Here is a 70,607-nt window from a genome sequence, read left to right on the forward strand (position 1 = left end):
TTAATTCGTTCAAATAAAGTTCTAGAAGTTGATTTCATTTCTCCATTGTCTCTATGCACAAAATCCTTCTACACTTAATCAGATCTCTTTTTTAAACTTCTATATAGAAAAGTTATCTAAGTTGGTCTTTGCATTATTATTTGTATAACCCTTTTAATTATTAAGACATTAGGCATATTCATCTGTATATCCAGTGTAACATCTTTTTCCATATTCTTGTAGCCTGTCATTTAGAAATCCACTTTCATATCAGTTTCAGTCTTGTCTGATAAACTTGTTTCTTTTCCATAACATCTTTTAAATGCTGTCTTGTCTATAATGTTTTTTTAAAAAATGACCCTGTAATCCCTTTATTCCAGATGGAGTTGGCACGACTAAATGGAACTGAGGGTTTACTGGCTGGATGCCCTTCCTGACGCCTACATGGTGTTCACAGCAGATATTTTCTCTTTGTGCCCTGATAGAGAAGCATTGGTCACTGCCTAGGATTGAACTCTCAATCTTCGGACTGGGAAGTGAGGATCATAACCTCTAGGCCATCACACTGCTCTCAGTCTGTCTATAATAGTGCCACTCTTAAAAATAACTTCACATTGTTGTATGTACATTGAGAGCTTACGCACCAGAACCAAATTCCTTGTGTGTTCAATCACACTTGGCCAATAAAGAATTCTATTCTATTCTATTCTATTCTATTCTATTCTATTCTATTCTATTCTATTCTATTCTATTCTATTCTATTCTATTCTATTCTATTCTATTCTATTCATTCACAAATAATGTTCAATACATCCAATACAGAGGTGGGTTTCAGGTTCTGACCAGTTCTGGAGAACCGGTAGCGGAAATTTTGAGTAGTTCAGAGAACTGGTAAATACCACCTCTGACTGGCCTCACCCCCATCTATTCTCTGCCTCCCGAGTCCCAGGTGATCAGGAGGAAATGGGGATTTTGCAGTAACCTTCCCCTGGAATGGGGTGGGAATGGAGATTTTACAGTATCCTTCCCCTGCCACGCCCACCAAGCCACACCCACAGAACCGGTAGTAAAAAAATTTGAAACCCACCACTGGTCCAACAATAAAGTATTTTGTCTATTCTAAATCAGTAAGTTAATTTAAATGTTCTCCTTTAATTATAATCTTTAGTTCCTTCTGGGATCCTTTTTGTTCAACCTTCAAAGACTCACCCTATTATGGTTTTTTAAAAGAATTCAAAATAACAACATTTTCCCACAAGAAAGATTCTTATAATTAATTTCAAAACCTTACATCAAATTCACCTGAACCCTTAGGCCATTTTTAGCTCTCCTAAACAAAAATTTTTAAGTTCTTAAACCTGTACTTAAAAATTCTTTCATGAAGGATTGAAGGACATTCACTTACCATTTCAAAGGTTCCTAAAAACTGAAAAGCAATTAATAAGCAATTTCCAAAATTGATTAGAAAAGGAAGTATGCAATACCCACCCACCCACCCCAATGAATATAAAAGCACCAACTGTGGGATTTGGTGAAGATGGTGTTCCTCATTTCCCATTGCTTTAAATCCATCAGAGGCCATTTTCGTGTGGTCTCCTCATGAAGAAGAACCACCTAGATCCCTCCTGTCCATGTTTTGAGAGGAATCCTGAAGGATCAGTCCATTTGCCATATCATTCTATCTACCTACCATTCTAATTTCTACAAGTTGTTGGGTCTACTCTCAGTGGAGCCATCTTCAATTCACATTTTCCCCCTAGAAGTCCCAGAAACAGTCTAAGATTAAAGATAATAGAAGAATTAGGCCAATTTTGTGCTAGGAGTATTGCCTTCTAATGTGCACTTAGCTGAAACAGCTGGGTCAAAGATGATATAATTTAATCACATATATTGGAATCAAGTACAATTAACTAGTGAACTTAAGACAAGGTCAGACTGTTTCAGGAAATTAAGTTTTGTTGAGAAAAACACACTGAAGCAGCATAATTATAGGTAATAAAGAAAATAACAATAGTTAACTGGCAAGACAATAGGGGCCTGTAGGGTAGTTTAGTGCAGTGTACTTTAGAAAAAAAGGCAGGAAAGTACTTTAAAAAAAGGCTTGGAAAGAAAAGAAAAAAAAGACCACCCAACAACTGTTTTGTTGATTTGTTCCTTCCTGTACATAATTTTCACTTTTATACTTTCTTTTATTATATTCTTTTCCCTTACTTTCCTTTTGGAACACTTTTCCAGAATGCACAATAAAAGGCAGGGTCACCTGATGATATGCTTTAAAATGACCTATAATAGAAGACGATGCTCCAAAAATCTATGATGTTGCATGTAGTAAATAGGCAATTTCTAGTTACATTCAAAAAGTAGCTTCTAAGAGCAGACAACTATGAGGAGATATATACGATGGTAGAAGAGCCTTCCCTTTCCATTTTAAAAGGTGAAATGGATCTAAAGTCCTTTTCGCAATCCCTGCCTTTTGGAATCCTGATACCATGGAAATGTGTTTTATGCAAAATGCCACATAGCTGTACTATGGACCAGGACAACTGTGAGTGGCTCTCTTGTAAGGAACCACCTGACAGAATCCTTTTGTTTTCATCCAGCTCTCTTCAGCAGCATCTTCTAAGCTTCTTGAGGTGAACCTGAAAAACCACTTACCGTATTTTTCGGAGTATAAGATGCACCTTTTTCCCCCCTAAAAGGGGGTGAAAATTTAGGTGTGTCTTATACACCAAATGTAGCCCCGCCCACCCACTGGCCCCCACCCTTTGGTCTCTGCCTCGCAGTAGTTACCTCCTTGCAAGCAAACAGCAAGAAAAAACAGCTCCTTTTCAGCACAGCCTAATTAGCACAAGTTGATTCGATTGGCCTCCCGACTCTCAGCTGATTTGCTCTCAGCTGTTTTGCACAGGGCTCTGCTGCTTGCTGCAAAGAGGTAAATTGCTGGAGCAGATTTTTTTTTCCCTTGGGCTAATCAAGCTATGCTGAAAACAAAAATGAAAGTAAAGCAGACTGTTTGCTGTTTGCTGCAAGAGGCAAAATTGCTCAGAGTCAGAGGGAGATTTCTTTTTCTTCTTTTCCTCACCAAAAAAGATAGGTGCGTCTTATAGTCCAGTGGGTCTTATACTCCAAAAAATACAGTATCATCTCAGTGGCTTTCATTTGGTCATTATTGCGTAATGTCTATGTAGTTCAGCAGTATCTAGAGGACTACAGGTTCCACCCTTATTCAAGGGTCTTACACCATGGATGTCCAACCTTTTGGCTTGTCTGGGCTGCATTTAAATTGTTTCTTTACAGCACTGAATGTGACACTTACATGTAAGTCCTAAATATTTAGCTCTGTCTCTACACAGCCGTAATAGCGAACCTATGGCACACGTGTCAGAGGTGGCACACAGTGCCCTGTCTGTGGGCATGCAAGCCGTCACATGTGCCTCCCACTGGCCAGCTGGTCTTCGGGTCTCTGCCGTGCATGTCTGGGGGGCGGGTTGCATGTGGGGGGCCCGTGCATGCATATGCGGGGGGCGGGTGTGCTTTGGGTGCTCAGTCCGGAAAAGGTTAGCCATCACTGCAATGCTGCAATTGGATATCAACCATTAGCAAAAGTAAATACAAAACCAGCAGCATGGTGAGCGATTCACTTAGAAATATGGTAATGGTGGGAAGATACCATCAAACAGGATGGTGCAGAAGAGCAGCTTCAGGCCTTGTAGGCAAGGCTGAAGTTCTCTCTGAATCAGTTTCTGGGTTCATACCACATGCTGAATTCTAAACATGCTAATAAAACACATTTGCTGTATTCTCTTAATATTCTATGCCATTATGGCTTATCTTATTCACACATCATGCTAAGACAATAGCTGGGTTCCCACAGTACACTGAAAAACAAATTACCAATCCCACTTCAATTTACTGCAATGTGTTTTGCTAATCCAACCACCTGGGCTATGAGCTCTGAATCTTATTCAGTAGTGACAGAACCTTCCTAACTAGTTTTCTTTATAACATTGCTTGGTCCTTTCACATTTTGTAAAGTGTATTTATTTATATGCAATATTATTAACATACATGGTGCTGTTCAAAGTTACGAGGCAAAACAGGCTCTTGTTTCCAAGGAGCTTGTAAGTAAAGGTTCCCCTAGCACATATGTGCTAGTCATTCCCGACTGTAGGGGGCGGTGCTCATCTCCATTTCAAAGCCGAAGAGCCAGCGCTGTCTGAAGACGTCTCCGTGGTCATGTGACCGGCATGACTAAACACCAAAGGTGCACAGAATGCTGTTACCTTCCCACCAAAGGTGGTCCCTATTTTTCTACTTGCATTTTTTACGTGCTTTCGAACTTGCTAGGTTGGCAGAAGCTGAGACAAGTAATGGGAGCTCACCCCGTTACGCAGCACTAGGGATTCGAACCGCTGAACTGCCGACCTTTTGATTGACAAGCTCAGCATCTTAGCCACTGAGCCACCATGTCCCTTATATATAAGATTATATATAAGATATAAGATGTTATATGATATAACCTCATAGTGAAAATAAGGGAAGGATGGATGTGAATGAAAGTATCACTGATCAGTTTGATTCCAGTTGGACACAAAATTAATGAATGCACTGATTAAAGTTAAATGTTAAAGGTCAGTGCCAACTGACTGTTTTTTAGTTGTTTCTTTGATAAAGACATTTTGCAAAAATGATGATTTAATTATCGTAACCCAATTTATCATTCCTTCTGCTTTACCCCTAGAGGGAGCTCTCTACCTTCCTGGGTGTCGTTCATTTTGTTCCTATTTCTCCAGTGGGGAAGGCACAGACCAGAGGTCTTCAAACTTGGCAGCTTGAAGACATAGCTAGCTGGCTGGAGAATTCTGGGAGTTGAAGTCCACAAGTCTTAAAGTTGCCAAGTTTGAAGACCTCTGGCACAGACGGTTTACCCAAGTTCAAAGGGGATCATCTTTCCCATTTTGCATGTCTTTTAGTCAGTTGGTGTTGCATAATCAAGCAAGTCGTTCATATTTTACCTTCTGCTCTTCATTTACACGTCTGAAGTCAACTCATTTGTCTAACTATGTTTCCACATGGAAATCACTTTTAAACTTTTTCCTAGAAACTGAAAGGAATACTACATTATTTTGGGATTTGACAATTAGAAATATTTATAATTATAGAAATAGTGTGTATTATTAAATTTTAGATCAAAAGATTTAGGTATTTTTTATTTCTAACTGTGTCAAAGAAAGTAGGGAGTTACACTTTCTGTATCTCTTTTTGTTTTTCTTTATTCCTTTCCTCCTCCTTCCCCTCCTCCATTTTTTTCTCAATTCTTCTTTGTTCATTATTTTACCTTTTGTAGAAATTTTACAAAGTATATTTTTAAAAAATGAATGCAATCAAATCACAGAAAATAATTATTCTTTAAAATCATTGTATTTACAGCAATATCATGAAATAAACAGCATAAATATTATGATTTGCTTCCCATGGCCACATCAAACAACTATGTTTGATATTAAGAGCACATAGACAGTGTAAGTAGCTATATTTGTGGAAACACATAAAACAATAGGGAACAATAGGAATCTGCAATCCCATCAAAACCATATCACAATAGTACAATAATAAGCACACCAGCTCACCTCCCCCACAGATTCAAGTCACCCGCAAATATTCCCTCTCCAGAATATTCATTGCTAACCTAAGAAAACATCTACAAAAAATTCATCTCAGTGAATCAGCAAGAGAATCAGACAATGTTTCATTCACTGAGTCAGACATAATTAAAACCAAAGTTGTTAAATTGTTATGTCTTATTTTATGTGGATTGAGGAATGGGCTCTGTGTATTTCTGTCCACATACACATAGGACATTTATATGGCTGGCCATCTTAAGCCAACAACACTGGGTTGCTCACAATACATAACAATCAGAATCTCGTAATGTCAAGTACAAATAAATATAAAAATACAAAATACAAAAATACCAATGCTGAGGCATCCATTCATAATGTTCAGTCACAAATTAATCTGCAACTCAATTCCTAGGTTGTGAGTAGATAACAACTAATAAATCAGCCACAAACATTTTCATGACTAATTAAAGCAGAATATTCAAACAGTTTCCACATACAATATACACACCTCTAGCATTAGGAGAGACTGTAGTCAGAAGCTGGGTTACCCCATTTGCTTAGCCTAGTTCTTGTGCAAATCTGTTTTCTGAATTTTCACAATACACTAAACCACTTACCTTCGCTACCAGTTCACAAATGTGAGTGTGCACATGCTCAGGGCTTTCCGCGCATGCACAGATCATAAAAAATGGGAGGTTATGACGTCCAGGCGGGTAGGCAGAGCCTCCCGCAGCTGCCGCTACCGATTCGCCCGAACTGGATAGAACCAGCTGAATACCACCACTGCACTAAACCAGAAGCTACCAAGATAGTGTGGTACACACTTAAAGCTAATCCACAAAATAACATGCCAAACATGTTTAGATTGTTCTCTAAATCTGTAACTGAGCTAATTCAGTATCTACTCTGAAAACAACCTAAACACAGAAGAAGCCAGTCTCACTCTTGATATCAATTTTTTCTGCCCTTTTACCTTAGTAGAACTGTGCCCATCATTGTTGAAGCAGTTGATAGTCTTTTGGACTGAATTAGGAGTAAGTTTTACATAATTACTAAGCAAACAAATCCCAAATCCTTTGTTATAACTCCCAGAGATTTCTCCATCCAGAATTGTGAAAATTAGCAGCTTTGTTTCCTGCTGTTTTGAGATGTGAAATACTATGGTGTTTTGTGACTTAAAATAGGCTTATAAATCCTCAACCCCATTCAAAAAGAGGAAATGAACTGTTACTTCTCAATAAATATGAAACATCATTGCTGAATCAGCTGATTTTTTTTTTATCCTAGGTAGGAATCCAATTATAATGTTTTTAAAAAGATTTGTTTGGCATTTCATACATGGATTAGCAATATATATATATTAACATTTCACATAGATTAGTAAAACACAATGAAATATAAATGTTAAAAAGCTCTATGTTCAAATACCAGGGCCTAGGCCAGGGGTGTCAAACTTGATTTCGTTGAGGGCCACATCAGGGTTGTGTTTGACCTTGGAGGGGGCCATATGGGCATGGCCAGGGTGGGTGAGGCCAGCTCAACATCACTCATGTTGGGGGCACCTGTGTTGACCCAGGCGGGGCTGGGGGTATCCTCCTGCAGCCCTCTGCCAGCGATAACGGAGCTCGTGGCCCTCCTGGGCTTTGTTTTTGCTGGCAGAGGCACCATGGGCCAGCCCATGGGCAAGATCTAAGCACCCCACAGGCCGGATTTGGCCCACGGGCATTGAGTTTGACACCTCTGATCTAGGCCATCTAACTATTGAAGCACACCATCGTTTATATTTTTAAAAAATCAGATTTTGCATTGGTAAATGCCCTCAGTTTACAGCCAGTCACTATGAGATCTACAGTTTGATGTGGGACGTCACAGTCACACTGAGAGGAGGATACTATGCCCCATTTATACAATGAGTTCTGGCAGATGCCATGTGAGGTGTGAATCCTATTCAGGATTGTCCATTGCTGACATGGTAGTTCAAAGCCTGGCACATTTTTTGTGGAGTCATTTATGTCTTCCTATGTCTGGGCATCCAGTGACCCATTTGGCTTTCCATTGGGAATCATTGTTAAAGTTGTTGAGCAGATGTTGTGCAAGTGCCAGTGGAGGCTTCCTGGATTTGAGACTTCAGGCTGATAAATTAGGAAGGTTGGTGTGCACAGATTTTATCTTTGTAAAAGGTTGGTTTATACAATAAATCATAATTAGAGTTAAGAATGAAGTAAAGCTAATAATGGGAATAATAATAAAATAACATTTTTAGATATGTAAAAAAGAAAAGAAAAACACTATATCAACTGCTCAGTTGGCAAATTGCTAACAGGTATAAAGAAAAGATAATTCTTCACAACTTCTATTTTTGGATGCCTTTTCCCTAACAACAAGAAGAAGAAATGTTTCATAGGAAATCTTGTGGAGAAAGATAAAGGGAAAAGAATGAAGCTTAAGATTAGTTGAAATGTTAGTTTTCCTCCTTGAGTTTAAATCTTCCTGATTAAATACATCCAATCATAGATTACTGAAGGAACTACTGAACTACTGAAGCTTTATTTATTGTCTTCCAAAAATTCTGAAGAACTGATGAGGTGCAAGATGACTGAAGAACATGAAATACCCTGTTTTTCCCAAAATAAGACATCCCCTGATAATAAGCTCAATTGAGCTTTTGAGCACATGGCAATAAGGCCAAGCGCTTATTTCAGGGTTCAAAAAAATATAAGACAGGGTCTTATATTATAGGTATTATCCCTATAAGATCTAGCAAATTAGAGACCAATCAGCCTAAGATCAATATGAAGAAAGCTTCTAGAGCAGTTCATAAACAAATTGATCTGAAAGCATCTTGAAAACAAACTGGTAAGTACCAGAAGTCAGAATGGATTTGTCAAAAGTAAATCTTGCCAGGCTAATATTTCTCATGTTTTGATCAACCAGGTTAGTGGATTGTGGGAATGCCATAGATATTTTGTCTAATACACATTGAATTGAGCATTGCATTGTATTTGTATTGACAAAGTACTCCATCTTGTGCTGATCAGCAAGTCAGTTAAGTATGGACTGCATGGCATGACAGTTAAATGAATACATAGCTGGCTCAAAAATTATGCCTTAAGAGTGCTTATAAATATTTCTTTATCAAACTGGAGAAATACTGGGTGACTGCCATAAATTTCAGTGCTCCTGTGTTAATGTTTTTTTTAATGATTTGGATGAAATAGAAAAGAAAATGTTTACCAAATCTGTAGCTTATCCAAAATGTGTGGGAGAACTATCTTAGAATACTTAGAATACTATCTTCCAATACAAAATTTGGAACAATCTCAATAATTTGGAAAAATGATGCACAAATAAAAGAATAAAATTTATCAGAGACAAATGCAACATTTTTCTGTTAGGAAACAAAAATCAAATCCAGAGGTATAGGATGGGGGATACCCAATTAGGTAATAATAGTATTTGCAACTGAGTAAGCATTGTGAAGTGACTATAAAGAAGGCAAATACAATTTTAAACTGCATCAACATTAATATAAATTTCTAAATCACAGGAAGTAATTATTCCATTCTATTTTGTTTTGATTAGATTCCAATTTGAGGTTTTTTTGGGGGGGGGAGTTGTGGGGGATAGGTTTATTTCTTTACTCCTTGTAATTTCCTGGAAAACTCTTTTCAGTTTTCTTGACAGCTTTTTGGTTGTGGCTTGCCATTGTTTTCTTGCTAGGGCTGAAAGTGTGACTGGCCAAAGCTTACCCAGTTGGCGTCAAATGTGAAGCAAGACTAGACTCAAAATTTCCCAATTTCTAGCCCTGGTACCTTTAAGATCAGGGGCTCTTATATCTTGAGTACTGTATCCAATTCTGGGCATCACACTTCAAAGATTCAGAGAAACTAGAAAACTAGAAACTAGAAAAAGTCAGAGAAAGGCAAAAAGGTTATCAGGCAACAAATTACTAAGTAGTATAAAACCAGGGGTGAAATCTATTTACCTTCCCTATTGGTTCGGAAGTGCGCGCGTGAGTCACATGCAATTTTGGATCCTCTGCGCATGCGCAGAAGGTAAAAAATAGGTTACTTCCTGGTTAAAATCAGGAAGTAATGACATCCAGGTGGGTGGGGGGAGCCTTGCGCTGCTGCTGCTACCAGTTCTCCAACCACCCGCCACTGCTGCTACTGGTTCGCCGGAACTGGTGTGAACCGGTAGCATTTCACCCCTGTATAAAATATTGAAGAAGCTAGCATATGATAGCACTCTTCAAATCCCAATGTCAGATAGAAGAAGATGAAGACTGATGAAGATGGTCTATCATTTCAGAATGCAAGGCACAGAATATGTATTATACTCTGTAGTATAGAAAACAATTGTGTTATAGGGAAAAATGGTACAAAAAAATTAGACAATGGAAACAATTAGTAGAGAAAATTGGGCTGCCCTTCACACTAAATTGAGGTTAAACAACCATCAATTTGGAAGGGCCTTGGATTCCTGCATGGAGCACAAGGTTAGGCTTGATGGTGTAAATGTTAACTCTGTCCTCCCATGAGTTGTTTCTGTTTTGAAAAGGAACTGACATTCTCTTCAACAATTTCTGTTCTTTTAAAAAGCTTGTGTGAGAAAATTAAGTGAACTATTCCAACTCTAGTTTCTTCCTGCACCTCTTTGATTCTTTTCTAGAACAAGCAAAATCAGTCTCTTTGTCTCAGGGGCATGTAATATACAGTATACATGAAAAGGGGGGTCAGGAAAAGAGAAGAATAATCCTGCTGGAATAATCCAGTTCCAATCATGGTTTTTCCTGCTCATGTGTAACTTTTCCTTGCACTTTCAATATTCAGATTTTTAATATTGTTTCCTGATTGCTTATTTGTACCCTATGACTATCATTAAGTGTTATACCTTATGATTCTTGATGAACATATCTTTTCTTTTATGTACAAATTCCTTGTGTGTCCAATTACACTTGGCCAATAAAGAATTCTATTCTATTCTATTCAGATTTTTAAAATAATTCAGTGCTGCCTTTTGTTTTTTGATTAACATCCATAGTATTTTTTAATCCTGGTATTATTCTGGTGACCAGAAAACCACTCAGTTATCATCTGAACTTCGATCTGCTGTTTCAGTCTCATTAACACAACATTCCAGAGGGACTAACTCTAGGACAACTCATCACCGTGGCCAACTCATCACAGCCAACTTGCCACGGGACAAAAGTTACCTAATATCAAAGAAATGGTGGAACAGAATAATTAAAGAAAGGATGCAAAATGAAATGTAAATGACAAAAATTAAAATAGTTTAAAATTATTTTTAAATAATTAAATACAATTGTTGAATTGTCCCACAACAAGTTGTTTTGTAAGTTGGTCCTGGGGAATTGGCAGCAGTGAGTTGGCCACGGCAAGTTGACTGCGGCGAGTTGTCCTATTCTGCATTCCAGAATGGGCAGATTCACGTGTGATATGGGTGTTTAGACCAAAAGAAATAAGAGAGAAAAAAAGGAGGAAAAGTCCTGTACACTTTTTTGTATTTTCCATCATTTATATGGGAAGTACTGTAGGCAGTAGAACTACCAACACTGATCTCTGCTCTTGGTGGGTAGTTTTCAAGGTTTGGCTCTAAGTGGCTGTCTTTTTAGGGCAGACAAGAGGCCTCTTGTGGAATCAGACCTTCCCTTCAATCCCTGCTACCTGTTCCATTCGTGCCCTTGCAATAAACCTGTTTGCTGGCCTGCTTGTCTACCCTCTCCCTTTATAGTCACATAAAGTCTTTTGTAATCGTGGGACTTTGCACAAGGCAGAGGCGTTCCTGTTTGTGAGTGTGTATAAATATGGGCCGGGTACTTCAATTGCTTCATTTTCTATTACAAACCTTTTTCTGCATTTGCAGCATGAGGACACCGTGGCTCTGAAGAAGTCCTGCTGTGAGCATGGCTCCCACCCATTTTCCTTCTTGTCAGCAGGGAGCTGAGAAGGCAACTCCAGGCTCTTACAGGAGAGACATCTTGTGATGGGGGGGGGAATGCAGGGAGGAGGATTAAGCAACACACGGATTAATGTGTAACTGACAGGCAAGGTGTGGCTGGCAGCAGCAGGGAACACGCAAGGCTTCCAGAGCTGAAATGGATCCCCACAAGGGACAGATTTGTTCAAAGGTGTTCTGGGGAGAACGGAGGTAAGCATGTACATAGCCCTGACGTTCTGCACCAGCATAGACCTCTTGATGGGGTGAGAAAGGAAAGATGCAAAATCTATCCCAGGCCAAAGCTTAAAACTGGGCATCAGATACATATCCCATATTCCATTTTCTGAAAATCCCTTGGGGGAAGGAGATAGACACACAGCTCATTCACCCCACCACACATGAACATCAACACAGATGTCTGTGGTTTCCTTGTCTGATTTTGTAGTTGAGTGGCTCTGAATCTGTCAATCTGTTTTGGCAAGTATTCCTCAGATGCAGATGCCAGTAAAAGTGTATTTCATGGGAATGTATGCTGAAGCTTAATTAGCTGCAAAACTCACCTGATAATCTTTCTTTAAAACCAGATGTGTGTTCTAAAATAACTGAAGCAACTAGAAGAATAGCTCTGGGAATGTGCAGAGTGCCTACCAGTTCCCACTGGTCTGTTTGGAACCAGCTAAGTCAGCTATGCATAGGACTAGCTGGTATAAAAGGCTATAACATTGGCTCAGCGTTGCTCTTTCAGGGCTCACAGTTTTCAGCTCTTGAGCCAGGCTGTGCATTTTCAAAAGGAAAGACAAGTTTGATTTTTTGGTCATGCTTTTTAGCCTTCCCTTTTGCGAAGGATGTGTTCTCAAGCTGCTAGCTGCATTAACAAGTTGCAGGATTGTCAGTCATTTTTGCACAAATGTGAAAGTAGCCATGTGAAAAGAAAATCACCATGTTAAAAATTTCCACCTGCCTCCAACTGAACCAATGCCCAGACAAGATAGCTCATCTGCAATTGCACATATAATGGCAATGTTTTTATGGACTAGTATGCAGCCAACGAGGCATTGATCCTTTCCTTGCCACATTGCAGGCCTGCCCTTTTCAGACTGCACATGCCATATGGAGAGCATGGCACAAACTCAGTGGGCAGTGTACAGACAAAGGAAGCTAATCAATGTTCATAGAGAGTCTAAGGATGGGGTCCACAATGCTTTACTGCTTGAAGCAGAGCTGAAAATGGTATCCTCTTCCAAACTTATGCTAGCCAATTTATTGTAATACATGAGAAAGAACATTTCTCAAGCTCTTTTCCCAGTCTCTGACAGAACAAGCCCAATATAGCAAATGAAAACAGTAGGGTTTTTTCCTCCTCTTCTTCGTGACACTTAACAACCTGCTGAGACAGACACCTTATTTTGCTTTGCCTTAGGAACATATCACTGACTAGTTGGAAACTGTTTTCCAGCTCTCTAGTGCTCACTTTAACTCAAAGGCTGGGAAATGACAGCACTTTTTAAGCCAGGAACCACATGAAAACTATAGTATAGTCCAGGAGTCAGCAACCTGCAGCTCTGGAGCCACATGTGGCTCTTTCATCCCTCTGCTGCAGCTCCCTGTCGCTCAAAATGTACGTCACAACCGCCAATGTGCGATACCTCCGCATGTGATTTATTGAGCTTTTCGATCCCGGTAGGCCAACTATGGATAAATCCAAGAAAAGAAAAGTTTCAGAAGAAAACAGAATGTTTAATTCAACTACATATGTTAGTTTTGTGGCTGCTCAGGAAATAGTCAGGCATGGGAAGGGTTTTGTGGCTCCTGGTGTTTTCTTTTCTGTGGGAAACGGGTCCAAGTGTGGCTCTTTGAGTGTTTAAGATTGCCGACCCCTGGTATAGTTCCTTTAGTGGAATTACTGTAAAAAAAAAAAAGCCAAAGAAATCCCCACAAATTATCCCCCTCAAAACCAGCAGATCTACATATGACATGGATTTTCATATTTTATGGTCTTCCATCACTCCAAAAATAATAAATGTAACCCTAAACCACCACCTCTGGCCTAATTTGCATTTGTTATCTTAGGGGAGATGGTTCTAGAACATAACTCAGCAGCCTCATTTTTATTTATGCTCAGGTCTCAGGAAGATACGACTTGATCTCTCCTTAGGTTGCTTGCTGAGTGTGAAGGAAGAAGGCTTCTCTCAAAATTACAGCCTTCTCTTTGGCTACCCAATGATGCAATTACGGCTGGGACTTGGAGTCTAACACAGTGTTTCTCAACCTTAGCAACTTTAAGATACCTGAAGTTGAAATCCTGACATCTTAAAGTTGCTTAGGTGAGAAACACTGATCTAAGGATTTGGCTTGATAACTAAGGAGGGCTCCAGAGCAGGGGTCTCCAACCTTGGCAACTTTAAGCCTGGCGGACGTCAAAGCTGGCTGGGGAATTCTGGGAGTTGACGTCCGCCAGGCTTAAAGTTGCCAAGGTTGGAGACCCTTGCTCCAGAGGACTCCTAAAAAAGTAGGGGATCAAGAAGCAGCAGTATACATCCAAATGCCATTAATTGTGGGCTGTGCAAATTAAGTTTAGGAGGAATCAATTTGGCTCTTTCTCTCTCCTGCAGACCTTTTCCAGTATTCTATATCCTTTATGTAGCTGGCTCTAGGACTCTAGGACAGTTTGTTGGGCTAGGGTTTATTGCTATTTTATATTGTTATGTTTTATAAGCCAGCCAGAGTCATGTGAAATTGGATAGGAAATATAGTTGTTAACTTTAACGGCATCTAAAGCTACTCATCCTAACCTTCTTCCTCTTTTTTTTCCTTTGAACACTTTGTGCAGAGACAGTTGGCTGAGTTTTAGATTCCAGGCGACCAAATAATATTTGTTTCAGAAAGAGACTGCTGTTTATTCTAAAATAAAACAGTGACAGTCTGAGGTGGAAAGACCTTTAAGACCAGGATCTAAATTATCTCCTGCAGTCTGGCTCGAACTTCTCATGATTTAGGAGGTTTTGTTTTGTTGGAATGTGCCTTAGGGTGTGTGTGTGTTATTAAACCCTCATTTAAGTCCAGGCTTCTTGTGCTATTGGAACCAGGTGAGGGGAAGGAAATAGAGCCCGCTGGTCTGGTTGGTGTAGGGCCAGAAAGCGAGGCCGGCAGTCGCTCACTCAGGCCTTGTGAACACACGTGCACATTGACCCGGGCAGTGGAGTCTCGATTCCTGGCAGCCCCTCACCATGAATCTCCGCCATTGAGGGCGCCATAACTGCTCCCCACCAACTTCCAGAAAGCGACAAGCCGTCTGCAAAATATGGAGATCTATTCAAATGTGGCTGCTGATCCCACCCTTTACAGACAGCGGTGTCTCCCGGGTCGACTGCGTCATGCGCCTTTTTTTGGGCAGCCGATGAAAGGAATCTGCTGGCTGTGTTCTCACAATAGTCTCTTGATCCCGTGGGGAAAAAAGACCTAGAGGCTATGCCTGCGTAACATTCTAATGCTTAGGGTTAACCATGGTTAGATTGGGGGGGGGGCAGTGACAGCGTACTGCGATTACTTCAGGGGCCAGTGTGTTATGTGATCCCAGTCAAAGGCGTTATTCAGTACCAAGTTAACCGTATTGTGTGAATGGAACAGCCATCCTTTGGACTTGATTTCACTTTGGACTCTCCAGGAAATGTGGCACCGTGGCTGAGCCTTGCCCCAAGTGACCTGCGCCTCTTGACCCCCTTCTCACGTGGGGAGGAAGCGCCAGGGGGCTCGAACACCCTCGTCTCCTCTCCAGACCTACTTGGCGCGTTATTCCTCAGGGAAGCCCTGGCCGCGGACTGTGGGAAAAGCCAGCGAGTTGCCCGACCTGCATCGGAGCCTGCCGGTTGCCTAGTAACACGTTGGCATCAGGAATGGCGGTGGAGCGCCGAGGGCAGGGCAGCTCGCCGGGCCCGAGCCTCGGCAAAGATGTTGGCACGCCCACCTGCCCCCTCCCCCCACCCACGGACACCGGGGTGACTCACTGCCTCCGCCCTCCCCTCTCCGGCAGGCAGCCCCTCACTCCGCAGTTGGAGCGGCTGGCAGCGCGGAGTGTGGAGGCGCCGCAGCACTTCGCAGCACTTTGGAGCGAAGCTTCAGGTGCCGCCTGCGCGGGCGGACGGGCGAGCGGGCGGTGGGGCACCTCGTGGGGAGATCCCAAGAAGTCACGAGCGGGGTAGGGCCGTGCGGAATGGGAATCGGAGCGAGGGGGCACAGAGACGCTCCCGCAGCCGCCGTTGCTCCGGGCAGCTCAGCCGGGTGCAGGATCCCTCAGTCTCCCGTGGTCTTCGGCGCGTTGCTCTCCTGGAGGGGATCGGGTGACCGTCTGCTGCTCCTTTTCGCGGTGGGCAGCGCAGCGAGCTGGATCGCGCGATCCGTCAACTGTTGGTGACTTTTTAAAACCTCTCCTCCTGTCTCTTTGCAGACCCCGGGGCAGCTCTCCGCTGCAGCCTGACTCGCGAGTCGAACCTCTCTGAGACTGACCATGGACCTTCGGCTGAGGGATCTGCGCCTTCAGGAGGAAAGGGAGTTTCTGGAGAGCGTGGCGCTACCCCAGCCAGGTAAAGCGATCCAGCTCAGAAGAGGGAGGGGGGGGTGGATAAAAGGAACCCCATCCAAAGTCCCCTACCCCGCCGCGATCAGAAAGCAGAGCGCCTGTTCGAAAGAGAGGAATCACCGCCTCAGGCCCTTTGCGAGCTTCTCTCTAGATGTCGGGCTGGCTCGAGGCAGGCTGGTGCCCAGGCAAAACATCCACATTGCTCTTCCCGCGAATGGAAGCGGGTTACAATCGGCCACACTGATGCGCAGCTCCTATTCATTAGAATGAAGCTTGCGCAGGAGATTGTAGTTAGGAGGGGGTGTCAGATATCGCCCCCGGGCCCTACATATGGTCCACTTCCACCTACTACCCTTATCTCCAGGATGATGAGGATGTCCAAATTCCTTCTAGCAAATCTGCCCTGTTTTTCGGACTATGTTCTATGTTGGCAGAGATCTGTTTGTTTGTTCAGTCTTGGACAGGGTGCTACTTGCTCCCACCTTCCACCCCCCCCCCCCAGGCTTTTCAATTCTATTTTACAATCAGTAGTCCTTTCTCCTCCAAGACTGGCTGACTGTTAGGGAACTCTGCAACAGTTCAACAGGTGTCCCTGAAGCTTTTCCTGACTGGTAGTTAGGAGCTTCCTCTTCCATACACTATTGCTGCCAGAGCACATCTTGAGGAGCCCAGCTCCTCACAGCTGCAGAATGGAGGCAGCTGTGTTGACCACAAGCCCTGTGTCAGGCTGGGCATCTTCCTGAAATGAACCTTCTATTGCCATCAGCTGGGGCATCCCATTAGGCAGAGAGGAAAACAATGCATTTCAGCCATTTGCTTAAGTGCTTTCTTCAGAGAAATGACAGTGATCTACCTGCTTTCCTCTTTAATCCTCAGAACGTTTTCATTTGGTTGGTTGGTTGGTTTGAGGGGAAAAAACAACAACTGACTCAAATTTACTACTGTAAGTAGCTGTGTTCACACAGCATGTTTAAGCAGATCAGATAAAGACCAAGCAGACACTTTCACACAATAAGCTACACTTGGTTCCCGCTAACCTTAGATTAGGGCTATTTTTGTGTCGGTGTGGCTAGATGTGAATTAATTTATAGTTCATTATGTTCTGCTAAACGCAGAAAATAGATTAATCTTGTAAGCAAATTAAGTTTATGCAATCACCAACCCCAGGTCTTTTCCTTCCTAGTCCAATATTTTTAGAAAACTTTCTTCAGTTAAGTATCACCCAGATTTGTTAGGATGACAGAGGATTAGGGTGGTTGAGAGAAAAAGGGGAGATGTTTAAAGTTTCCAGATTAAGGTGCTTTTTTTGTTTGTTTGTTTCTCTCTTCAATCACAGTTAATTCAGAGCATGCTCCAGGGCAAATGAATGAGAGTGCTCTGGATCAGTCCCCAATGGAAGAAGCCAGAAGAGGCAGTAGGGGGAAAGTCATTGTCCCTGAGCCCCTTATTACTGATGCTGATTGGCAGATGCCATGTGTCCCCAAATCCCCAAGGTAACACATATTGTCTGCTTAAGTGGAATATCTGTCCTCAGGGTTACAAGCGGGAGGTAGAATTTGGAACCCCAAATTCCCTGCTTGTGATATGGGGATGTCATGTGACAGGTTGGGATGGGGTGTGGGAAAGAATATGCAAGAATAACCATTGGGTCTTTTTCTTCCCTTACCCCAGAGATGCCAGTCTAATTCTGGAAGCAGTTAAACGCAATGAATTCCTGCGGTGTCTGGGTGATGGTCAGAGTCAGACCCTAGTGGAGAGCTTCACTTCAGAGCAGCGCCAGCCTGGTGACATTGTAGTGGCTGAAGGCGATGACGGTCATGCTATGTACATCGTGGCTGGTGAGGGAGCTATGTAGCGGGGGGGGGGGGCAAGAAGGGGTATTAACCAGTTCCATCACTTATCCCCACCTGGGTGATCCATGGGGGGTAGCCCTTCTCTCTGCCTTCCCTTACCATGGCATTGTTCGCAGCACTGTTAGCTTCATTCCAAATAAGTTCAGCTGATATTCAATTAAAAAAGGAGGTACTTTTTTCTATTCATTATTCACTCATTTTGCTTTGCCTTCAGTTAACTGATTACTGCCTCTATGAGAAATGCAAAACCAAAAAAAGAGAAGACCATTTAATTGCATTTTCCCAGGAGGGGAAGAAATTCTCCAACAATTTCTCCACATGAGACTCAGGGCTTCTTTTTCTTTGTTTGCCCTAAAATTACTTTTTGTTAGTTTTTGTTACCAAATTGTAAGTGTAGGCTGATCTTCATTCTATATCTTTCAGAAAGGAATGATGCTCTCGGAGGGCATTTTGTTTGTGTTTTGTGTGTGGGCAGGAGTAGAATAGACAATGATAATTGCCATCCCCCCCATTGATAGGGTTCCTGGAGAAAATTCTATAGTGACCTTTTTCAAAAGGATGCATGTAAAAAGAAAATGTCAAAATGTGAGTCTTTTCTCTGACAAATGTCTTCTGAGAAATTTAGCTCTGCTTTTGTATTTGACAAGGAGTCTGTCCAGCTTTCTGTTGTCAAAGGCTCAGGGTATTTGGAATTTACAGAATTTACCAAACCAGGCAGGGCCATAGTCCAGCCGAAAAAGATGGAAGTCACCCCTGCACCCCCTTTTTCCAATATAGTATATGATGATTTTTTATGCTCTTTGTGCAGGAAGACTCAGAGGAGAGAAGAGCTTATGCGAGATAATAACAAGTATTCATATCACGGTCAACTGAAATTTGAAAAATAAAATGTACCAGCATATTACGTTATCTCAAAATTTCAGATTGCTAGCACGGTTTATGATATACAAATTCAACCACTTGCGATTTACTAATTAACCTAGTCTTAAGCAAAGACACTTGGAGAAGATGAGAATATCTCTGAGCCAGTATGGAGTACTTATTCTTAACTACTCAGGGGTGACAGTCTGCTCTTGATAAGTATTTTTCAGTACCATGGGATGTGAACTGCTTCTCGTGCTCCCTTTTGCTAAAAAGGGAGCTTCTCCCAAGTAGTTCCTGCTCCCTGGCTGTTCAGTGTGAAAGCAGTTGACCACTTGGTTGCCAAGGAGCTACAACATCATTTGTATTGAAGCTGTTTTCCTAATGCAATGGGGTTACATTTCCCTTGAAGTTTGGCAGGGAGGTTGAGCCCCCAGAGAAAATCAGACAAACACAAACCACTGTTCAAAGAATATTGATAAGGGGGAGAGAGAGGTGCAACTCCAGCAACAGACAGCATCTTCTTGCTTTCAGCACCGGAGTGAAAGTTGAGTTGAGACCTGATGGGTGGGGAGAGGAAAAGAGAATGGAGTAGAAAGGCTAAGCATGAAATGAAGCTGCTACCAGATGCCTTCTGCTTTTTTTTTTGCTACCATAGACTAACAAAGCTCTCCTTCTCAGTGATGTGAAATAAGGACTTTCCTATTTTTTCTGTTACAAAGCATTTGTGAACGAGTGCATGAGTTCTTTTTTTATGCAGCCTAGATCTCCTTTTGAATTCATGAGATATTGGAGTATAACAGAATAACAGAGTTGGAAGGGGCCTTGTAGGTCATCTGGTCCAACCCCCCACCCAAACAGGAGACTCTACTATACCACTTCTGACAAATGGCAGTCCAGTCTCTTCTTGAAAGCTTCCAGTGATGAAGCTCCCACAACTTCTGAAGGCAAGCTGTTCCATTGGTTGATTGTTCTCAGAAAAATTCTCAGTTCTAGATTGAATCTCTCCTTGATCAGTTTCCATTCATTATTCCTTGTCTGGCCTTCGGGTGCTTTGGAAAATAGCTTGGCCTCCTCAAATATTGGAAGACTGCTATCATGTCTCCCCTGATCCTTCTCTTCAGTAGACTAGCCATGCCCATGCCCTGTAACCATTCTTCATATGTTTTAGCCTCCAGTCCCCTAATCATCCTGGTTGCTCTTCTCTGCACTCTAGAATCTCAACATCTTTTTTCATAGTGTGGTGACCAAAACTGGATGCAGTATTTAGGAGTGGTCTTACTAAGGCTTTATAGAGTGGTATTAGTACCTCACTTGATCTTGATTGTATCCCTCTGTTAATGCAATTTAGGATTCCATTGGCTTTTTTGGTTGCCACTGCACACTGTTAGCTCATATTTAATTGGTTGTCTTTAAACATCTTAAACATACCTGTTGAAACCAGTTCCAACCTTTGTTAGCAGATCTCTGGCATTGTTTCTTCATGTTGCATAGAAGGCATGATTGATAACCAATTAGGTAGACAGTAATTCTGAAGATCAGGCATCGTCCTGGAGCAAGATAATGCTTTGAAGCAGAAAAAATGTTACTTTGTCCTAATCCAGAATTTAAGAAACTAGCAGTTGGTTTTCACTTGTTTCCCTTTGTATGGAACATTCAGCTGAAATAGGAAGTTGTGGAAACCTAATCTAGTTCACATGTTATGGGAACTAGATCATCATTATTAAGCAATCACATAGTTTATTTGTTTGGGCATACTATGGTATGGAAACACAGCAATTGTAGACCAAGACCTTGATCCCCCCTTGTACCACGGGAGAAGTGAAACTGTAATCAAGCTTTTATTAGCTTGGCTTATTACTCACTGGGGAACCTTAGAAGTGCTGGCCACATTCCAGGAATCCTTCCACTCACATGAGTGAGCTTTAGGAAATGAAGGCCATTGCCATAGAGCGTGAGGCTGATAACACTGCCTTGACTCCCAGACACCATTAACAAAATTGGATAAATTATAACAGTGCAGGCCAGGTTGGAAACAGATGCTCTGTGTATGCTGTAGATACACAATGCAATAACTCTGCCTACTAACTCTCAAGGAGCCTGTACTTTTCTATCAGCCCATTCTTGGAGTCTGCAGAAAAGATACAGGAATCTTCCTGATATTTAAATTGGTCAGCCTCCCTCATGCTTCAGAACTTGGTTCACCTTCCAGCAAATTGTTTATCTCATTATTTAGGCATGGGCCCAGGGTATCTGAGGAGCCACCCTCACCCCAATGGGATTGGCCTGTCCCACTCGCTCCAGTGGAAGAAACCTACTTTGGATCACATCTGCCAAAGGGTGGGGGAGGCTTTTCCAGGAGACGAGCCTTTTCTGCTGTGTCCCCTGCCCTTCAAACCTGGCTCTGCCAGCTGGCCTGGAGCCTCAGAAGGATGCTCTTTGCTGGAGGTGACTGACAGGGTAGAAAGAAGATCCCCAACCCTATGTCGCCTATCCTCTTGAGTTTTAGTCTTTATTTAATCTTTGTTAATTTTAATCATTTTATTTTATCTTTTTTACCTTTTTCACATCCAAAAGGCTCCCAGAGTCACTGCCACAGTGAGATGGGTGGCATATCTGCCGCCGATAGCCTCCCACCGACCAGTACACTCCCACAGAGAGGGACTCCTCAGGGTGCCATCAGCCAGGCAATGTCGGCTGGCGACCCCCAGGGGGAGGGCCTTCTCTGTGGCAGCTCCTGCCCTCTGGAACAATTTGCTCCTGGAGATACGAAGGATATTGGCTCTCCGGGTCTTTCGCCGTTCCCTAAAAACTTTTCCATCAAGCAGGGCTGGCGTGAACCCCCCCTTTTTTTAGCTTTTTAAATTGTCAGTGGGTTTTAGTTTGAATGTTTTAAATTTTGGGCATGTAATTCTTTTAAAAATTTTAAATTTTGTATTGATATGTGTTTTAGTTCTGGCTGTGCACCGCCTGGGTCCACTAGGAGAAGGGCGGTATACAAATTGAATAAAATAAAATAATAAAATAAAATAAAATAAAATAAAATAAAATAAAATAAAATAAAATAAAATAATAAAATAAAATAAAATAAAATAAAATAAAATAAAAAAATAAAAAAATAATAAAATAAAATAAAATAAAATAAAATAATAAATAAATAAATATAAATTTCACAAATAAACAAATAGTCTGTAAATATAATTTCTGTGGCTAATGATAGTGATGAAACCACATAGACTTCTGAACTTACTCGTACGACTTTGCCCCACTGCTGTGTGTGGGCATGGGAAGAATTAGTGTTAATAGCAAATTACACGAAGGTAGCATTTTACTAGCATGGCTAATAGCCATGGAGAGATCTCTTCCTCCTCCATGAAACAGTTCAGCCTGTGTTTATCTTGGGTCAGGGAGTTAATTCCACAAGTGATGAAGCTGCAGGTGGCAATGACACATCTTCATAGCCCTTATTCTCCTGTTGCAGAGGGGGAGCTTGGTGTGACGCAGAAGGGGCGCCATCTCCGCAGGCTGCTCCCAGGGGATGTGTTTGGAGAGCTGGCTGTGCTATACAACTGCCAGCGCACAGCAACTGTCACGGGTAAGGAAGGAATTGTGATGTGTGTCTGCTTGTCAAAATTCTCTGCCGCTAATGTCAACTCCGAGTTTGATCAGCTATGCCTCTCTTCATCAAAAGAGTCCCAACAACCCGTGCCCACCAATTGCTACATTTCCTGACACCTTTGTGTCTTCCTTAGGGTCAACGTGTAATTCTGTTCGGATTGGGTTAGCTCAGAAGGTGAAAATGGAGGGGGATAGGAAGAAATGGAAGAGAAGAAACGATAGCTAGAGGTTGATGCATTCTTAAAGAAAACAAATATGGCAAAACAACGAAGACCTGTTATCCCCATAAAATTGAACCAACACAATGGGGGCAGAAGCTTTCACACACATGGAATTCATTTGTCTTCACATTGCTCAATCTCATTTGGCTTTGCCATAAAAGGCTATCACAATTATGCCTCCGGAATGTTATGCAATAATTTGATAGTAGTTATTCATAAGATGTAACGGCTGGGGAATATTTTCACCCATCTAAAATAATTAGCCTGAGAACTGAGAGAGGAAGCTTTTATATTTTACATAAAGTATTTTTTATTTAGCCTGACATGTCTTAAGATTGCACTCATCGGCCCCCTCCCTCCCCATTAATGATGAGCGTGCCAAGAAGGGTAGCTTCCTATGGCAAGTGTTCTGTCCACCAGGGGCATCAAGAAGATTCTGACTTCTTGGACAGGGGAGATGGGGCAATTCTAGTGTCGAAATATCCCTTTTCCCACGATGCCCACCAACAGCACTCAGGCCTTGGTGTGTCCTGCCTTTGCAAGTCATGCTGGGCTGGGGCATTCTTGATTCTGTTGCTATGGCAATTGTACAATTGCATCCTTTCCCTCTACTTCTGGAACAGAAGCAGAATCTGCTTTCCTCTGTTTTCTTCGTTTGCGAATGGCTAGTTGCTGATAATGTATCTCAATGCGTTCGCCCTATTGGGATTTGTGTATGCCTTTGAATTTTAGCTCTCTTATTTGAACCACCATTGCATTAACTTCAATACCTTATTTAAACGAGCACCGGGGGGAAAAAAATGGAAATATTACAGGATTTTGAAGGCTATGTGCGTCAATTGCAATGTAGAAGAGTGTTTCAGAAAGTTGATGGTGAAAGCTGCCCACGCCGCTTTTTGAAAATTGCAGTTTCCTTATGAAATACCCTTTCTAAAATGTGGCAGTTCTCTGCGAGAGGTGAAAGAACGGTGTATTTTTAAATCAACTTTTTTTAGCATTATATAGGAAGGAATGCTATCGGGGGCCACGCCAACGGTTTGCTCACTAGTGTTGCGGATGACAGTAAACAAACCCAGAAATAAAAACATTTGTTGTTACTACCAAATGTTAAAAAGATTTATGCTGGAAAAGAACTAAAGCTAAACTATAGTGAAACGCTCTTTCTTGGTTAACTGTAACTTCTGTCTTCTCAGCACTCACTGTGGTGCAGTTGTGGGCCATTGATCGACTGATATATCGCAGCATCATCACAGAAAATGCCAAGCGGAAACGTGCTCTGGCCCTCGCAGGTTTGCGAGGGTAAGTAGCCAGGGGACAAAAGGAGGGGAGGATCAAGAAATGTTTGGAGAATGGAAGGAAAAAGAATAATGAAAGTAACTTTGGTTCACCAGAGGTCTGGTGCGGTATAAATAAGTAACTAAATGTAGGCAGGACAGGTGTATTGGTTCTGCGATGAATGAATTCCCCTCTTGGTTTCTTTTATGATTCCAAGAATATTGGCTGGGTTTTGGGAAAAATAAGTGGTGGAAAAAACAATAACCAACATTGCCTCTAAAGCAAGATCTCAGTGGCAGAGCCAGTTGGGGTTTGAGGCAGGGGTGAAATTCAAATTTTTTCCCTACCAGTTCTGTGGGCGTGGCTTGGTGGGCATGGCAGGGGGAGGATATTGCAAAATCTCCATTCCCACCCCACTCTGGGGCCAGCCACAGGTGGTATGTGCCGATTCTCTGAACTATTCAAAATTTCCGCTACCGGTTCTCCAGAACCTGTTAGAACCTGCTGGATTTCACCCCTGGTTTGAGGATCTGTGGAATTGAATTTTGGATTAAAAAAAAGGAAAGGAGGGTGCCAGGAGTGCATTCTCCAATACTGCTGGATTACCATATCTGGAATGAAGGTATGGGGGAAGAGCAGATGCCAGAAAACATTCCAAATTATTATGAGCAATTGGGAGAGAGTTCTGCAGCTCCTGTGTCATAGATTTTCAAAGCATTCCTTGTTTGCGCTCCCTCTCCCTCTCCCTCTCTTTCTATTGCCATCCCAGGGTGAAACCACTCCAAGGCCTGTCCGATGCCGATCTTTCACAGCTGCTGGACTCTGCAGAAGAGGTACCGTAATTGCAACCATAATAAAGACTCTCTCTGACTCAGGGTTGGCTAGGATTGTGCAGTAAAGGGGGGGGGGGTAGCACTGAGATGGCCCCCAGCACTTTTCAGGAGACTGAACATTAATCTGTACATTCTTGCAGCGCACCTTCATGCCCAACGAATTTATCATCCAGGAAGGAGATGAGGGGAGAGCCTTTTTCTTCATTCTCACCGGAGAGGTGAGTCTCGGAATAGTAAAGTTAACAATGAAGAGATTTTGAGAAAGTGAAAGTGATTTTCTCATGTTTACCATTCTCCTTACAATTAGCTTTCCACGTGTGTTGGGGGAAGGCACAAAGCTCCAAGTCAGGGCGTGTGCCTGGCAAACAAGCTTAAAGCAAAGCCCCCTCTTTTTAATAGCATTCTTACCTGGAGCTGTGCTCAGTGGTGGGATTAATTTTTTTTTCTACCAGTTCTGTGGGCGTGGCTTGGTTGGCATGGCATGGCTTGGTGGGTGTGGCTTGGTGGGCGTGGCAGGAGAAGGATACTGTAAAATCTCCATTCCCTCCCCACTCCAGGGGAAGGTTACTGCAAAATCCCCATTTCCTCCCAATCAGCTGGGACTCAGGAGGCAGAGAATAGATGGTGGTGGAGCCAGTCAGAGATGGTATTTATCGGTTCTCCAGAACAGGTCAGAACCTGCTGAATACCCCCTCTGGCTGTGCTTGACTGGATGTAGAATTTATCTGATATTTTGAGGACTTTTTGCTAGAGAACCTCTGCTTTCCTGCTCCTTTAATTATTTTTGGGAGATCCTTCCACAATCACAAGCAAATTGCTGATTTCTCCTGCCTACATCCTTGACTCCTGGAGTGCCCAGTATGCTTCTCAGAATCGGAAAGAACATTACAAAACATAGTAATGTAGCTATGGCCAAAGTTGAGTTCAACTCTTAAGAATTTCATGGATCCAAGTGTTCTTAACAACAGCATGAAAATGGTTTGCCAAACTAGGCTAAAATGGGGTTTGGTGGTTTGTGGCTCAGCATAGAAACTTTTTTTTTTTTTAATTTGATTTATATGCCGCCCTTCTCCGAAGACTCAGGGTGGCTTACAATGCGCTAAGCAATAGCCTTCATCCTTTTGTATATTTGTACAAAGTCAGCTTATTGCCCCCACAACTGGGTCCTCAATTTACCTACCTTAGAAAGGATGGAAGGCTGAATCAAGCTTGAACCTTGGCAAGATTCGAACCCTGCAGTAATTGCAGGCAGCTGGTCTTAATAACCAGCTTAATAACAGGGTGCCTTAAACCCCTGTACTACCAAGGCTTATTCACTATTTTAGTGTGTTATACAAACCAAGCTATTATGTTACTTCATTTCCTTGGGCATAGCATGTTGTGTGAATACAACAGTTGCATTTTCTCAACCAAAATTTACAATTTAGTTTGCTTTGTGAATCTAGCCATTCTGAGCTTTTTTATACCTTTCTCATCTGCCGCACCTGGTACAAAAATAGCTTTCCCTGTCTTGCTACTCCCCACGTGCCAAACTGGGGACCAGTCCCCTCCTTCCCTTCTGCTATGCTGCCTGTCCTCATTTCTTTCCTGGCCTCTGCAGGTTGACGTGACCAGGAATGTGGATGGACAGGAGGAGCACATCCGAGTGTTAAAAGCTGGAGACCACTTTGGGGAGCTTTCCCTTATCCGGTAAGTGTGGGACACTGACAGGCTTTGTGCACTGGTTGATACAGATGCCCACTGGAGGTGACAAATATCATAGTATCAAATGTGCATATTGATGTAACAATTTGATAGACAGAGTCCATAGCACAGAGAAGTTGACTGAGCCAGGAGGCCCCCATGGAAGATCCACATGGGTCAAGAGTTTTGGACATGTATCCAGGGATGGGCTGCTGGGAGTTCGCAGGGGTTCAGGAGAACCTCTAGCTAAGATTCTGTGCAGTTCAGAGAACCCCAAATCCCACTCCTGGCTGGCCCCGCCCACCCCGCCTCTCCCAGGAGTCCCCATGCAGCCTATTTTGGATGCAGGTAAGTACAGGGTGTGCACTGAGGCTCAGGGAGGGTGAAAAACAGGCCTACCGGAAGCTCGGGAGGGCCTCCGGATCCTGAGGAGGCTGTTTTTGCCCTCCCGGAGGCTCGAAGAAAGCCTCCAGAGCCTGGGGAGGGCAAAAACGCCCCCCTGCCGTGGTGCAGAAAGCTGACTAGACCACGCCCACCCTGGCCACACCCACCCAGCAACCGGGCAGAGAACCCCTTGCTAAAATTTTTGAAGCCCACCCCTGCATGTATCCCACTGAACGCCTCCCTTGCAGGAATTTTCTCTTGCTCCAGATCAATCTTCTCAGGGAGGATCCTTTTGCCGGTGTGTTTTTGGATGAGAAGTTACAAGCACATAGCACTAGCACTAACACTTAGACATATATACCACTCCACACTGCTTTGCAGTAGTCTCTGAGTAGTTTACAAATGTCAGCATATTGCCCCCAACAATCTGGGTCCTCATTTTATTGACCTCAGAAGGATGGAAGGTTGAGTCAACCGTCAGCTGGTCAGGATCAAACTCTCGTCAGTGGGAATGCAGAATTAGCCTGCAATACTGTACCCTAGCCACTGTGCCATCACAGCTCCTATATGTCCTTGTATATCCTTGTAGAAGTTAGAGTGCAGTACTGCAGACTATGTCTGCTAATCACCAGCTGCCAGCAGTTTGGCAGATCGAATCTCACCAGGCTCAAGGTTGACTCAGCCTTCCATCCTTCTGAGGTGGGTAATCCCCCAGATTGTTGGGGGAAATACACTGACTCCATAAACTGCTTAGAGAGGGCTGTAAAGCACTATGAAGCGGTATATAAGTCTAAGTGCTATTGCTATTGCTATTTTATATCAATACATCCCACACTGTTATTAGCTGTGGGCTGTAGTCTTATTAATCAGAGATCACAAGAGAGTAAAGTATGAATTTTCTTCCATTTTTTCACTTTTCCATTTTTTCACTTTTCCACACTTGCAGCAACATTCGCCGGACAGCCAGCTGCCGAGCACAGGTTGAAGTAACCTGCATTGCAGTAGCTAAAGAGTAAGTAATGTTGACTTCTTGCACATATGGAGCCTGAATGTGCAAAGATGTATCACGGAGCCTCTTCTCAGAACTGGCCGTAAAAGTTCTTATGATTTCTCCCTAGGGTCAGAAATACAAACTCCCTGAAGTAATATTGTAGAGGCTGCTTCTAACCTAGCCTGCCTCATTTTCCATTCTGTAGAAAACATTCACTGATGATGGGCTGGTAGGAAAGGGAAGGGAACGGTGACAGATATGTTAGCTCCAGAGAAGCAAAGGCACTCAACAACTGTCCAACATGTCACAAATCAAAGAATACACAGAAACTGAGCAGTAGAAAATGTACAGGGTGCTTGTGGGAAACACTTGAGTGTGATATTGTTGCAGCCACAGTGATGGACTAAGAACATTTCACTGGTGTCTGGAAGATTATCTTCAGTCGGCATATAGAAGCAGAGGGTACAAAATTAGTAGCTGTGAATCACAAGAGGGTTGAACATTTTTAGATCAGCTTTCAGTACAAATACAAGAGTCAACAGTTTGGTGGAAAGCTGAAGAGTCACATCAAAGGGGCTTTTCTTCCTTGGTTTGAGGTAGACAATTGGAGGGTCTTCTTTGCTTTAAAACTGTTCTAAGCTTGGGCTTCCTTCCTCAAATGCTGAGAAATTATGCCACCAGTTTTCAGCAGTGATCAAGGGATACTATGGGGACTCTACAAAAGAGCTTGGAGGAAGCCCATGTGATTTTGAGGATGTAGTTATCCACCCAGAATATAAATTAGGGATAATCTATGGCTCTTTGCTACCTTAACTTGCACAGCTTTACATCAACGACTAAAATTTTTAATAACTGTATAATAAAGGGTCAGCCCTCTGCTTCGAAGATTATTGTTTGAAATATAATGGATGGATTCTCACAACATTCCAGGTTGAAATGACTTGGAGTAATTGGTGGCTCAGACTATTATAGGAATCCAGATTTTAAAATGAAGTAGGGGTGTCAACAATCACTTTCACTACTTGCCTCTCAAGAAGGGTAGAATTGGCTGTTGTATTATATTAGTGCTTATGCTCCACTTTTGAAACCAATATTCAAATAGCTTGCACTATAATGATGATGATGATGATGATGATGATGATGATGATGATGATGATGATGATGTGTATGGCAAACTTGTTTCTAATGGAAAAAGGGAAAATATGTCTTTCCCCCCCTTTTAGTACATTGTATGGTTATATACTGTTTCCATTCATTGATGTTTGCATAATATGTTAAAGATTATTGACATTCTATTATTTAAATAGCTTAGAATATTGAGGATAGAAAAGAGAGAAAAACAGTGTATCAATGTTAATTACAGTTTAGACTGGCAATTTTAGAAGCATAAAATTATTTAGCTTTTTCATCCAGAATTCAATGTAACAGAACCACTACACAACTCACATCAAAATAATTGTTATACTAGAGGTTTTAATAGCTGATTACTTATTAAAGTTTCCCTTATATTGTTACTTTGTGTGTGTGTGTATGTGTGTGTGTGTAATACCTATTAATAAACGGAAAAAGTAGAGCAAATTTAACAATTTGCTAATTGTATGAGTTGATGCCCAGGCATTTTAGGGTGGCTGAGATTGAGAAACAAATTTAATTATATGAGCGAGGGAGAGAAGGTGAGGGAGGGAGGGAGGAAAAGGAAAGTAATAAAAGAGAACTATTGGGTTTCTGACTCCCCCTTTTAATACATCTAACTGATTTGCAATATTTGTAGACATTTAGGCCCCCTTAGAAACCAGACTAAAAATGATTATATTTGCCATGCTGCATGATGTGTTTCAAATTGCCAAATCTGGAACCAGTTATCAAGGGAGATGCTGAGCTTTGCTTTTCTTGATATATCTAAACAGAGGCTGAACCGATTATTTCTTGCAGATGCTTTAATCTGAATTCTTGCACTGAGGAGATAGTTGATCTATGTGGCAACTCCTCTTACAGTGGGGGAGGGGGATATAGGTAATCCTTGACTTACAACCATTTGTTTACAATGGCACTGAAAAAAATTGACCACCGGTCCTTGCACTTATGGCCGTCCCAGCATCCCCACGATCACATGATCATAATTTAGTTGCTTGGCAACCAGCAAGTATTTATGATGGTTGCAGCTTCCTGGGTCCTATGGCTGCCATTTGCAACCTTCCCAGCTGGCTTCTGATAAGCAAAGTCAATGGGGGAAGGGAATATGTGAAACCGCATGACTCACTTAACAACTGTGGCTAGAAAAGTCGTTAACATAGTGCACAATTCACTTAACAATCACCTTACTTGGCAACCGAAATTCTGCTCCCAGTTGGGATCATAAGGGCTATGGGGGCCCGTGAATAGTTCCAAACTGAATTTTCATGACTCTCTTCTGTTTTCTGAATCCACCCCCTGCCCTTTTCCAGGGATTTCCAGGAGCTGAGTCCAATGTGTGCTCGTGAGCCGTAAGTATTTCCTTGCTTCTGGGGTGGGTTGAATGGGGCTCTGCGTTGTGATCACTGAGGCAGTTCAACAAAAGATCCAGTCACAAGTATGAGCTTCCAATTGTTTTTGGAAGGCAGAAATGGGCAACAGTGTCCTCTTCTCATCCCATATCCACTGCATGTGATTCCCATCCATGTACTCTTATTCCATTTTTCCTGTTCGTGCAGTCACAGGATTTGTTATTTGATTTGCCTGCTGTGCTTTACTTTTGTCTAGACCCGTGATGGCAAACCTATGGCACGCGTGCCACAGATGGCACGCAGAGCCATATCAGTGGGCACATGAGCTCAGCTCCGGCACACTGATTTTCAGGTCTTCTGGGCCCACCAGTCAGCAAGCAGGCCATTTCCAGCCTCCGGAGGGCCTCCGGGGGGGGAGGGAATGCCGTTTTTGCCCTCCCCAGGCTCCTAGAAAGTTTCTAGAGCCTGGGGAGAGTGAAAAACGGGTCTACCGGGCCCACTGTGCCATCACATGCCAAAAGCGGGCGGAGTTTGGGGGGGTCGTGCACACATGCGTGGGGGGGCGAGGCACATAGAATTATGGATGTCGGCACACGTGGGCATGTGCCCCCCCATGCTCCCCCTGCTTTTGGCACGCGATGGCAAAATGGTTAGCCATCACTGGTCTAGACACAGTATTTCTCAACTTTGTTGACTTTAGGATGTGTGGACTTCAACTCCCAGAATTCCCCCCACTAGTATGCTGGATGAGGAATTCTAGGAGTTGATGCCCATGCATTTTAAAGTGGCTGAGGTTGAAAAACATTGCTATAGGCAACTCTGGCACTTTGATTTAGTACTGCGTGCAGTGGCAGAAATGTCCTTTCAGCTGGCTTATAGGGTTGCTGCCTTGCAACTCTCTGATCTCTGTTGCCAGTGGTCTCCCAGCAGCATTTCCCTGACATGCAAAGCCTCGCTGGTTCAGAACCTGGCACAAACACATTTTTGAAATTAATATTGTTTCCCTGGAGCTACTCACTTTTCCACCAGGCTGTTTTTTAAAAAGTTCACTGGTGCACCATTGAAGCATTCTCTTTCTTTCTTTCTTTCTTTCTTTCTTTCTTTCTTTCTTTCTTTCTTTCTTTCTTTCTTTCTTTCTTTCTTCCTTCCTTCCTTCCTTCCTTCCTTCCTTCCTTCCTTCCTTCCTTCCTTCCCTTCCCTTCCCTTCCCTTCCCTTCCCTTCCCTTCCCTTCCCTTCCCTTCCCTTCCTTCTTTTTAATCCTGTTCCAAATAGCCCATGTGAATAAGAACTGCAAAGTCCTTATTTTGGAGCTGAAATAAAACCTTACTTTCTGTAGTATCAGGAAGAACATGAAACAATATCTTCTTTCTCAGCAAAGCATGCACCTTGAGGGGTCTTTGATGCTCTCTGAGCTCGGACATTTCATTGTTCAAACTAGGTAACATTTATTTATTTATTTATTTATTTATTTATTTATTTATTTATTTATTTATTTATTTGTCAAGCATATATTAAATAACAGATAAAAGTATAAACATGATTTGAATACATGAAAAGGATACGAATAAATGGGGACATTAGGACAGGGACAGTAGGCACGCTGGTGCTCTTATGCACGCCCCTTACAGACCTCTTAGGAATGGGGTGAGGTCAAGAGTAGACAGTCTAAGGTTAAAGTTTTGTGGGTTTTGGGAAGAAACAACAGAGTCAGGTAGTGCATTCCAGGCATTGACCACTCTGTTACTGAAGACATATTTTCTGCAATTTACCTTGAGTTTGTATCTATTATTTGCTCGTGTATTGTTGTGGTTGAAGCTGAAGTAGTCATTGACAGGTAGGATGTTATGGCAGATAATTTTGTACAATTTTGTGTACTATGCTTAGGTCAGACCGAAGTCGGCATAGTTCTAAGTTGTCTAAGCCCAAAATTTCAAGTCTGGTGGCATAAGGTATTCTGTTGCAGGTAGAGGAAGGGACATCATCATCATCATCATCAGTGCACTGTTCATGTTACCTAGTTTGGGTAATGAATCATCTGCAAGGAAACAGCTGAGCTCAGAGAGCACCAAGGACCATTCAGATAACAAATTGGGGGGGGGGACCGAAATAATTAAAAAAAAATCCTGCTGGGTTTCAACCAGTGACCTTCTGTATGTCAGGAAAATGTTACATCCACTTCATTTGAGAGGCTCCTGCAACAAGGACGGCACAGACGTTATTGAGCCAAATGGAAAATGGGAAAAAAAAAAGGATTTTTTTTCATTTTAAAGCTGCCTAGATTCATTTATATTTGAATGCCTTAATTTCTTATATCTAACTTTAATTTAATTTTACAGAAAAGCATTTTTATATGTGCATATAAAAGTAGGTATATCTGTTTAGTAAGACCTGCTCAGAGAAATATGATTGGTAATTGCTTTCCTGGCATGGAAATATGAGAGGACACAACATTAAGGGAGAAAGATGGGTGGTTTTTAAAGATGAGAAATAAAATGAATAAATAAATATTGTCTGTTATCATGAAAGACAGCAGTGCAGAACGAACACCCATCAAGTTGCTGCCGAAGCATCACAATCCAGAAAGAATTTTCTTAAATCAGTTTAGAGTCCAACTAGCATCAGCATGGGATAGGAACAGCTTAAGGGTACAGTACTGGTATGCCCAGAATCACCAGGTAAATATAATTATTGCCGCCTTATTTCCCATGCAAAATCATCCAAACCTGGGCCCCAAGACTTATGTGCGGAAGAGCCACATAAAATTGGATTTTATATGCTCTTGAGGATGGTTGTAAAGATGAAACTGTTTTTTTTTAAAAAAAAAATATGGTCTTATATAATGATTCTGAAGGTGGGACTTACTGGAGTTCCAGTTTTTGATTTGCACTGTAATTTGAAACAGCATAATTAGTAAACCAAATTAAATCTTAAAATGTGTAATACTCTGCACATAAGAAATAAGTCTGTTTTCACGCAGTGTTTATCCTGTGTGATGCTTTTACCTATGTTGACCACTGGGAGATAGTATATAATCGGTTATGGGCTGCCTTCTATTGGCCAGTATAAATAAAAATCACAAAAATCACATTAGTAGCCTTACTAATCCTAATAGTATATCTCATATATAGACACCTATAAGGGCCTTTAGCTGCTCCAGTGTTGTAATAGTATTTTTTTTCCTTTAAACAAGCAACAAATCACCCCAGAGCAGGGGTGAAATCCAGCAGGTTCTGACAGGTTCTGGAGAAATGGTAGCAGAAATTTTGAGCAGTTCAGAGAACTGGCAAATACCACCTCTGGCTGGCCCCAGAGTGGGGTGGGAATGGAGATTTTGCAATATCCTTCCCACAGGAATGGGGAGTGAATGGGGATTTTGCAGTATCCTTCCCCTGGAGTGGGGTGGGAATGGAGATTTTGCAGTATCTTTCCCTTGCCATGCCCACCAAGCCACACCACACCCACCAAGCCATGCCCACAGAACCGGTAGTAAAAAAAATTGGATTTCACCTCTGTCCCAGAGTTATTATGGGTTCCTTTCGACATCTTTACTGTCTATTTGGTTAATGTTGCAGGCAAGCAACCTATAAGGAATGAGATAAACTTTTAATCTATTGGCCAGTTTAGGCTGAGGTGGGCATGCTTTTTCCCATCTGGCCCCTGGACATTGTCTTTTGGAGTAGTTCTGACCAGCAGTGGTAGAGTTGTGCAGAGAAGTGTGTGCCAGAGAGCTCTCTTCTAGCTGCTTTGTGTCCTGGCTAATCCATGTCTCTAAACCAGGGAACAGCTCAGGGGCCTGGCAGGTAAAGTGCTGAAGGCATCATTGATGTCTTCTGTATATAAGGCATCAATGATCAGGTCTGATTTGACACAAGGGTTTAGTAGGGGGTGCAATCAAAGGCACCTGGGGTTAGTGTTATTTGAAAACAACACTGTTTTGGAATAGTGCTTGCCCACCCTTGTCCAAATATTCTCTGAGGCCAGCCGATATTTAGCCTTTCTTTGAATGCCTCTATGCAAAAGAGCACCAAACCAGAACGAGTTGTGACAGAAGACTAAACTACTTATTTAACCATCTGTCAAAATTTTCTTCGTCCCCTATCATTCCGTATTAAGCAGAGTAATTGGGGGATGTTTTTCCACTGGCTGCTAACATATGGAGGGAGGGGAGAGAAACAAAGCTGGAGGAATCCATCAATCACTGTCCTTAGTATGCCCTGTACACTGTAAATGATGACAACACCATTTGCTGGCGTTGTGTCTATGGTAGCATAAGTCTAGCCAATGGGGACAGCAAATCTTATACATGAATTTTATTGTTAGCTCAGTTAGTGATGATAATAACACTTTAAAGTGGAGTCCTAAGTATGAATCTGCATTGATTAATTATCATCCCAGTACTGTAGGTACAAGATACGTTTGATTCCCATAAATATGATTTTTGCTGTTTTGTTGTATTTTTGTAGCTGTCTGCTTATGCAATCCTTGCTTCTTTTATTGTTGTTCTTTTTGTGAACCACATACAGTCATTTCAAAATAGGGCAGTGTACAAATTGAATTTAATAAATAATTGGGAAAATGCCTATGGAAAACAAACACAGGACTGACTATCCTGTTTGATAGCCTACACAAAATTTGACTCATCTGACATTATCTGTCTATCATTTGGGTTGGTTCAAAATATACACTAGCTATGTTCACAAAACATGCCTAACCAGATCAATTAAAGATCAACCAACTGCATTCGTGTAATATATGTTGAGCTTGTTTAATTTTAAACAACCTTAATATATTTGTTTGTTGGATTCATCATTTTGCTGGGAATAGTTTAGCATGTTGCACAGACTCAGCAAGTTTGGTTAATTTATAATTCAGTATATTTTGTAAGTTCAGAAAATGAATGTGGTGAGTGAAAACATAGTATGCAGTTTCCTGTTTTGTTTATGTGTATAATCAGGAGATGATAATTTTTAATTTTTCTCTCCTCCATTCCTACCGAAAGACTCGGTTCTTTAGCTGGGATCTCCTAGGTGATCTTGCCTTCTATTCTATTAATTAAAAATGAAGGATGCTTTGTTTCTGCCTGCAGTGTTGGGCCTGGGAAGATCCTTTTTCTTGCCAACTAAGAGCACAAATTATGTTTATTTCGTCTTATGGAATCCTAAAAGGAAAGGATCTGGTTTTGCCTCCTCCTGTGATTTCTGCAGGTGTACATTTTGTCTTAGGCTTCAGTCTGAGGAATGTGGCTAATTCTTGCTTTGGTAACTCGCTCCCATTCTGAGAAAAACCTCCACACCCATCTGTCCAACGTCCACAATAAAGTATCCTGTTAGTGAATTATTCAGAACTGAAGAAGGATGATATATATAACTATGGGTGGGGGGCTCAGTTCGCCCTGGAAAACTCTGTGTGTGTGTGTGTGAGAGAGAGAGGGGGGGGGGAGAGAGAGGGAGAGGGAGAGGAGGAGAGGGAGAAGGAGAGGGAGGGAGAGGGAGGGAGAGGGAGAGAGAGAGAGAGAGAGAAAGAGAGGGAGGGAAAGGGAGAGAGAGGGAAAGAGGGATAGGGAGAGAGAGAAAGGAGGAGAGGGAGAGGGAAGGAGAGAGAGAGAGGGAGAGAGGGAGGGAAAGAGAGAAAGGGAGAGGGAGAGAGAGAGGAGGAGGAGAGGGAGAGGAAAGGAGGGAGAGAGGGGGAGAAAGAGAGAGGGAGGGAAAGGGAGAGAGAGGGAAAGAGGGAGAGAGAAAGGAGGAGAGGGAGAGGGAAGGAGAGGGAGAGAGAGAGGGAGAGAGAGGGAGGGAAAGAGAAAGAGAGAAAGGGAAAGGGAGAGAGAGGAGGAGGAGAGGGAGAGGAAAGGAGGGAGAGAGAAAGGGGGAGAGAGGAGGAGAGGGAGAGGGAGAGGAGAGGGGGAAAAGAGGGAGAGAGGGAAAGAGGGAGAGAGAGAGGGAGAGGGGGGAAGAGGGAGAGGGAGAGAAAGGGAGAGGGAGAGGGAGAGGGGGGAAGAGGGAGAGGGAGAGAAAGGGAGAGGGAAAGAGGGAGAGGGAGAGAGAGAGGGAGAGGGGGAAGAGGGAGTGGGGGAAAGAGGGAGAGGGAGAGAAAGGGAGAGGGAAAGAGGGAGAGGGAGAGAGAGAGGGAGAGGGGGAAGAGGGAGTGGGGGAAAGAGGGAGAGGGAGAGAAAGGGAGAGGGAGAGAGGAGGAGAGGGAGAGAGAGGGGGGGAGAGAGAGGGAGAGAGAGAGAAGGAGAGGGAGAGAGAAATTTTTTTATGTCATTAATGTGTTCTTTTTCTTCTCCTTTCCCATCCTCCCAGGGAAGTCGCGTTACAAGAGGATGTCCCTCTTTCTGAAACGAGACGGTCAGTGTTAAACCTTCTTTATGAATATACTGGTGTGTCATTGCTGGGTATCCACTTCAGCTGCTGATGCTGATCCTGGGAGCACGTTCATGGCAAAGTGATCAAGTAAGGCTGAGAGCTGTCAGGACAAATAAAACCTTACTTGGTTGGTTTCTGCACTGATGCCAGGCCACGGGTTGCTCTTCCATGGCTTGCTTAGCAGGCATCCTCTTTTCCTGTGGTTATAAAAGTCACAGAAACCAATGGAAGGCAACACCTCAAGCTTTTTTGTTTAAGCTTGTCGACAATATTCTCAGGGGCTACTTTTCCTACTGAAACAACAGTTCTAGGTTTTAAAATTCTAGGTTTGCCCAATTAAAGGACACATTGGGATTTCTCTTGTTGTTTGTAGCCTCCAGGATTTTATCAAAACTGTGCCTTTTTCCTGCCAGTTCCAGTCGGGGGCGGTAAGAAATCGAGAGGTTCCCTAGACAACAGTAGTAACAGCAGTGAAGTTATTCATAAAAACAGACCTCTGCTAACAGTCCATTTGTCTTGTTGAGATCAGCATATCACACAAGCAAGGGAATATTTTTCCCCGGCGCTAATCAAGAAAACATCATGGCCATAATCTGGAACATTTCCACGAAGTATCAACTTTATTTTCTGTACATCTTACAGATTAAATAGCACTCAATAGGAATGATAAAGGAGCAAATTTAGGGACAGAAAATCCTGGAAGCTCAGATGCCTCGCTGCTCTGAAAAATGGTCATCATCAACCTACACAAGTCAAAAGTTGGTAGGCTGCAAGTGGAAAGCAGAGATGCCAATGGCAAACCAAAAAGGATATAAATGCAGCTGTCTCAATTAAAGAAGTCAAGCAATACATGTAGCCAACGGCAAGAACTGTTAGCTCTTTCTATGCAGCCTCAAGACCCTGGAGAAAATGCAGACACTGATCAGTTGTATCGAAGTACAAGCAATGCAGGGACTCTTGATTGAGTGAGGCTTGTTCAACTGAACCAGGATGAATCTGTTTTATGGCGGGGGAATCGTTTTCCTTTCAGGCTGCATTTCAGTAATGTTATCCATGGTAGATGAAACGGTAGGAAACAGTGGATTCAAATCAGTGGTGAAATTCAGCCGGTTCTATCCAGTTTGGGCGAACCAGTAGCGCCGGTGGCGGGAGGCTCCGCCCACCCACCCGGACGTCATCATATCCCGTTTTTGACCCTCTGCGCATGCGCAGAATGCTCTGCGCATGTGTGGAGGAGGTGCACATGCTCACATTTGCGAACCGGTAGCAAAAGTAAGTGGATTTCACCCCTGATTCAAATTGATGTTCTGCAAAGGACATTTGCAACTGCTATTGCTACATGAAATAGCTAAAGACGGGTGAAATGCTCCCTGTTCGAACCGGATTGCCCAATCTGGTAGCGATGGAGGCGGGTGGTTTGGAGAACCGGTAGCAAAAATTCCTGCCCCCTCCCCATGCCCAGCTGAGCCACACAATCATCAGAGACTTTTTTTTTTAATTTTTAAAAGCATTTTTTCTACAACCTCTTTGTCCAAAAAAATGCTTTTAAAAGTAAGAAAAAAAAAGCCTCTGATGATCGCACGGCTCAGTTGGGATCGTCAAAGGCTTTTAAAAGCATTTTTTCTAAACATCTTCAGAGGTTGTAGAAAAAATGCTTTTAAAAGCCTCTGACGATCCAAGCTGAGTTGCCTGACCGGCAGAGGCTTTTAAAAGAAAAAAAGCCTCTGCCGATCAGGCAACTCAGCTGGGATCGTCAGAGCCTTTTGAAAGCATTTTTTACAACCTCTTTGCCGAAGAGGTTGTAGAAAAAATGCTTTTAAAAGTAAAAAAAAAATTGGCCACACCCACCCAGTCACATTACTCCCCCCACCAAGCCACGCCCACAGAACCAGTAGTAACAAATTTTAGATTTCACCACTGGCTAAAGACCATATACTGTATGGTTCTAAGATTGCTGGTAGTCCATCCTGGTCTACCTAATCCGCCACCCTTTTTCAAAAAGGAGACCCAGATGGTTCTGGCATGCTACCTAAAAGCGAAGGTTTTATTCTGCAATAGGTTCTCCATGGTCCACCATGCCATTCATTTTTCCATCTCCAGTTGAGGTTCCAGAAGGATGATAGCCGTGGATGAGAGATTCCTGACCTAAGCAGTCAGAGCAGTTGCTAGGTTTTATGTATTTGTCCTGCTGTTAAAATAATATTTGAGCTTATATTATTCAGATGGCTGTCTAATATTATTCTTCACTTTGAGAACTCTTGTGGGTTGAAAAGCTGACAATAATAGAGAAATCAAACTGCAGCATCTAACTAGCAGGTATTTCAGAAATGACAAAGGCACATCAGCAATGACTATTTTCCCCTCGTGCATTGAATAAGGTAGGAGGAGCTGATGGCTCCAAAAACTTGTGATAGATTGTCTGTTCTGCTGAGAATAATCTTCTGACAGTAAGGCTGAAAAAGGAAACTTAAATCCATAGAGGTCACAGTCACAGTGGGGTTTCTCTATGCTTACAGAAGGTCAGCAAGTTTGCACTCTCAAGAGAAGCATCTCAAAATTAGGAAAAGCATGTATTGAAAATGAACAGCTTATTCAGAATTCTGGCAAAAGAGTGTGTGGGGTGTAGAAACTTTCCTAAACCCTAAATTGTAAATCCCTGGCTGGATTTGAAGTACATCCTAGTCTATGATAAAATGGGGGTTGGGTAGTTTGTAAGTCAGCATGCTTTAGGGCCCGATTATTTTCTTAGTATGTTTGTATCTTGTCAACCTCAATAGGATTTAGGTTTAGTATACTGTGGATTTATGTCCTGAGTAGGTATGGCAATTTGTCTTGATCCTATAGCTAAGAAGGGAAATATATCCTTTTTTTCCTCATTAGACTATTTTTCAAATTTGCTCTGATCATGGATCACACAATTAAATAATCCCTGTGTTTTTGTGTTTAAGAACATAGATGTTCACATTCATATATATTTTTTTTGGCAAATGGGATGATTATGGTTGGGTTGGGTTATGTATGCCTTCCTATTATCTCAATTTTTAAAGGTTTTTTTTTTATATGAAATTTTGTATCAAAAATTTCAGTCCTAAATTAAGGCTTTATTTATCAATTCACCAAATGGGTACCACAGGCTAAAAGAACAGACTGTGTAACACAACCTTACTGATCCAAAATGTTAGAAATCCCTCAGTGCTATTGAAAGTCATTCTCCAACTCTATGAAATCCAATTTTTCGGTATTCATCGTAACAGTGCCTATTTGCACTCTTTCTGGTTGCCTACGAGAGATCTCACATCCACTTAGCATTACACATGCCGACTGACAGCTGCTAACCGAACTTGTTCATTATTATTGGATTTGTTGAATATTAATCTCATGGTGCTACTCGCATTATTGCTTGCAGTTTTCAGCCTCTGATCCATCCACTGATTGCCAGGCACATGGGGGGACTAAATGTCAGCATGCAGAGGAAAGCAAGGGCTGAGACAATGAATGGTGCTCTGACCCACACATATGAGGAGGCTGTACTGGACCACACTTTGAGAATCACTGCTGTGGAAAGTATTACCTTTTCAGCTGCTCTTTGCTTTGAGAAGGAAGGATTGCGCTGCTATGATTTTTTTTTGGCTCCACAATACTTTTGTTCCTGGTAATGAAAAGCCATTCCCTTACCCAGAGACTGCTATTTGCATTTTTACAACATTCACATTGAATACAAAGTCACATTTAGGTCAATCATATACACCTGCCCCCACAGAAGAGGAAGCAGCTGCCGAGATTCAGCTAATTTCTGGGAAGGAAAAACGAGGCTGTTGAGAGGAGCAAGCAGCTGTTAAGGTTGGGGGTTTTGTGCGTGGGGGGTTGCTCTTATTTTGCTAGGCTGCTGCTTTGAGCAAGGTTAATATCTGAGAATGGAGCGCATCAAGTGACCAATTAAAAACCCGGTCCTAAGGAAGGCCTTTCTGCAGCTACATTCACACAAAATGTTGAACGAGGACAATTGGCAGTTTAGCATCCACATTGACAAGCATGTTATCTTTGGTTAGGTTTATAGCATCATGTGTGAAGCGTGCCTGTTTGATTCAAAGTACAACACAGTCTTTGAAATGTGCAAGTGGCTATTTTTTTAAATTCAAGTAACAAATCTAATGAGCTGAAATATAATAGCTAAAAGTATTCTGATTTTGCAGATTCCCCAAGACAATCCTGATTATTACGTTACTGACTTCAGTCCATATAAGCAATGAAGAAAAAAAAATGCATACCCTGTTTCCCCCAAAATAAGATATCCCCTGATAACAAGCCTACTCGGGCTTTTGAGTGCACGGCAATAAGGCCAAGCGCTTATTTCAGGGTTCAAAAAAAAATATAAGACAGGCTCTTATTTTCGGGGAAACACGGTAATACTGTAGACTTCATTAAGAAGAAAGTAAAGGACAGGGGGATGTTCAAATAAATAGCCAGGTCTGGTCTCTCAGATTAAAGATATTGTGTTTCTCTGCACCACACTGAGAATTTTTGATGTTGGACTGTTAGAGAAAGAAGATTTTTTTTCCTGCCGGTTTCCTGGTCCATTTTGTAGCAGACTGATTGTTTGCTGTCTGTGGAAGAAAGATTGATTACTAACATTGGTCTTGGGAAATCCTGAATCTTCATATTATTGATGGGCACCTTTCTCTCTTCCCCTCCTTATTCTTTCTTCTTTCCAGGGGTTCCTTCCTAGAGGGCCCCCCAACTCCAGTGCGACTCCAGGATCTTCTGCCTGTTTACTATGAGGATGGGGAGCAGAGAGGGAGGCCGGTGGTTTTGGGCACTGGTGGCTTTGGCACTGTTGAGCTGGTAAAGAATGGTTTGGGTGTGGGTGGATAGGCTAAAGCTGTATCTAGTTTGATTTATCTCACAGTTTAGGTGGCCTGACACCAGAAATCTGCTGTTGGGTTCACATTACAGCTTTCCTCCTGAGACTCAGGATTGTGTACATACTATTCCCACCTCCAGTTTTTCCAACAACAGGAAATTGGCAAAGTATGTTTTACCAATAAAGGAGAAAATGGTTCAAGCTCAGGGCAGGGGTGGGCTTCAAAAATTTTAGCAAGGAGTTCTCTGCCCAGTTGCTGGGTGGGCATGGCCATGGTGGGCATGGCCTATTCGGCCTCCTGCACCATGGCGGAGGGGGCTTTTTTGCCCTCTCCGGGCTCCGGAGGCTTTCCTTGAACCTGTGGGAGGGCGAAAACAGCCTCCCCAGGCTCCAGAGGCTCTCTGGAGGCTGGAAATGGGCCTGTTTCCAGCCTTTCTGAACTTCTGGTAGGCCTGTTTTTTGCCCTCCCTGAGCCTCCCCTGCACTTACCTGCATCCAAAACAGGCCACATGGGGACTCCTCGGAGGGGCGGGGTGGGCAGGGCCAGTCAGAAGTAGGATTTGGGGGCTCTCCAAACTGCACAGAATCTTAGCCAGAGTTTCTCCTGAACCCCTGCGAACCCCCAGCAGCCCACTCCTGGCTCCGGGTTGAAATGAGAGTCCGTTGGTGTTCTCTGAACTTTAAGGTTGCCAGGCGTCCACTATTTGAGCGGACAGTCCGCTTTTTTCACATTATGTTCACTATTTTTTTTCACAAAATAGTGGACATTTTTTTTATTCAAAAGCTTTATGATTGTATATTTTTTAATATTTCTCAACGTTGTACTGAAATTAAAGAATTATTCCTTAAACACAAAGAATTGATCAAAGCTGCACAGTCAAATAAAAAATACACACAACAGCAAAGTAAAATGTAATTTAATATTTTACAAATTATTATAATATATTTGATGTTTTGAATTTTAAGTAAAGTTTTGAAGTGATTATTTTAATACGTGTTAAAATGTTTGTAAGAAAATATATAATTTAATTGTAATTTTTTTTTTAATTTTTTTACTACTTAACCCCCCCCCCCGCTTGTCCGCTATTTTTTGGAAGCAGACCTGGCAACCCTACTGAACTTGGTTGTCTTCTTGTAGATGTCTCATTACCCAAACTAGGTAACATCATCAGTGCTCTGATGATATCACTGACGATGTATGTAATTTGGGTAATAAAACATCTGCAAGGAAACAACCAAGCTCAGAGAGCACCAAGGACCCCTCAAGATATATTTTGCTGAGAAAGAATAACTGGTCCAAGGAGACCCAGTGTTTTCCGTGGTTGAGGAAGAACCTGAGTCTGGGTCTCTCTAGTCCTGGTGCAACTGCATTATTGTTGTATCATTTTAGGTTGTTCCCAACTATCTCCAGTCTTGCCTCAATTTACCATAAAATAGCATTGTAGAAATCTATGGGATATATGTTTTAACCAGGAATACTGTGTGAAGTTCTGGTATCCATAGTTGAAAGGGAACAGAGTGCCCTGTTTCCCCAAAATTAAGACATCCTCTGGTAATAAGCCCAATCGGGCTTTTGCGCGCATGTGCTAAAATAAGCCTCCCCCGAAAAGTAGCCCTTCCCAAACTTATTTAAATGCAGAGCTGGAAATCAGGTAAGACAGCAAGTGGAGCCCCATCTTGCATCACATGCCCCAAAATAATAAGACCTCCCCAAAAATAAGGCCAAGCGCTTATTTCAGGGTTCAAAAAAATATAAGACAGGGTCTTATTTTCAGGGAAACACGGTAGAGGTGGAAAAAGTGCAGGACTACAAAAAAAGATCCTTGAAACTTGCCTCATGAGAACAGGCTAGAATATTTAGAACTAGTTAGCTTAGAAAGAAAAGGCAATAAGATACAATCAAGATGTATGAAATCTGGTGTGGAGAAATTTGTTAGAGAAGAGTGTCTCAATGTATTAGGATCAAAGGTTATCCGATGAATAATTGGAAGTAGCTTTAGAACAGGCAAAAAGGTATTTCTTCACACATTACATAAATGACTATTTGAATTTATTACCCAAGATTGTGGTGATGGCCACTACTTCGGACACCTTTAAAAGGAGATTAGATAAAGTCACAGGGACAAGTATTTCAAGAGCTATTCATTTTTTAAGATTTTGTATGAGACACAGCATGCCTCCAAATGCCATTTGCAAGAATTATGAGGACTCCAAAGGCATTTGACTGAAAAAAATTGAATTAAGATAAGTCTTGGTTGGGTTCAACCAAGGGTTAGAAAAGATTTGAAGGAAACTGGCTGATCAAACTGAAAAATGCCTTCAGTGTGACAGCTGAGGGTTAATGGAAAACCTGTTTTCAAAAACTTAACAAACTCAACATTAATGAAGTTTAATATGCTGTTCATGGCAGCATTATGTCTTAAATTGACCTGTTAAGTGTATTGTATGAATAGAACTACCCCCCAAGCTACCCCGCCACACAAACTTCATACAACTATATTCTCATATATAGAACTATTGCAAATAAGAGTGATCATTGCATAAGAGCCTGCAATCTAAAGAACAATTGAGGCCCCCTCAAGAGCATTTGGAGAGAAGAAGGCTCTTGGAACACCTTGGACGTGCTAGTTAGGCTTTGCTCATCTCACTCCTACTGGTCTATGCCAAGTGAGAATCAAATAAGTTCCTAACCAACCTAAAAGGTTGTCCAAAAGGTAGAGGGGGGAACTAGAGGGACAGCCATACTGGATTTAATTTTTACGAACAGAGAAGAAGTGATAGAGGGAATTGAAACTGCAGGAACCTTGGGTGAAAGTGACCATGTCATACTAGAATTCAACATAATACAAACACAAGCAACAGTACATAATGACATCAGAGTCTTAGATTTTAAGAGAGGTGATTTTAATAAACTCAGAGAGAACTTGGGAAAGATTCCTTGAATGAAAATCCTAAAGGGGCAAACACCTCAAGAATCTTGGGAAACTCTGAAAAGTATGATTTTAAAAGCCCAGACCAACATAATACCACTGAGAAAGAAAAACAAGAAATCCAAGAAGAAACCAGCATGGCTGCACAAAGACCTCTCTGACAAATTGAAAGACAAAAAGGACAAGTACAAGAAATGGAAAGAGAGGCACACAACTAAGGCATAATATCAGCAGATAGCCAGAATCTGCAAAGACGAAGTCAGGAAAGCAAAGGCTCAGAATGAACAAAGACTTGCAACAAAAGTCAAAGATGATAAAAAAAGTTTCTTCCAACATATAAATAACAAGAAAAAAAAACCAAGGAAACGGTCGGTCCACTAAAGAGAGAAGATGGCAAGGAAGTAACAGGCAACAGAGAGAGAGAGCATAGCTGCTTAACTCATTCTTTACATCGGTCTTCACGCAAAAAGAAACTATAACCCAACCTACCAAAAACATAACTGTAAAAGATAGACTAAAAATAAAAGTTAAAATAAGCAAAAAAAAAAAAAGTAAGAGAACACCTGTCAAATCTTGATGAACACAAATCACCGGGACCTGATGGATTACAGCCCAGAGTTTTAAATTGCTGACAGAGGTCATCTCAGAACCATTACACCACATCTTTCAAAAATCCTGAAGCATCAGGGAACTACCAGAGGACTGGAAAAGAGCTGATGTGGTTCCCATCTTCAAAAAAGAAAAAAGAGCTGACCCAGGAAATTACAGACCAGTTAGCCTAACATCAATACCCGGGAAGATACTGGAAAAGATAATAAAAAAAAAAGATCTGTCAACATCTAGAAACAAGTAAAATAACAACTAGCAGTCAGCACGGGTTTGTTAGAAACAGATCATGCCAAACCAATCTCATTTCATTCTTCATAGTGACTAAATTAGTAGACCAGTGAAATACTGTAGATATAATACACTTAGACTTCAGCAAGGCATTCGACAAAGTAGACCACAACCTACTTCTTGGTAAGCTAGAAAAAAATGGGATAGATAGCACCATTACCAGATGGATTCACAACTGGCTGACAAACCGTACTCAACGAGTAGTCCTTAATGGGTCTAAGTCTACATGGAGGGAAGTAACCAGTGGGGAGCCACAAGGTTCTGTCTTAGGCCCAGTTCTCTTCAATAACTTCATAAACAGGTGAGGGAAAAGAAGGGGAACTTACCAAATTTGCAGATGATACTAAGATGGCAGGAATAGCTAACACCCTAGAAGATAGGCTCAAGATCCAGATGGATCTTGACAGACTTGAATACTGGGCCCTATCTAACAAAATGAAATTCAGTGTAGAGAAAAGTAAAATTCTACACTTAGGCAAGAAAAACCAAAAGTACACATATAGACCGGGTGAAACCAGGCTTAATAGCAGTAGGTTTGAGAGGGAACTTGGAGTCTTAGTGGACAACTAGCTAAATATGAGCCAGCAGTGTGCAGCGGCAGCCAAAAGAGCCAATGCAATCCTAAATTGCATTAACAGAGGGATACAATCAAGATCAAGTGAGGTACTAATACCACTCTATAAAGCTTTAGTAAGACCACATCTAGAGTACTGCATCCAGTTTTGGTCACCACACTATAAAAAAGATGTTGCGACTCTAGAAAAAGTGCAGAAAAGAGCAACCAGGATGATTAGGGGACTGGAGACTAAAACATATGAAGAATGGTTACAGGAACTGGATATGGCTAGTCTAGTGAAGAGAAGGACCAGGGGAGACATAATAGCAATCTTCCAATATTTGAGGGGCTGCCACAGAAAGGAAGGGGCCAAGCTATTTTCTAAAGCACCTATAGGCCAGACAAGGAATAATGGATGGAAACTGAACAAGGAGAGATTTAACCTGGAAATAAGGAAATTTTTTCTGACAGTGAGAACAATCAATCAATGGAACAGAAGTTGCCTTCGGAAGTTGTGGGAGCTTCATCACTTGAGACTTTCAAGAAGAGATTGGACTGCCAATGGTGTAGGGTCTCCTGCTTGGGTGGGGGGTTGGACTAGATGACCTGTAGGGTCCCTTCCAACTCTGTTAATCTTTTAATCTGTAATGCCAGGAGCTTGCTGCCTGCTGGCCCTTTAAGGGATACCTTGAGGATCTGCTACTCCTGCAATCTTCCCATATCTGCAGCAAAGTGAAGATGTTCTTTTAACAGTGGGGGGGTCAGCTTAATTGGGAAGAAGTTGGTAATGGAATAAGAAATATGTTCCTAATGGCTTTGGGGGAATAGAGATTTGATGATCTGACTTTCATTACTGTCCTAGCTAGTTAACAAAATGAAGTAGCTTCATTAGTAGTGGGGGAATTTTTTTGAAGAAGGTAATTACATGAATTTCCCACCTTGCTGCCTAAGAGAGCTACCCCTCTGGGAATCTACCAATGACTGATAAAAGCTGATCTGGTCACATGAACACCTCTTTGCAAAAAAAGGCAGCATAGTGCTATGATGAAGATACAAATCTAGCTTTATGCGAGTTTAAGCAGGAAAAAAAATGAGCTTGTAGTATAAGAAGTATTAGCACACGATGTTTAAATCTTGGGCTAGGTTCAAAATACAGCAGCTGTCATGAACTGAAGGGGGAAATATTAAGGCTGATATGATATTCTTATGCCATTGAAATGGTAAATGAAGGAGGGTTAGTTTCCCCTTTACTATCCAGGCAACTGGAAATCAGATTGCCAGCACTTTCCTTCCAAAGGGACAGAATAAGGTTGTGAAATCCAGCAGGTTCTAACAGGTTCTGGAGAACCGGTAGCGGAAATTTTGAGTAGTTTGGAGAACCGGCAAATACCACCTCTGGATGGCCCCAGATTGGGGTAGGATAGGAATGGAGATTTTGCAGTATCCTTCCCCTGGAGTGGGGTGGGAATGGAGATTTTGCAATATCCTTCCCCTGCCACGCCCACCGAGCCACGCCCAAAGAACCGGTAGGGAAAAATTTTGGATTTCACCCCTGTTCTCGACCTCCCACTTATGGATAACGCCTCTCTGTCCCACCTCTGTTTCATCTTCCCAAACTTAGATCTTCCACTTGCTCACTAAGAGGAGGCCATCAAATGCATCTGGGTTTACAGAGGCACCTTGCTTTTTGGGTCATAGGAGTGAGAATTTCTGAGCTACCTTCCTTCTTCTACAGGTCCGAAACACAGTGGAGGGCCAGGACTATTTCTTTGCCCTCAAGCGCCTGAGGAAGGACCATGTGGTGCAGAAGCGTCAGCAGGACCATGTTCTGATGGAGAAGAAAGTTCTGCAGCAAAGCCGCTGCCCCTTCATTGTCAGGTTGGAATTCCCATGCTGAGGGAGGGAGGGAGGGAGGGAGGGAGGGAGGGAGGACCCTGGGGTGGGGATGAGCAGAGGGCTGGAATTGCGGAGATGGCAACAATCATAGCCCAAGTTTCAGTGGCCAGACTTCGGCTTTATAGCTGCCTCGATGAAGACTATCATAAATCTGGATGATCATTAGGACTCCTTCCTGCTATTTAGAGGTTTGTCCAAAATTCTGAGCCAAAGTATAGTAGCCCTAGCTGCTGTGACCCCAAATGCTAATACCATTCTCAATGATGTTAACTGGACAAGAGAACTGAAGATATTTAGCAAGGGCCCTGCAAAGATCTTGCCTAGTAGGCAGTGGTAAAATCTAAAATGTGTTACTACCGGTTCTGTGGGCATGGCTTGGTGGGGGGGTAATGTGACTGGGTGGGCATGGCCAACTTTTTCTTTTTTACTTTACTTTTAAAACCATTTTTTCTACAACTTCTTCGGTGAAGAGGTTGTAAAAAATATGCTTTCAAAAGGCTCTGACAATCCCAGCTGAGTTTCCTGATCGGCAGAGGCTTTTTTTCTTTTAAAAGCCTCTGCCGATCAGGCAACTCAGCTGGGATCATCAGAGGCTTTTAAAAGCATTTTTTCTACAACCTCTGAAGTGGTTGTAGAAAAAATGCTTTTAAAAGCCTTTGACGATCCCAGCTGAGCCGCACGATCATCAGAGGCTTTTTTTTTTTTTACTTTTAAAAGCATTTTTTTGGACAAAGAGGTTGTAGAAAAAATACTTTTAAAAATTTAAAAAAAAGCTTCTGATGATTGTGCGGCTCAGCTGGGCATGGGGGGGGGCAGGGATTTTTGCTACCGGTTCTCCGAACCACCCGCCTCCATCACTACCGGATCGGGCGATCCGGGCCGAACCGGGAGCTTTTCACCCCTGCTAGTAGGTAAAAAGCAAACATCGCTCCTCCATTTTGAAAAAAAAAATGCTCAAATTCATAGCTGGATAATATCTTTAGCAGAGCCATCCACACTGATGCAAATGAGTGGGCAAGGTTCTAGAAAGTGTCATCATTTCAAGAGAGTCCAAAGATGGGTCCAAGAGTAAGAAAGAAGTAACAAAAGCTGGGCTAGGTATTTCAGTCATGAGATTTGCAGCATAAAATCAGCCCCAGAATCAAGATTTCATTGGATATATTTTTGGTAGTTAGTCTCATTAGACTACATGTAACATTTAAAGATGAGTAATGGTTGCTATATCAGCTCTGAAAGTACAAGGCCATTAGCCAACACCGTTTGTGACTTATTTGATGTGATCTTTTTAATAGACTGCTTGGTAAGCTTGTAAGAGTCTGAAAGAAAGCAGCTAAGAGGAAAGAGAATTAAGATAAAAATCAATTGATTTTGTAAAAAAACCACCCCCTTGATTAATAGGACCCCACAATTCCTATAGTGGTGAATGAGATACCAGGGAAACATCTAATGCAGTGTTTCTCAACCTTGGCAACATTGAGATGTATGGAATTCTACACCTAGAATTCCCAAACCAGCATGCTGTGAAATTCTGGGAGTTAAAGTTCACACATCTTGAAGTTGCTAAGTTTAAAATGTTGAAAGACAAACCCTCTTGTTGGAGAAGATGGACTTCTTTAATGGTTGATCAACTGTGCCTTTTTCTTATTGTCTGTTACTATCAGGAATAGGCTTCAAAAATTTTAGCAAGGGGTTCTCTGTCCGGTTGCTGGATGGGCGTGGCCATGGTGGGCATGGCCTAGTCATCCTCCTGCACCACGGTGGGATGGGGGCATTTTTGCCCTCCCCAGGCTCCGGAGGCTTTTCTCAAGCCTCCAGGAGGGTGAAAATGGCCTCCCCAGACCCCAGAGTCCCTCTGGAGGCCAGAAACAGGCCCGTTTCCGGCCTTCCTGAACTTCCGGTAGGCCCATTTTTCGCCCTCCTCGAGCCTCCGTGCACGCCCTGCACTTACCTGCATCCAAAAGAAGCCACGTGGGGACTCCTGGGAGGGGCACGGTGGGATGGGTGGAGACAGCTAGGAGTGGGATTTGGGGGTTCTCCGAAATGCACAGAATCTTAGCTAGAGGTTCTCCTGAATCCCTGCGAACCCCCAGCAACCCACCCCTGGTTACTATGTCCTTTTTTATTGAGTAGCTGGCATATCTTTTGTTTTCCTTCTCTTTTTAAATATTTAAGGAGGTATTTGAATCATTCTTAGCGTCATTTACCAATCTCACCATTCCAAAGTTTAGCTTTCCTACAAATCTTCCTACAGTTCTAAACCCAGGCTAGCTGACTGTATCTGCTGGCCTATGTGTCTTACTGCTTCAGTTTGTGTTCTTTTATTTTCAGAACTTCACCAAGGGTTTTTTGTTTCCTGTCCTTAATTTTTTTCTCAATAGCCTGCAGGCGCACTTTAAGCATCTCCATTTAGAGGTCCTCCGTTCTTGAGGTCCTTTTCGTTAGCCCATTACTGTCGTTTCTCTTGCCACTGAACCCTATTTATCATTGTTCTGAGTATTTTAAAGTTTCAAATATGTGTTCAATTGCATCCAGCTTCCATTTCCCTTAAAATCAAGCTCAAGCATGGCAAAATTAAGTTTCCTCAAATGTTTCTGCTATTTTCCTCATTAATGAATGGCTTTCCCCAAAGGAAAGTTAAACTACAATCTACTTGTCCTTGAGTTCACATAGAACTCTTTTGTTTTACGTAGGACATTTTTCAAAACGATTGAGTAAATTCTCTGACCTTGCTACCGTCTTTTCAGGACATTGTCAAACGGTGGGAAACCATCCACCAACCATGCCAGAAATTAATTCAAATTGAATTGAAATGAATAGAGTTGGATGAATAGAGTTTTGAAGGAGCACTAAATAAGCACTGGTCAAGTAGGGGAGAATTTCTCTTTCAATCCTGGAATCTCCATAAGCCCGGTGATCAACTTTTCAAACATGTGGATGTTGGGGCTATAAAAGAGCCAGAATCTCCTCTTTCAGAAGACCTCAAGCCTTTCAGCTTTCTGCAGGGTTGGAGGAGGAAAAAAAAGGGTTGTGGAGGAGCATACTACAGAATTAAAGAGGAAGAAGACATGCTCATACCAGGGGTGAAATTCAAAATTTTTCCCTACTGGTTCTGTGGGTATGGCTTGGTGGGCGTGGCAGGGGAAGGATACTGCAAAATCCCCATTCCCTCCCCACTCCTGGGAGAAGGATATTGCAAAATCTCCATTCCCACCCCACTCTGAAGCCAGCCAGAGGTGGTATTTGCCAGTTCTCCGAATTACTCAAAATTTCCGCTACCAGTTCTCCAGAACCTGTTAGAATCTGCTGGATTTCACCCCTGGCTCATTCCTGCCTAAATTTGCCAATAGATGCCAAGTTGATCCTGCTCCTGTGAGACGTTTGATTGGCCTCCAATAGTATGCTTGGTTAAGTGTGTCAGATGCGATACATTTTGAAATTGCTACTGGTTACTGTCCATCTAACCGGAAAACACAAGTTTTCACAAGTATTCCACCCAGACACCCCTTTAATCCTACAATAACTTTATAACTTAACATAGAATGTCATATTTATCTACCTTGCATTCAGTCTTGTTGCTTGTAAGATTATTCCAAATCCTAATTCATTCTTCAATAGAACTCTCAGAATTGAGGGGTCCTTGGTGCTCTCTGAGCTTGGTTATTTTCTTGTCGATGTTTCATTTTACCCAAATTACCCAATCAGTTTATTCAATCAGTGCAAGTAAGGACTGGGGTTTGAATTCTGGGAGTTGAAATCCATACAGATTAAACGTTGCCCAGGTTCTTCTATAACCAGGGGTGCCAAACTCGCTTTGTCATGATGTCGTCATGTAACATATCATGACTCCCCCCCCTTCGCTAAATTGGGTGTGGCCAGTGTGTGATGCATCCAGCCTGCAGGCCGTGAGTTTGACAGCCCTGTTCTATAATATTGACTGCCTATCCCAGCTTGAGAAAGAACAATAAAATAGAGGATTATGGGGAAAAAGCCCTCACAAACTGAAATTATTATGTCTGCAACTACCTTGGCAGTTGGAAGACAATTTATGTTCATATGGCACTTAGCGTTCCATTAGATTTTTCATAAGTAGCTAAATTGCTTAACGCATTGTAAGCCGCCCTGAGTCTCTGGAGAAGGGCGGCATATAAATTAAAGCAAAAAAAAAGAAAAAATTGAATTAACCCTGGGGTTCTGTAGAATACTTAATGTATTATTTACATTCCATATATTCATTTACATTCACGTAGTGGCCAAGAAACTCAGAACTTACCCTATTCAGTAAATGTGATGTTAATAGTGTTGTACTTGTGCATTTTGCTCTTTTTATTGCTTCATCCTGGCTGGGGAAATCGAGGAGTTGAAGTCCACGCATCTTAAAGTTGCCAAGGTTGAGAAACACTGTTGTAGTCAAACACACAATTAAACAAAACACCACAGTCTGTTCCAGCTGTGGAGCTGGACAAATGCTTTTGCAAAGCAAAAGTAGCCTGAGGAGCATTCTCTGCAGGAGCTGAAAAAGCGAAGAAGGGATTGTTTTTGATCATGCTCCAAGATTTAAAATGACTTCCTCTTAAAGTGCCTTCTCTGAGCTTGATGGCTTTAGTGAAGCGATGCTATTGCAGGGAGTTATCCTGAAGCCTAATAAGGCAAAGGGGCTTTGAGGAAGAATGTGGATTGTCCTGTCCACTCTTGATTGATCTAAAGTGCTTCAGTTCTCTTTGCTACCACTGGGACTAATTCTGTCCATCTCTCTTCGCCCTCTTTTATCCTCCCTTAGGCTTTTTTCAACCTTTCGAGATAGCCGCCATGTCTACCTGCTGCTGGAGTTCTGCCAAGGAGGCGAGCTATGGGCCAAGCTGCGTGAAGTGTATGAAGATGCAGCCATGGGACTTGGGCAGTGTGGGGCAGGATGGAAGGGTGGGGAAGAAAATGAACACCTGCATGTCTATACCAGTTATTCCAGGGTCAAGGAGGTTGTGGGCCATACGTTTTGCAAGTTTCGCTTCTTGGTCCACAAAAAATACCTTCCACTTAGGATACACACTTCTGGCCCAATGCTCCAGTGCCAAGGAAGAGTCTCAAACTGTCCTCTCTATAGTGCCCTCAATTACAACCATCTAAGTTTTGGATGATTTCAATCTTTCCATGTAGATATTGAATGGGTTTACACAACATACTGAATCTTAAAACTTGGCTAATAAAGCAGTGTCAGTATGATATACTTAACCAAGTCAGATAAAGAACTAACATGTGACTCTTAGTGTGAACTTTGGTTAGATTTTTTTTTAATGGCTTAGTTTGTGGGAACAACTGAAAATGTTGTAGGTATACAGTCAATTGCTATCTCCCTTAAACATGTTATGCCCCTAAAGAATTGTATCATTGTTTAATATACTCATAAAAAAACATTCCAAAATAATAGGAAGATCCACACAATTTGCTTAATCATGAAAACTCAGCTCCACTTTAACTAGTCTAATCAGTGGGGTGAGCCCTGTCATACAATTGCTTGTGAGGGATGGGCAGTAGAGAAAAGATGGACCTGATGAAGCGGCTTCCCATTTCATCCTGTTCATGAAGGAAGCTGCTTAAGCTACCTCAACAGCAGCATCCCAGAAGGTACATAGATTGGCCCAAATTGGAGATAACATGGATTGAATATGGGATCATTTTTATTCAAATTGTGTTAACATCACCTGGTTACTGAACTAATCCATTTTCTGGATTTGCACAATATATGGAATCAAATGCAGTCACAGATCTACCCAGTTTCCCTGAAAATAAGACATCCCCTGATAATAAGCCCAATCGGGCTTTTGAGCGCATGCGCTAAAATAGGCCTCCCCCCTGAAAATAAGCCCTCCCAAAAAATATTTAAACGCAGAGCTGGAAATCAGCTAAGATGGCAAGAGGAGTCCCATCTTGCTCCACGTACCCCAAAATAATAAGACGCCCCCGAAAATAAGGCCAAGCGCTTATTTCGGGGTTCAGAAAAATATAAGACAGGGTCTTATTTTCAGGGAAACACGGTATGATTGTTCTGGGTTAAGTATGTTGTATGAGAACAGCCAATAGATATAAATTCTACCACTTGAATACTTTTTTATTTCCAGTCGCTGCTTCTCAGAACCTGTGGCCATCTTCTGTTCTGCTTGTGTGGTTGAGGCTCTGGACTATTTGCATGGACAGGGCATTGTGTATCGTGACCTGAAGCCTGAGAACCTCATGTTGGATGCCAAAGGCTACATAAAACTGGTAACAAAGATTGAAAAATAAAGCATTTTTCACACAGCGGCCCTAAGCTGCTTATCTGCCATGCTGAAAACAGCTGGAAATGACATTGCTGTGCAGATTTCAAGCTGTTCTTCAGTTACGGCAACAGTGCTGTTCAGCCCAAGTGTCCTGTCCCAATGGTGATATCTGTGAATCCACCTGCTGCTTTACCCCTCCAACCTGCTCCTAGAAAACAAACACCAGTGACTTTTCTTTCCACAAGCTCATGAAGATGTGAGGATTTCCATTGATAGACAATGGCAGAGGTGGGCAACTATGGCCCTTTTATGACTTGTGGACTTCAACTCCCAGAATTCCTGAGCCAGCCATGCTAGCTCAGGAATTCTGGGAATTGAAGTCCACAAGTCATAAAAGGGCCATAGTTGCCCACCCCTGGACTATGGTATGAGGCAGTGGTGGGTTTCAAATTTTTTTACTACCGGTTCTATGGGTGTGGCTTGGTGGGCGTGGCATAGCTTGGTGGGCGTGGCAGGGGAAGGATACTGTAAAGTCTCCATTCCCACCCCACTCCAGGGGAAGGTTAATGCAAAATCCCCATTTCCTCCTGATCAGCTGGGACTTGGGAGGCAGCCACCCCCATATATAATATCTCTGAGGTTGATTGTCTTATCCATTGGATGTTTGTGATCTTTTTGTAATTTGTTTTCCCCGGACCCTTTCTGAAAGTGGGTTTGCCTGAGAAGCAGCAAGTCAGCTACAATATACAGTATCTGTACTGCAAGTCCAGAAATGTACAGTGACAGTCTGAGGCTTCAGGGCACATACAGTCCAATCTCAGCCTGGAATGTAACTCCTAGTGACCACCAAAAGCAATTCCCAATTTTTAATTTGCAATGTGACAGACGGAAAAACATTATTAAATACACACTTTGAAAACCATCAACTATTTTTAATTACACCTAAGTGTCAATGAAATAGAATTAAATGTAGTTTTCATCGTGACCCTATCAATTATTTTTGGAGGTTCAGCTTCCAGTTCTGGGGGTGGTACAAATGTGCTATCGGGGGTCCCTGGTGCATGTACTGTCCACAATGGCCAGGTGTAAATCTTTCAGGAACGCTCAAGTATGCATGGAGAAAATTGCTTTCTCTTTTGCTTTTCTTCGCTGCTGCAGTTAGGTGGTTTTTTTTTTTTTAATGTCAGAGTATCTCTAAATAGAAAAGCTTACTTTCCCACCAATGCCTGAACTCTCTTCCACTTCCTTTATTTTTCTAATATTTTTAAAGCCATGCAGGTTGTTGGTCATCCAGTAGAATTCTGCATTGTTTTCTGAATAAAAAGATTTGGGACTCGAGCATTATATACATCTAGATTGATGGGGGCAGTGGGACTCAGCTGAAGAACAAGTGTCATTTTTCTGTCCTCCATTCCTACCTACTATTCCCCCCCACCACGACTTTTTATATAGGTGGACTTTGGCTTTGCCAAGGCACTCAGACGTGGGGAGAAGACTTACTCCTTTTGTGGGACTCCTGAGTACTTGGCCCCTGAGATCTTGCGCCATGAAGGACATGATTATGCTGTGGACTTCTGGACACTTGGTGTGCTCATCTTTGAAATGCTTGTAGGACGGTAAGTCTGTCTCTGCATTTCTCCAGGCATTCAGCAATGGGATGCTCACACTACTTCCTGGTGCATCTTCTTCCTTTCTTCTCCCCTTAGAAGCAGTGGTGAAATCCAATTTTTTTTACTACCGGTTCTGTGGGCGTAGCTTGGTGGGTGTGGTGTGGCTTGGTGGGCGTGGCTTGGTGGGCATGGCAGGGGAAGGATACTGCAAAATCTCCATTCCCATCCCACTGCAGGGGAAGATACTGCAAAATCCCCCATCCCCCCCCACTCTTGGGGGAAGGATATTGCAAAAATCTCCATTCCCATTCCACTCTGGGACCATCCAGAGATGGTATATGCCGGTTCTCTGAACTACTCAAAATTTCCGCTACTGGTTCTCCAGAACCTGTCAGAACCTGCTGGATTTCACCCCTGCCTAGAAGTAATTGGTGAGGGAGGAGAAGTTTGGGGGGTGGGGGATTGGCAAGAACTGGAGAAAGAGAGACAAAGCATCAACTATGCACCATAGATTCTGAATGGGGTTCCAGAGCCATTTATTGGATTTGCTTAGAGTCCAGTTGACCAGGCTGACAATATAGGCAGAAGTGGTAGAGATTCAATTACAGTTGCTGTTGGGACATATCAAGGATTATTCCTTCTGGTGATGCTATTTAGACAAGTAGAAGAGTGAATATCACTGACGATGAACTTCTGGTTGTGAGGAAGTGGCTGGGTCTGTCCCAGAGTAGTATCTATATATTCATGTTTTTCTGTTCTCTTCTTCTCCTCCTTCTTAGACCCCCATTCCACAGTACTGAACCTCAAAAGATATACAGCAGGATCATGGATGGTGTCTTCTCTTTCCCTGCCTTTGTCAGTGAGGCTGCATGCTCCCTTGTTGCCAAGCTTTGCAGGTATGACTCCCTGATGGCATTCATTCCAATCAATATGAGTGCAGACAGGGCCCTAAATAAAAATGAAGGAAGGAATCGGGTGGGTAACCATGCTCAACCTAATTCAAACTAGACAAATTGGCGCAGCGAGAACATAGTGGAAAGTGTAGATGAGGGCTTTAATAACGGTTTCCGTGTCAACTGCAATTTAGCAAAAGCAAAATAACCCCAATAGTGTGAACAGGCTAGGCCTCTGGGCAGTTATTGCAGGAAGCATGAACATAAAAAGAATTGGTTAAATGCCCATCATGCCTCTGAAAAGCTCCCATGAAAAACAAAAGATAATAATTTCTGGGTGATATCCAGAGACATCTTGAATTTCTTACTGTCCAGCTAAAACAATTCCCACTTCTAGTAGTATAACTGAGAGGCAGTTTGGTACAGTGTTTAAGGCATCGCTAGTTTGGGTGATGAAACATAAGCAAGAAAACAAGCAAGGCTCAGAGAGCACAAAGATCCCCCTCACCAGTGGTAGGTTTCAAATTTTTTTACTACTGGTTCTGTGGGCGTGGCTTGATGGGCGTGGCATGGCTTGGTCGGTGTGGCTTGGGCGTGGCAGGGGAAGGATACTGCAAAATCTCCATTCTCACCCCACTCCAGGGGAAGGATACTGCAAAATCTCCATTCTCACCCCACTCCAGGGGAAGGATACTGCAAAATCGCCATTTCCTCCCGATCAGCTGGGACTCGGGAGGCAGAGAATAGATGGGGGTGGGGCCAGTCAATATTTTTACTACCGGTTCTCTGAACCTCTCAAAATTTCCGCTACCGGTTCTCCAGAACTGGTCAGAACCTGCTGAAACCCACCTCTGCCCCTCACGCTAGAAACCAGGAGACACTGAGACCCACCTTAGGTACAATGTGAGCAGGAGAATCCTGGGCCAGTCATTCCCTTTCACCCCTGGGAAGGAGGCAATGGCAAACCACTTCCAAAAAACCTTGCCAAGAAAACCATAAGGACTTTTCCAGGCAGCTGCCGGGAGTCAGAAACTGAGTAGAAGATACACATGTGCTAACATTGTAAAAGTGGGAGGACAACATCACTTCTGTCTACTCTAATCATTTTATACACTTCTATCCTGACACTCCCCAACCCCATATCATTACCTCCTTTTTGTTTTGTAAATTAAAAAGTCATAAACGCTGGTAACCTTTTCTTGTAAGAAAAAGAATTCAATCATTTCATTACCTGTACTATACCAATTTATCCCACCGAACATATGCTAAGAAAACACTCTTGGTTTTTTCTTCCCTTCCTTTCCCTTTGGCAGGCGTCGGCCAGGGCAGAGACTGGGCAATACCAGCAGTGGGATTCGGGGCATTCGGAAGCACAGGTACGTTCATAAGGAAGAATCCTGGGCAGAGAAGTTACCAGCTGAAATTGTACAACCCGTCTCTGCCAAAAGGTGGCACAGGAGTAATAAAAAAGGACCATATTCTATAGAAAAATAGGATGGAGTTGAGGAGTAATTCAAAATGTACAGAAATTGGTAAGAAGATGGATGTATTTCCAGACATTCATCTTCCCTATTGTCACTCAAAGGCATAATGCTCATTTGAGCTACTGAACTGTTTTTGAGAACTATTTGAGAACAATGATCAAATCATTGTTCTTTGCATTGTGGTGGTTTCTTATTTGCATATGGCCTACCAGAGTCCTGTTTTTTGAACACAAAGTCTGCAGCTCTAGTGCTAAACTCAGAAAATTAATCTATCCATCTTCCAAAGGAGTGCTAAATCCAGAAGTATAAAAAGCCTATGAAAGATCTGGCATTACATGAAAAAGTGCCCACTTTTTCTTCAAACTTGTATCAAAATGGCTATTGGGGACAGAGTCCAGAGTTAAAGGGAGAGGTTCAAAGTGACCAATAATATCTGAGGTTCTGGAGAGTGTAAGCAACCATACTGGTGATGAAGTATGCTAGATTGCATCTATAGCAAAAGGTCTACAGCCACTTTCATTTATCTGGCTTTGAATCCTAGTACTCTAGACCAGTGTTTCTTGGAGGACTTCAACTCCCAGAATTCCCCAGCCAGCCATGAGAAACAGTGGTCTAGACCAGGGGTCTCTAACCTTGGCAACTTTAAGCCTGGAGGACTTCAACTCCCAGAATTCTGGGAATTGAAGTCCTCCAGGCTTAAAGTTGCCAAGGTTGAAGACCCCTGGTCTAGATGTTTGCAGTTCATAGTCACTTCTATTCTCAGGTGGTTCAACTCCCTTTCCTGGAAGAAGCTGGCACTGCGTCAGATTGAGGCTCCCACCACAGTGCTGCTCAAGCAGGTATGAAAATGGCCCTCAAGGGCACTTTCCTTCTGCTTTCCCATACCAAACAGGTTGGGAAGCTGCTCCTGTTCTTAATATTTGTTTCTTGTTCTTCCTCCAGGGTTTTCCTTACACCAATTTCAAGCGGTACTCTGTTTCACGGCAGCTGCCTGAGGAGGAGTTCTCCGGCTGGGATGAAGATTTCTGAGTTTCTGGGACTGCAGGGGAAAGGCCTGACCAGAGGCATCTCCCTATAGGTCCCATGGACTGGATGGGTATTTGGAGGCATAGCTGAGAGACCTGAGTCACCCCAGCAACTTCTCCCACTCCTACAACCGGTGCCCCTGAAGAGGGGTCTGTTGCCTTGCTATCCTCCTGCCTTTCTACCTTTCTCTTCAGTGCTTGGCAGAGACTAGACTGCCCCTCCTGTTGTTTCGCTCCCCACTGCTGTTCGGGTTTGTCCGACAGATTATTGCAGTGGGCAAAGTCACTGTGAGTGAGGATGGTTGTCTTCCTGTGTTGTGCTGCTCAATGTGGGGAATAAATACATTCAGGGGACAGCCTGAACCTCCTTTCTATGAATCAGACATGGCGGCAAGGTGTGTGTGTGTGTGTGTGTGTGTGTGTGCGCGCGCGGGGGGGGGGGGGGCGACTGACTGATCTCCAGTTTGGATTCTAATTCTTTTCTACTTACAGTCCTTAGATTTAAAGATGGCTCCCTCTTTAGATGGGCAACTTTTTTCGGCTACATTGAGGGGAAGTGGGGAAGATGCAGAGCATTGATACTGAAGAAAGGGTGGGGCGCAGTGGTGGGTTACCCCCGGTTTGAACCGGTTTGCAAGAATCAGTAGTAAAACTGGTGGGAGGCTCTGCCCACCACTACGGATGTCATCATTGGCGATCTGCGCATGTGCAGAAGCAAGGTGCACGAGCAAAACAATCGCACGAGTGCTATCCCGTTGCAAACTGGTAGTAAAGGTAAGTAGAACCCACCCCTGGTGGGGCGAGAATTTAGGATGAGGATATCAGTTTTTTTTTTCTGGCAGCATCTTCTCTGTCTCTCTGTCTCTCTCTGTCTCTCTGTCTCTCTCTCTCTCTCTCACACACACACACACAGTAAAGATCAGAGATCTGAATTGATGCCTTGCACAAGAAGGAATTTGAAATTAGGCTGAGGGTCTCGAGTGGGCCCGTAGGTTGCCCAAATCTGATCAGGCCTTTAAATTCATGAGAAGTACACCTATATATTGGAGCTCTATACTGGGAATAATAAGATTTCTGCTACCAAATTAATGAAAGATCGGTGTTATTACAAGTAGGACCTCTGCACTACATGTTTATTTCTCAGGTTTCTATGCAGCACGCACATTCCGTCCCCTGAGCGTTATCACCCACCAAAACCAGATTCTGAATAAACAGTTCTTGAAAGGGGTGAGAGAAGTTACGTAAATGGACCTAGTGAGTATTGTCTTGCTGTTCTTTTCAAAGAACTATACTAGTATTCCTCCAGTTCTGTAAATAATCTTTCTGTAGTGTAGAAAAATAATTAAAAAAAAATATCAGTAGGCACAGAGAGGTTGATAAAGACATGTTCAGTTGTTCTGATGTCAGTTACTCTGAAACAAAAGCCTCCCATATCCATGCTGTTGTGTTCATTTATTTGCACGGAGCTGAGCTAATCCCAGCTTTTCTCTAAATTCGGAAGCTAAACTCTTGAAATGTCTGGAATATGTCTTTAGTTACATGAAGCTGCAACAGAGAACAAATAGCATATGTTTCACCTCTTCCAAGAGAGAGGACAAACATGTCAGCATGCCTGAAGAGACTGTCTCTTATCAATCACTCATTTCCCAGGTGAGCATTTTAACTCTTGTGGTGCCTTTCCTTACTATAGTGTCTTTGCCATTGTTGAATGTCATTTGCTGTGGTGGCACAGTAGTTAGCTATGGTAGCGCAGTGGTTAGAATGCAGTATTGTAGGCTAAAAATGCCCACAGCCAGGAGTTCAATCTTGACCAGCTCAAGGTTGACTTAGCCTTCCTTCCTTCCTAGGTTGGTAAAATGAGGAACCAGATTGTTGGGGGCAATATGCTGATTTAGAGCAGGCTGTAAAGCAGTATGGAGCAATATAAAAGTCCAAGTGCTATTGCTATTTGTACTTGCTGGCAAGCCCAAGGAGGCCACCTTTGACCTGAATTATCAACTACTGCAGAAAAAGCTTGATTATTTACTAGCTATTTCTTGAGGTCCCTTGATTAGTGGACTAGTAAGTCTAAATCTAAAACTACAATTAGGATAGTAGAGGTGGATTAGAGATTTTGCTGAAAGGAAAGGATGCCATTCAGCTAGATTTCTGGTCCAACTCTGCTCCTTTCTCATTCTGGACCATTAACATCGCTCCTGCTGCTTCACTTTGTCCACTGCAATATAAGGGGATAGCATGGCCTTTAACAAAATCCCTATTACAAAATCAGGCTGGAACAAAAGCGGGAAAGCAATTGTTCAGTATGGTGAAGGCAATATTGTCCATAAAAAAAGGAGTGAACAAGGAAGTGAGTTTTGGAAGAAAGAAAGAATTTAGCTGTGAATATGCTAAACTTGAAACAATAATGAATAATCTAAACTGAGTATTAAAAAAGGATTGGGAGTGTAGAATTAATGAGAGGAGAACAGTAAAGATGGCAGATAATCAATCATACATATGCAGATAATTGCCTTCACGGAGACAAAACTGAAAATCACTGAATTTTCAGAGGCCGTCAAGAATGATCTGCAGAGAAAGAAAAGGAGAATAACAGCTGCTCTCTGAGGAGCCTCAACAGAAAGGAAGAAAGTGGAGGAATATGTTTCCCATTCTGTGAATATTAAAAATCCAATTAAGGCAAATACGGCAAACAACAGAAGCTGGAATCATGGAGTGTTAATGAATTGATAGGACTGAGTAGAGAAAAATGATCAACAGTACCATCAATAGGAGAACACTAAGAAATATTATAACTACATAGAGCCTTCTCAGTTTGCACTAATGATTAAGTCATTGGTGAGTCTCATGAGGAATGTTTCAAGGCCTGAAGGAAGCCAGAGAAGAAGTGCTGAAGAGCAGAGATAGAAGAAAGAGCATTAAAAGAGCAAGAATAAATAGTGGCACATTTCTGGAATTCAGAGGAAAGGAACAAAAGCTGATGGATGATAGAAAAAATGGGTAGCATTGGAAAAGAGAAGATATTTGCATAATTGAACATGCCAAGAAGAAAGAGATTGTCAAACGTGAGAGAAGCTAATGGTGGTAGGACAAGGGAGGGATGTCAATCAAAATTAAGAAAGAGATTAGGAAAGTACATAAAGGGCTTTAACATAAAGGATATTGTGACTGAATTCATCTCAAAATTTCCCCCAAGAAACAAACACTAGCTACATTCACATAATGTACCTTGATTATTGAATTAACCAATTTTCTGGGCTCACACAATAATTTGAATCAAAAACCAATGAAACAGATCAGGTTTGCACAACACACTATGCCACAAAAACCTGAGTCGTGTGTATTGTAAGAATATAGCCTTGGTTGGTTTTAATCTATCCTCATTATACAAATCTCAGTCATTGAATTCCAATCTGTATCTTCTGCCCCAGGTGTCTGTTATATGGCCAAATATTCTGATTCCTAATATTACTAAGAACTAACAATAATACATACTTTGATCTATTAGATTTTTTTTCAACCAGTATCAAGGAGATAAAAAGGACTGCTGGAGTGAATTAAGAGTCCTCTTAGATGAAGTTGAAAATCTGTTTAGTTCAGCACCTGTGTGAAAATATATGGCATCATTTCTCCCTGAAGATAAAATCTCTTTCAAGTCAAGCCCGACTCCTGACATTTTCACTGACATGAATATATTAATTTTTGGCAATATAGTGGTTTTCCATTGCCTTTTTCCAGGATGTTTTCTAGACTTCTCAGTTGAGCAGTCAACTCTGATATTTTCTAGTGGACTGATATTCAAGTATTAATCAAACCAAGAGCCTTGGTAGTACAGTGGTCTAAGGCACCCTGTTATTAAGCTGGTTATTAAGACCAGCTGCCTGCAATTACTGCAGGTTCGAATCTCGCCAAGGCTCAAGGTTGACTCAGCCTTCCATCCTTTCTAAGGTAGGTAAATTGAGGACCCAATTGTGGGGGCAATAAGCTGACTTTGTGTAAATATACAAAAGGATGAAGGCTATTGCTGAGCACATTGTAAGCCGCCCTGAGTCTCTGGAGAAGGGCGGCATATAAATCAAATTTAAAAAAAAAAATCCAACTTCACTTAGGTTTTTGAGATCTGAAAAGATTGTCTACTGAAATGCATAATAATGTATTATGTTCTGTGTGCAGAAGCTGACCTTTTGTCTTTTTAGCTCCAATGAGCAGACGAAACAAGCAGAAATGTATTGTTAAAACTGGGTTTATTTCACACTCCAGATAATATACTATCTGCTGCATGAGGAGAAGAAGTCTACCTCACTCAGAGGCATAAATCTGAATTTATCTGTATTCTTCCCTTGTTCTCTAAGCATTTAAAAACTGAACCATAGCAGACAGCTGTGTAAACCAATGAATTCCTGAATTTGGTCCTTTAATCTATGGTATCAATGAAGGTATCAGGCACTGCCAGAGTACACAATTCACACAATACACTAGACTAGACTAGAAAGCAATTGTATGTTATTTTATTTACTATACAGATTTATATGGCTGCCCAACCAACACAGGTGACTCTGGGTGGCTTGCAACATTAAAAACCCACACTACCTGTTTCCCCCATAGCAGCAGCAATGCAGTCAAATCAGTCACTTGATCAGCTCCATCTCCATTCGTGATTCCCAGGTTCTCTGACAAAACAATATCTTTAGGGCCTCTCAAAAAAGCAACACGATGGGGGCCAATCATATGTTGGAAGAATGATGTTCCATAGAGAAAGGGCCACCACCAAGAAGGCCTTTTTTGTGGTCCCACCAGATGTATATCCCTAATATATGAGACCACAACATAGCCTGCCTCCCTGTCCAGGTGAGCTTGGTGGATGTAATAGGGGAGCATTTTTGTTAGGCTACAGTTAGAGGCTGATCTATTTTTAACCTTACAGGTATTGTATTGGGCTACGTACGGTTCCTTTCATACCAAAATGAGGAATCAAATTTACCACCCCCATCAGCAACAATTCCCCATCAATAACCCCACCAGAAATGTTAAAAGCAATCAACATGTTTTCTTAAACTCTATGGCTGATAGGTGCTCCCACATCTTTCTCCACTGATCAATAACTAGTTGACATCTGTAATGGTATAGCTATCTGACAACATAGAGGTTCTCCAGTTTGTATTTCAGTTCTAATACATACTTGGAAAATTCAGATAGCTTAGTTTCAAGACTCTCAAATAAGTTCTTGAGGCTGTCAGGTGAGGAGGGAGAATTTTGTGGGATTAAGAGGCCAAGTGAGATGAAAGGCAATCAGCCATCTTTATAATAATTCCCTTTTCACATTTTTTTTCCTCCCATGAAGATAATGCTGGTTTCTGTCCCTGGGCCTAACTGTGCCTTGGTTTACCAGTTCAACCCACAATTCAATCTCTTTCCTCAATAACTCATGGCTGAGAGCTCTAATCTAGTATGTATATAGTCAGACCAAGGGAACAGTGAAGAGTAACTTTTTCTCAATTTAGCCCTTCTGGCTACCTCTTTTCTGTGTGTTTTTTTTTAACTAAACAACCACAGTAGGAAAGCATAGCTAAAACCTACTTCCACAATTGTAAAAAAAAATTCCACAAAGAGAATCAGAAAGTGGTAAACAGGAAAAAAGAAAAAAAAGTAATGCTTTTATTTTGGTGGTACAGACTTATTAACAACAAATAATTGCTGGGAAGCAAAACATTTAATATATGTTATCCAAAATCACATTTATGTTGCTAGAATACACGTGATTCCTAACAATCAATGCAGAGTCCACCTGGAGTGGAGGGGCAAGAAGGGGAATTGTTGTATATATAAATATCAACCAGAAGCCCTGCCACAATTTGTGGCCTGGTGGCCAGATGTGCAGTAGCCCACCAAGAGGCTTTGTGAAGCTCACCAGCAAAGATCACTCACATCTTCTTTGAAAACTCAAAAAATCTATCACTGCCAAACATCTCTGCTGTCAGGAAGGATCCGTTGCCTAAAAGATGTACTGGAAAATTCTCTAGAAAGAGTGCAGAGAAGAACAACAAAGATGATTAGGGGACTGGAGGCTAAAACATATAAAGAACGGTTGCTGGAATTGGGTATGTCTAGTTTAATGAAAAGAAGAACTAGGGGTGACATGATAGCAATGTTCTAATATCTCAGGGGTTGCCACAAAGAAGTCAAGCTATCAAGCAGTCAAGCTATTCTCCAAAGCACCTGAGGGCAGGACAAGAAACAATGAATGGAAACTAATCAAGGAGAAAAGCAACCTAGAACTAAGAAGAAATTTCCTGACAGAACAATTAACCAGTGGAACAACTTTCCTCCAGAAGTTATGAATTCTTCAACACTGGAAATTTTTAAGAAGAAATTGGACAACCATGTGTCTGAAATGGTATAGGGTTTCTTGCCTGAGCAGGGGATTGGACTAGAAGACTTCCAAGGTCCTTTCCAACTCTTCTCTTCTCTTCTCTTCTCTTCTCTTCTCTTCTCTTCTCTTCTCTTCTCTTCTCTTCTCTTCTCTTCTCTTCTCTTCTCTTCTCTTCTCTTCTCTTCTCTTCTCTTCTCTTCTCTTCTCTTCTCTTCTCTTCCCTTCCCTTCCCTTCCCTTCCCTTCCCTTCCCTTCCCTTCCATTCCATTCCATTCCATTCCATTCCTCCATGCCTCAACAACATTATCAGCTTTATTGCTGCCAGCATGCTACAAGCCGCCAAACAGCTAATTGACATGCCAGCTATCTCTTTGTGGCCAAGTCTCTTGATTTATTAATGTGTCTCTTTCCATGGGTGTAGTGTAGGTCTTCTACCAGCTTCTAGTCTGTTCAAGTGCCAAATGAGTGCTTTTATCTTGTGTGGATTGGGCACCACACTACTCTCTTCCAACCCAATAATTAATTGGCTCAATATGTATGAGATGGGCCTTTGACTTAATTTTCTTCACTGGGCAGAATCTGAAACCGGGTGGAAATTTCTACCTTCTTGTGAAGATTAGATATTTCCTACTAAAGTTTAAATGTTTTGGACCCTTCCGCTCTGCAGGTGAAATTAAATGTTAAAATGTCTAATAGTTTCTGTGAGGCTCTGAGGGATTCTTTTCTGCTGGTAGATCTGTCATCCTGCAGTGCTTTTCTGAGTGATTCAGTCTGCTGCATCTGGGCTATGGAAAAAAAAATAGAATCTCGATTACATGCTGTGAAGTTTGAAAGGCACTTTGAACAGGAAATGTTTTTTCATCAGTCATGGCTTTTAATCTACAATTAATGCAATCTGTTTATTTTAGTTTTACCAGGTGACTTTTAATCATTCACCCAAGAAGATTCCTTTGTTCACTTAAAACATTTGTATACAGGTAGTCCTAGATTGACATCTGGCATCTCTGTCGCACAGTCATTAAGACATCAGACAACCACAATGGGCTTATGATCACACTTCCACTATGGTTGTTAAGCAAATCACTCAGTCATTAAACATCAGAAGATCACAATTTCCAATGTTACTGCTGATTTCTCCATTGGCTCTGCTTATTGGAAGCTGGCTGGTAAGGTCGCAAATGGCAGCCATGTGATTGTGGGACACTGCAGTGCTCATAAACACCTGCCAGCTGCAAATTGCCTGAATCTCGATCATGTGTTCATGGGCACTCTGAAATAGTGTAAGGACCATCATAAAGTTCCTTTTGCAGAGCCATAGTAACTTCGAATGATCGTTAAACAGGCTAGTCATTAAACAAACGACTTATATTGCTATCTTGAAACAGTTTAAAGCCATATGTAAAAATGCTACTAAAGCAATAATGCTAATACTAAATGCTAATAAAACAATTAACATAAGATACAGTACATACATTAAAATAGATGGAAGTAAATGAGAAAGAAAATTTTGTCTCTGCATTTCATCCAAGGGGAAGTTTGGGTTAAACAGTGGATCTTTAATTATATGAAAAGGGCTCCTTGAATAACAGAGATAAGATCCTTTTAAGATCAAGTGCCTCCAGGAAGAAAGCTTGTCTATTTATTGATTTATTCTATTTGTATAGCCAGCTACCCTAAATATGTGCCTGGGTGGCTTATGATAAAATAAAAGTAAAATATATAATGTAAAACAAAAACATATAATATCGGAGCATCATAAAATAATAGAATAGAATTTTTTATTGGCCAAGTGTGATTGGACACACAAGGAATTTGTCTTGGTGCATATGCTCTCAGTGTACATAAAAGAAAAGATATGTTCCTCAAGAAGGTACAACACTTAATGATAGTCATAGGGTACAAATAAGCAATCAGAAAACAATATCAATATAAATCGTAAGGATACAAGCAACAAAATTACAGTCATACAGTCATAAATGGAAGGAGATGGGTGGTGGGAACTGCTGTGAGTAGCCACAAGACTGCAATCCACTATTTATGGCACTCCCAATAGGATCAGCCATCATGATAAGTGAAGAAATACATCACAGTCTAGCACTTGATAGATGTCATGATGGCCTTGGAAAACATATTCAGATAGAGTGATGGAGTGTATGTATAACCTACAGAAATCAGATTTGGGCAAGCCATGATATTCCGTGTGACTATTACCAGTAGAAGGTAAAGTTGGGCTTTGAAGAAGCAAGATAGGAAGAATAATTTATGCTTTTGAACTTTTGTTTTGGAGAAGACTCTTAAGACTCATTGTCATTGGCAACCTTCAGTCTCAAAAGACTATGGTATCATGCTCTGGAAAGAGGTCCTAAAACAGCATCTGGTGTGACTAAAAAGGCCAATTCGAGAGTGGCAATCCCTTCCACACTAAGGGCAGATACATTCTGTCCCCTGCTCAGCCCCCAGATTTCGCTGGTTCTGGGATTGCCTCTTTGCCTCAGCCTGCCGAACAAGTGTCTCTTCGAATTGGAGAAGGCCATGCTGCGTCTTTAGCCTCCAAGCTGAACGATCAGAAGTCAAGGTTTCCCAGTCATTAATGTCCATTCCCAAAGCCTTTAGATCCCTCTTGCAGATATCCTCATATCACAGCTGTGGTCTCCCTCTAAGGCGCTTTCCCTGCACTAGTTCTCCATACAGGAGATCTTTCGGAATCCAACCATCAGCCATTCTCACAATATGCCCAAGCCCGTGTAGACGTCACTGTTTCAATAGTGTATACATGCTAGAAATTCCAACATGTTCCAAGACTGCGCTATTTGGAACTTTGTCATGCCAGGTAATGCCAAGGATACATCGGAGACAGCGCATATGAAAGGTGTTCAACTTTCTCTCCTGCCGTGCATAAAGGATCCAAGATTCACTGCAGTACAAGAGTGTGCTCAGGACACAGGCTTTATAGACCTGGATCTTTGTATGTTCCGTCAGCTTCTTATTGAGCCAAATTCTCTTTGTAGGTCTGGAGAAAGTGGTGGCCACTTTGCCAATATGTTTATTCAGCTCAGTATCTAAAGTGAGAGTATCGGATATAGTTGAACCGAGGTACACAAAGTCATGGATGACCTCCAGTTCTTGTGCAGAGATTGGACCCACAAGTCATGGGTCAGGACGTGGATTTACCTCCCTGGGTCAGGACAGGGAGGTAAATCCATGTCCTGACCCATGACTTGTGTCTTTTTCAGGCTAATTGTTAGCCCAAAGTCTTGGCAGGCCTTGCTAAAACAGTCCATAAGTTGTTGAAGGTCTTCGGCAGTGTGAGCAATAATGGCGCATCATCAGCGAAGAGGAAATCTCGTAAGCATTTCGGCTGGACTTTAGACTTTGCTCTCAATCTAGAGAGTTTTCCATCTGATCTAGTCCAGAGATAGATACCCTCTGTTGCAGTTCCAAAAGCCTGTTCCAGCATGACAGCAAAAGACTACTGAAACAGGAAATAAACGTATTATTCAATAAACCAATCCAGAGTTCTCACTTGAGACACAAATGAATAGGCTGAAATTGACTGACTTCAGACACATTAGGTGAAGACCGAGCTCTCTGGAGAAGACCTTGATGCTGGAAATATTGGAAGAAGAAGAATACCAGCAGCAAGGTGAATAGATTACAAATGTACCATTGGATGATAGGAAAGACTAGATTAGAGACAGATTGTCATGGGAAAAATGGTTGCTAAGAGTGATTTGATGGCATATAATCAATCAGTAGGATCTTCCCAAGCAATCATATAGCTTTATAAGAGGGAAGGTAATCTATGAAGGTATGAAGCTGCAGTTATAGATATTACTTCCTGGGGATGCACCTGTATTATGGAATAGCTTCTAATGGAAATTTGATTGGCCCTTATATCATTGACTTTCCATTCATTTTTGGACAGCTTTCAGAGGCTCAACTGATGCCATCAATGTTTTGTATAAGAAGATTCCCTTATATGTAGTGCTCGCCTAGTAACTGCTTCAATGACTAAAGTTAACAACAGTGCTAAAAAAAAATAACCTTACAAGCAATGCTCATAGTTATGACCTTTGCAGCATCTCTCAGTCATATGATTGTCATTACAATCACTATACATTGCCCTGACTTGTTTTCTTTCCTTCTACACTCGCAGAGACTGGAAAGAAAGAGATTACAAGAGACTAAGCAGGTGCACAATGGGGAATATACACCAAAAGCAATGTGATGTTGCTGGCAAGTCCAACAACTTTCAGATCTCGGGCTGGGAGCCATGAACATGCTACAGCCTGGTGTATTTCCCATTGTGAGCCTGTTACTCTCTTGTAATCCCTTCCTCTCCAATTAATGTAAATAGATATATTATTTCCCTTCTTCTTGATTATCCCAGCAGTGAGGCAAGCATCCCAAAGCCTGGGGAAAGGAAAAAGAAAGCAAAGTCATAGTCATGTGATTTCTCATTTAACAACTGCTTCTCTTACCGACAGAGCTGCCAGTCCCAATTGTGCTAGCTAAATGAGGACTATTTGTACTGTTTTATTACTTTAATATTTTAATTGTACTGCAGTCAGTTTATTGTTTGGGGTTTTTTTTTTTTTGTATTGTGAGCAGCTGAGTTCTTGTTAATTCTGACAAGAACAAATAAAGTAAAGAAAGTATATTCAATAACGTATCTCTTTGAAAAATTATGAATAGACCATAGCTTTTATAAAGCTCTTGAGTCAGGATGGGTTCTTATACCAAGTTGCTCATCTTAAAGTTGCTTGGACAAACCTTACTGATTATCTGTGAGTTTGATCCTTGCCCTTTGTTACTTATGATATGTGATGTCCAGCTGTGTCCAGGAAATGATAAATTCCTCCTTGATGAGAGGTAATAAGCCAGACTTTTGAACAAATGGCGTAGTTAGACCTGTCTAGGATGCACAAAATTTGAATTAAAGATCTTCTTGATGAAATGTTTAAATCAACATCCAACTCCAGACAGTTAGTTTTAGAAGAAACTGGTAATATTGTGTTTGAATTTTAACAGTATGTTGTACGGTGTGTTGTCTTTGAAAATGCCAGAAATTTCAACAGACTTAAAATAAGACAGTGAAATGGTTAATAGGAACTGGCTGATATTATCATGTT

The 70,607-nt window shown here is 42.1% G+C and overlaps 1 protein-coding gene across 1 annotated transcript; it reads left to right on the plus strand.

Annotated features, from left to right (window-relative positions):
• Positions 1–16,068: 16,068 nt before the first annotated feature.
• LOC139308450 (cGMP-dependent protein kinase 2-like) lies at positions 16,069–59,436 on the plus strand. Its single transcript, XM_070931977.1, has 20 exons — positions 16,069–16,144; positions 17,477–17,633; positions 17,812–17,978; positions 22,336–22,449; positions 23,887–23,992; positions 24,738–24,801; positions 24,942–25,019; positions 26,402–26,490; positions 27,815–27,880; positions 30,304–30,342; positions 36,643–36,687; positions 41,418–41,547; positions 47,685–47,827; positions 52,623–52,712; positions 53,959–54,100; positions 55,549–55,712; positions 56,486–56,602; positions 57,913–57,975; positions 58,847–58,922; positions 59,026–59,436. The coding sequence occupies exons 1-20, from the start codon at positions 16,069–16,071 to the stop codon at positions 59,110–59,112; spliced, it is 2,013 nt and encodes a 670-aa protein (XP_070788078.1). The 3' UTR covers positions 59,113–59,436.
• Positions 59,437–70,607: the final 11,171 nt, after the last annotated feature.

The sequence above is a fragment of the Pituophis catenifer genome, unplaced genomic scaffold (assembly GCF_029215685.1).
Source record: "Pituophis catenifer annectens isolate HBS135680 unplaced genomic scaffold, rPitCat1.0.hap2 SCAF_1, whole genome shotgun sequence".
In the NCBI taxonomy this organism is placed as follows: Eukaryota; Metazoa; Chordata; class Lepidosauria; order Squamata; family Colubridae; genus Pituophis; species Pituophis catenifer.

What these genes read in the sequence shown, in the direction of transcription:
- LOC139308450 (XM_070931977.1), top strand. Translation starts at nt 16,069, where the DNA reads ATGGACCTTCGGCTGAGGGATCTGCGCCTTCAGGAGGAAAGGGAGTTT. An exon ending in GCGCACAGCAACTGTCACGG is followed by an intron (nt 22,450 to 23,886) that starts GTAAGGAAGGAA and finishes CTGTCTTCTCAG; the next exon opens with CACTCACTGTGGTGCAGTTG. An exon ending in CCACAGTGCTGCTCAAGCAG is followed by an intron (nt 58,923 to 59,025) that starts GTATGAAAATGG and finishes TTCTTCCTCCAG; the next exon opens with GGTTTTCCTTACACCAATTT.